Below are 72,089 nucleotides of genomic sequence, written 5' to 3'. Positions count from 1 at the left end.
TATAATTCTCAAGGAGTCAGAGTATGTCCTTGTCTGAAGGACACCTAAAATTCCAGCATGGCAGCTAAAGGGCATCTACATTAGCGAGAAGCTGGATGCTTAAACAGCTAGATGGTGAGAGTAGGTTTCAGATCAGATCAGTCGCTCAGTCGTGTCTGACTCTTTGCGACCCCATGAATCGCAGCACTCCAGGCCTCCCTGTCTATCACCAACTCCCGGAGTTCACTCAGACTCATATCCATCAAGTCAGTGATGCCATCCAGCCATCTCATCCCCTGTGATCCCCTTATCCTCCTGCCTCCAATCCCTCCCAGCATCAGAGTCTTTTCCAATGAGTCAACTCTTCACATGAGGTGGCCAAAGTATTGGAGTTTCAGCTTGAGCATCATTCCTTCCAAAGAAATCCCAGGGCTGATCTCCTTCAGAATGGACTGGATGGATCTCCTTGCAGTCCAAGGGACTCTCAAGGGTTTTCTCCAACATCACAGTTCAAAAGTATCAATTATTCACCACTCAGCCTTCTTCACAGTCCAACTCTCACATCCATACATGACCACAGGAAAAACCATAGCCTTGACTAAATGGACCTTTGTTGGCAAAGTAAAGTCTCTGCTTTTGAATATGCTATCTAGATTGGTCATAAATTTCCTTCCAAGGAGTAAGCGTCTTTTAATTTCATGGCTGCAGTCACCATCTGCAGTGATTTTGGAGCCCAGAAAAATAAAGTCTGACACTATTTCCACTGTTTCCCCATCTATTTCCCATGAAGTGATGGGACTGGATGCCTTGATCTTCGTTTTCTGAATGTTGAGCTTTAAGCCAACTTTTTCACTCTCCTCTTTCACTTTCATCAAGAGGCTTTTGAGTTCCTCTTCACTTTCTGCCATAAGGGTGGTGTCATCTGCATATCTGAGGGTATTGATATTTCTCCTGGCAATCTTGATTCCAGCTTGTGTTTCTTCCAGTCCAGCCTTTCTCATGATGTACTCTGCATATAAGTTAAATAAACAGGGTGACAATATACAGCCTTGACGAACTCCTTTTCCTATTTGGAACCAGTCTGTTGTTCCATGTCCAGTTCTAACTGTTGCTTCCTGACCTGCATACAAATTTCTCAAGAGGCAGATCAGGTGTTCTGGTATTCCCATCTCTTGAAGAATTTTCCACAGTTTATTGTGATCCACATAGTCAAAGGCTTTGGCATAGTCAATAAAGCAGAAATAGATGTTTTTCTGGAACTCTCTTGCTTTTTCCATGATCCAGCAAATGTTGGCAATTTGATCTCTGGTTCCTCTGCCTTTTCTAAAATCAGTTTGAACATCAGGAAGTTCATGGTTCACATATTGCTGAAGCCTGGCTTGGAGAATTTTGAGCATTACTTTACTAGCGTGTGAGATGAGTGCAATTGTGCGGTAGTTTGAGCATTCTTTGGCATTGCCTTTCTTTGGGATTGGAATGAAAACTGACCTTTTCCAGTCCTGTGGCCACTGCTGAGTTTTCCACATTTGCTGGCATATTGAGTGCAGTATTTTCACAGCATCATCTTTCAGGATTTGGAATAGCTCAACTGGAATTCCATCACCTCCACTAGCTTTGTTCATAATGATGCTTTCTAAGGCCCACTTGACTTCACATTCCAGGATGTCTGGCTCTAGGTCAGTGATTACACCATCATGATTATCTGGGTCGAGAAGATCTTTTTTGTACAGTTGTTCTGTGTATTCTTGCCACCTCTTCTTGATATCTTCTGCTTCAGTTAGGTCCATACCATTTCTGTCCTTTATCGAGCCCATCTTTGCATGAAATGTTCCTTTGGTATCTCTGATTTTCTTGAAGAGATCTCTAGTCTTTCCCATTCTGTTGTTTTCCTCTATTTCTTTGCATTGATTGCTGAGGAAGGCTTTCTTATCTCTTCTTGCTATTCTTTGGAACTCTGCATTCAGATGTTTATATCTTTCCTTTTCTCCTTGCTTTTCCCTTCTCTTCTTTTCACAGCTATTTGTAAGCCCTCCCCAGACAGCCATTTTGTTTTTTTGCATTTCTTTCCCATGGGAATGGTCTTGATTCCTGTCTCCTGTACAATGTCACGAACCTCATTCCATAGTTCATCAGGCACTCTATCTATCAGATCTAGGCTCTTAAATCTATTTCTCACTTCCACTGTATAATCATAAGGGGTTTGATTTAGGTCATACCTGAATGGTCTAGTGGTTTTCCCTACTTTCTTCAATTTCAGTCTGAATTTGGTAATAAGGAGTTCATGGTCTGAGCCACAGTCAGCTCCTTGTCTTGTTTTTGCTGACTGTATAGAGCTTCTCCATCTTCAGCTGCAAAGAATATAATCAATCTGATTTAGGTGTTGACCATCTGGTGATGTCCACGTATAGAGTCTTCTCTTGTGTTGTTGGAAGAGGGTGTTTGTTAACTTCCAGTAAATGAGCAGCAGTCTCTGGAGTAAAAGGTATTACTGACTTAAATGCTGATCACTTAAAAGGAGCTCCTTCTGCATAAGTAAATAAGGAAGCTTCAAATAAATAGAAAACAAGAGGTCAGTGCACACATTATTCCTAGAGGTTCATGGTGGCACAGCAGTGCGGAGTTGTGGGAAATGGTCTCTGTAAAGAGGGATTACTCTCTACACAGCGATGACTGTGCTGAGCATTGTTGAACATCATAATAATCAAAACAGTCTTATTTTCACCATGTTTTATTACTATTTTAAAAAATTATCTTTAGGTAATGCACACTCTTTTTGCCAGAAATGAGAACAGACTGCTCTAACTGTGCTACACCATTGGTACAGTAACAGCTTTGAAATGTTGGAAGAACTGTGACCACAGGTGGAAAGAGATTTCCAGTTTTCTTCACTAGTACAGAGAGCCCTAGGAGAGAGGATACTTTGAATGACAAGAAGAGAAGTAACTGCTAATAGATGATGGCAGAACAATTGGCCATCAAAGAGGAAATGTAACTACAAAAGATCATCACAGACCTGTGTGCAATGCCTCTCTATTAATTAATATAACAGTACAGGGGAAAAACACAGTCCTTAACACCAAAGAATGGTAATAGACAAGAGTGCTTCCTGAGATACAACGACTGTGGACACATTGTGGTACTTTTGCTACTCCAATCTACATATGTAAATCCCTAAAATCTGCTTTTCACATACTGTATTCTTAAATAAGGTAAACTACACATGAGTTTCCAGATGGAGTCCAGCTGCCTAGCACCAGAGCTTGTATTTCAATTACACTGTCATGTTTAAACTCTTATGTTGAAGCTTTTTTCATTGTCTCCAATATACTGGATTCCATAAAGCTCTTTTGCAGAATAACTCTGCAAGCTAAAAGTATGACATCAAAACTCTGAATGGCAAATTTTCAGGTACAAGACAACAGGGCCCAGATACACAGCTATTTGTTGCTTTGACATAACCTACAGGGCAAGCGGATATGTGTGTGGGTGTGCTCAGTCCTGTCTGACTCTTTGAGATCCAATGGACTGTAGCCCGCCACACTTCTCCACCTATGGAATTTTCCAGGCAAGTATACTAGAGTGGGTTTCCATTTCCTTCTCCAGGAAATCTTCCTGACCGAGGGACTGAACCCAAGTCTCTTGAGTCTCCTCCACTGGCAGGTGGATTCTTTACCACTACACTACCTTGGAAGCCCAATCCAAAGAGAAGAGATAGTAAATTTCTGAAAGTGGATTGTTTACATGTTCTTCAAACAATATTTCATAATCATTACTTCTCTTACATAGAATGAAACTGAAGAATGGTTTCATGTGTCAGCTGTTTATATTCATCTTGTTGTTCAGTCACTATGTTGTGTCCAACTCTTTTATAACCCCATGGATTGTACTCCACCAGCCTCCTCTGTCCAAAGAATTTCTCTGGCAAGGATACATGCCATTTCTTCTCAATCCAAGAATCAAACCCCCATCTCCTGTTTCTCCTGCATTAGAAGGTGGATTCTTTACCAATGATCCACCTGGGAAGCCCATATTTCATTTTCAGATCAGTCGCTGAGTCGTATCCGACTCTTTGCGACCCCATGAATCTCAGCACGCCAGGCCTCCCTGTCCATCACCAACTCCCAGAGTTCATTCAGACTCACGTCCATCGAGTCAGTGATGCCATCCAGCCATCTCATCCTCTGTCATCCCCTTCTCCTCCTGCCCCCAATCCCTCCCAGCATCAGAGTCTTTTCCAATGAGTCAACTCTTTGCATGAGGTGGCCATAGTACTGGAGTTTCAGCTTGAGCATCATTCCTTCCAAAGAAATCCCAGGGCTGATCTCCTTCAGAATGGACTGGTTGGATCTCCTTGCAGTCCAAGGGACTCTCAAGGGTTTTCTCCAACACCACAGTTCAAAAGCACCAATTCTTCGGCGCTCAGCCTTCTTCACAGTCCAACTCTCACATCCATACATGACCACAGGAAAAACCATAGTGAAACACTATTTGTGTAATATTTCCTTTTACGTTATACCATTTCTAATTCCTTTGTTTAATTTATTTAAATATTATGGAATTTAAAGATTACAAAGTACCTTCAATCTCTTGCCTTTTAAACTGATTATGATAGTTGAAATTTCCCTTTCATTTAGATCTAGCTGATCAAATTGCCAACATTTGTTGGATCATGGAAAAAGCAAGGGAATTCCAGAAAAATATCTAATTCTGCTTCATTGACTATGCTAAAGCCTTTGATTGTGTGGATCACAATAAACTGTGGAAAATTCTAAAAGAAGACTACCTCCCCTGTCTCCTGAGAAACCTGTATGTGGGTCAAGAAGCAACAGTTAGAACCTTACATGGAACAACTGAATGGTTCAAACTTGGGAAAGGAGTACAAGGCCATATACTGTCGCCCTGCTTATTTGACTTATATATAGAGTACATCATGTGAAATGCTGGGATGGATGAATCACATGTGGGAATCAAAATTGCCAAGAGAAATGTCAAAAACCTCAGATAACACAGATGATACCACTCTAATGGCAGAAAAGAAGAAAGTAAAGAACTAAAGCCCTTTTGATGAAGTTGAAAAATCTGGCTTGAAACTCAACATTCAAAAAACTAAGATCATGGCATCTCATCCCTTCAATTCAAGGCAAGGAAAAAGTAGAAGCAATGAGATTTTCTTTTCTTGGTCTCCAAAATCACTGCAGATGGAGACTGCAGTCATGAAATTAAAAGACACTTGTCCTTGGAAGGAAAGCTGAGACAAACCTAGACAGTATTTTAAAACACAGAGTCATCACTTTAGCAACAAATGTCCATATAGTCAAGCTGTGGTTTTCCCAGTAGTCATGTATGAATGTTGAGAGTTGGAGGTTAAAGTAGTCTGTGTGTGTGCTCAGTTGCTCAGTCATGTCTGACTCTGTGACCTCATGGAATAGAGCCTGCCAGGCTCCTCTGGCCATGGAATTTTTCAGGCAAGAATACTGGAGTGGGTTGCCATTTCCTCCTCCAGGGGATCTTCCAGATGCAGGGATCAAACGTATGTGTCCTGAGTCTCCCAAATTGGCAGATGGATTCTTTACCACTGAGCCACCTGGGAAGCTCCAACAGAAGACCAAGTGCCAAAGAACTGATGCTTTCACACTGTGGTGCTGGAAAAAACTCTTGAGCATTCCTTGGACTGCAAGGAGATAAAGCCAGTCAATCCTGAAAAAAATAAACCCTGAATATTCATTGGAAAGACTGATGCTGAAGCTTCAATATTTTGTCCACCTGATGCAAAGAAGAGCCAACTCACTGGAAAAAACTCTAATTCTGGGAAAGATTTAAAGCAAGAGGAGAGGGGGCAACAGAGGATGAGTTGATTAGACAGCATCATCGACTCAGTGGACATGCGCTAGTGCAAGCTCCAGGAGAAAGTGGAGGACACAGAAGCCTGGCTCGCCCCAGTCCATGAGGTCATAAAATTCTGACATGACTTAGTGACTGAAAAACAAATAACAGCAACTTTAAAAAAAAGTTTTCATAGAGGTCATAATTAGATATATCCATACAATCACACTCATTTCATTCACATCCTAGTAAGGTTATGGTCAAAATCCTTCAAGCTAGGCTTCAGCTATGTGACCCAAGAACTTCCAGATGTACAAGCTGGGTTTAAAAAAGGCATACAAACCAGAGATCAAGTTGCCAACATTCTTGAATCATAGAGAAAGTGAAGGAATTCCAAAAAAACATCTACTTCTGCTTCATTGACTATGCTAAAGCCTTCAACTATGTGGATCACAACAAACTGTGGAAAATTATTAAAGAGATGGGAATAAGAGACCACCTTACCTGTCTCCTGAGAAAGCTGTATTCAGGACAGAAAGCAAAAGCTAGAACCTTACATGGAAAAACAGATTGGTTCAAAATTAGGAAAGGATTACAATAAAGTTGTATATTGAAACCTTGTTTGTTTAACTTACATGCAGAGTACATCATGTGAAATCCTGGGCTGGATGAATACAAGCTGGAATCAAGATTTCCAGGAGAAATAACAATAACCTCAATGACAATAAGATGGCAGATGATATTATAATGGCAGAAAGCAAAGAGGAACTAAAGAACCTGTTGATGATGGTGAAAGAGGAGAGTGAAAAAGCTGACTTGAAACTCAACATCTAAAAAACTAAGATCATGGCATCCAGTATATCCTTCAGGGCAAATAGAAGGGGAAATATGAAGGCAATGACAGACTTTATATTCTTGTGCTCCACTGTGGATGGAGACTGCAGCCATGAAATTAAAAGATGATTGCTCCTTGCAAGGAAAGATATGACAAACCTAGACAGCATATTAAAAAACAGAGGCATCATTTTGCCGACAAAGGTCTATTTAGTCAAAGCTATGGTATTCCCAGAAGTCATGTATGAATGTGAGACCTGGATCTTCAAGAAGGCTGAGAGCCGAAGAATTTATGCTTTTGAACTGTGGTGCTAGTGAAGACTCTTGAGAGTCCCTTGGATTACAAGGATATCAAATCAGTCAATCCTAAAGGAAATGAACCTTGAATATTCATTGGGAGGATTGATACTGAAGATGATGCTCCAATACATTGGCTACCTGATGCAAAAAAAATGACTTTTTGGAAAAGACCCTGATGCTGGAAAAAAATGGAAGGCAAAAGAGAAGGGGATGGCAGAGAATGAGATGGTCAGATAGAATCACCAACTCAATGGACATGAATCTAAGCAACCTTTGGGAGATAGTAGAGAATGGGAAAGCCTGATATGCTGTGGTCCACAGAGTCACAAAGAATCAAACATGACTTAGCGACTGAGAAACAACAGTAACATATTTTGTTTCAATAGTTCTATATTTTTCCATTTACATTTATACACAGCTCATGGGGATCTAAGTTTGTCTATCTTTTCTATGTTGCCAAAACTCTTTAAGTGAATATTATTCTTTTCCAATCAGTTTAATTTCTGCAAAGTTTTAAACTTAACATCTGAGGATAATTTTGATGTTATATAATACTATTTAATTCCATTTAATTTTAGACTCTTTGAGAGTAGGAGATATGTTTATATTTCTCAAGGTTATCCATAGTTCATAAGAGTAGCAAGGATATATTGAATTTGAATAGAAAACATTTATAGGGACACTGGCACATGTTTCTTTTCCAAAATAAATCAGTCTAAACTTCAGTAGCTGCAATCTCAAAAAATGTAGGTTGGAATTAAAGTTTCATTAATTTTTATTAGAATTGTATTGTAATCATAGCTTATTAGGGAGAAATATGTATCTTCATAAGAAGATGGTATATATCTATTTGTATAGGCTGTTTTGTTATATTTTAGTACATATATGAAATTCAGAATGCATATAGCTTGCAAATAAATTCTATATCTTTAATATTAAAGTTAACACTAAATAATTCCTCTGTATTATTGTGAATGGGACTTTCTATTATACTATACAATGTCCTGGTTAATTATATAGCTTATTATTTCTTCAGTTATTTGAAAAGCAGAAAATTTCACAATAATTATACCATTTACACAAATAGTGACAACTGTCAAATTAAACTGACAAATAGTATTTAATAGTGATGACATTAAGAAGCTTTGTCTTCTAATAGAAACCACTTTTAGTCTTTACCCCCAAATATGATTTTAGATGTGGGTGAAATAGTTTAAATTTGGTTAGTAGAGTAAATTATGCTAATAAACAGTGCACTGTTAATATTCACATTTTCTGAGGTGCACATTATTAAAATTTTTATTTTACTCATTAATAAGGAGGCTTATGTTTGATATCCTATTGTTGAATTTTCCTCTTTTCTAGACTGAACCTTGTAGAGTTTGTTAAAAAGCTCTCTAATAGTTCTGTTACATCATTCTTATAATATGTTTCAGATTTTACTCTGATAACTTTCATTTTAATCTTTGCATGTTCATTATTCAGTAACATTAGAAGATAGTTTTTCATGTACTCTTATAGCTGGACTGTGGTATACAGTTTATATTAGCATGCTGAAATCGATTGAGGGATTTTCTTTACTTCCTTTTGCTCTAAATCAGCTACACTAATGCAGATGCTATTAATTTTTGAATACTCAAACAAACATCTGTGTAGAATATTGGAACTAGTGTGCGTTAGAGGGGGTTAAATTTGATAAACTTCGTATATTGCAAGATTATTCATTTACTGAGGTTTCCTATTACTTCTTGCAAATGTAAGTTCCCCTTCAATAAATTATGCAGATTTTCAAATTCATTACCATTTGTTTGTATAGAAAATAATTCTCTTTTAATTATTTCTATTTCCTTTCTATGGTGATATATTATTTTCATGTGTAATCTGTGATTTAACACCTGCTTTTCATTATTTTTTTTATCAATGTCATTTTCCAAAAGATTAGTTTTTAAAAATATTGTATGTTTTATTTGATGTGCAGAAGCTTTTAAGTTAATTAGGTCCCATTTGTTTATTTTTGCTTTTATTTCCAATATTCTGGGAGGTGGGTCATAGAGGATCCTGCTGTGATGTATGTCGGAGAGTGTTTGCCTATGTTCTCCTCTAGGAGTTTTATAGTTTCTGGTCTTACGTTTAGATCTTTAATCCATTTTGAGTTTATTTTTGTGTATGGTGTTAGAAAGTGGTCCAGTTTCATTCTTTTACAAGTGGTTGACCAGATTTCCCAGCACCACTTGTTAAAGAGATTGTCTTTAATCCATTGTATATTCTTGCCTCCTTTGTCGAAGATAAGGTGTCCATATGTGCGTGGGTTTATCTCTGGAAACTATTTTTCTCCAAAAAAGACATACAGATGGCTAACAAACACATGAAAAGATGCTCAACATCACTCATTATCAGAGAAATGCAAATCAAAACCACTATGAGGTACCATTTCACGCCAGTCAGAATGGCTGCGATCCAGAAGTCTACAAATAATAAATGCTGGAGAGGGTGTGGAGAAAAGGGAACCCTCTTACACTGTTGGTGGGAATGCAAACTAGTACAGCCACTATGGAGAACAGTGTGGAGATTCCTTAAAAAACTGGAAATAGAACTGCCTTATGATCCAGCAACCCCACTGCTGGGCATAGACACTGAGGAAACCAGAAGGGAAAGAGACACGTGTACCCCAATGTTCATCGCAGCACTGTTTATAATAGCCAAGACGTGGAAGCAACCTAGATGTCCATCAGCAGATGAATGGATAAAGAAAGCTGTGGTACATATACACAATGGAGTATTACTCAGCCATTAAAAAGAATACATTTGAATCAGTTCTAATGAGGTGGATGAAACTGGAGCCTATTATACAGAGTGAAGTAAGCCAGAAGGAAAAACATAAATACAGTATACTAATGCATATATGGAATTTAGAAAGACGGTAACAATTGGCAATGAAACATGTAAAATATCATGTAGGAAACGAGTTGCCAGTCCAGGTTCGATGCATGATGCTGGATGCTTTATTTGGCAAAACTAATACAATTATAAAGTTTATTGTATGTTTTAAAAAGTAATAGCTTGACATTATATCAGTGTAATTATTCCACATCTCATTTGAAAGCTGGTTTGAGTGAATTCTGTTTCTTGCAAATTATTCCTAAGACAAACTACTTTCAAATAGTTTAGTAGATATTTAAGTTGATAAGTTTAGTAGATATTTGACCATAAATTCATATAAAGTTTATATAAACATATAAAGTTATATAGTATATTTGAGTAATTTTTAATATGGCATTTTAAAAATAGGCATGTTTGTCTCATTTATATGTATTTAGTTTGTTCTCATATTTATGATCTTATACAATATTCTCTGTTTTAATGTTTTCCTTCTTTTTTTTTCACTTTTATCAGCTATAGAATATTTTTCAAATTTCTATCCATTACTTCAATTAAAACAGATGTTATTTTTAAACATTTATAAAACATATATAAGGTTTAATTAGTAATTAAGTACTATGTATACAAAATCATTTGGAGATTAGTAGCAACCCACTCCAGTATTCTCGCCTGGAAAATCCCATGGATGGAGGAGCCTGGTGGGCTGCAGTCCATGGGGTTGCTAAGAGTCAGACAGGACTGAGCGACTTCACTTTCACTTTTCACTTTCATGCATTGGAGAAGGAAATGGCAATCCACTGCAGTGTTCTTGCCTGGAGAATCCCAGGGACGGCAGAGCCTGGTAGGCTGCCATCTATGGGGTCACACAGAGTCGGACACGACTGAAGTGACTTACCAGCAGCAGGGGCAGCAGCTCACTATAAAAATCCCTTTCACCAGGTATGACCATATACACAAAGATGCTTCCAAAGCCATGTTAGAACTACATGACCTGTTGGTTCTAAGTCAGTCAAGATTCTCTAAAAGAAACTGAAATATCAGTCGTGACAAGCCATATTAGTAAGAGGTAGGGCTCTAAAAGCAATGTCTGTGAAATCTCTACATGTAACATATGCTTGATCTTTGCTTCTGTTAGAATACAACTGCTTTTGATCCTATCTGAGATCAGGCTCTTCACTTGTATAATATATCCATGAACTTCAAGTCACAGATGGATTTCATTGTTGCATTAATTCCTATTCTGTCCTGCATTTTCACCCTCATGACTAACTGATTTTCATAGGCATAAAATGCTTCAATATCACTCATGTTGAAAAATTTAGCAAATATACAAAACATCTTGTCACTCTAGTCTTCTCCAAATATTGCTCTTTTTCTGCACAGTTTATAGCAAAACTATATCTTTCATTCACTATTATATCCCCAGCATTTAGTGAATTTCCTGACACAGTAAAAATGTGACCATTTTCTGATTAGATAAATAAAGTGAAGATGCCTGATTTCCTGCTTCTTGTTAAATTCTGAGAACACTCAGATATCATTTCAAGAATCATCTTTTTCATTCCTAGTCAGAATCACTTTTGGTATGTCAGCTTTGTTAGTGAAGAAACCAGCCAACCAACAATTTTTTCCACCTCTCATATATCCAGTTTGTTGCCGAAAATAATTTTTAAAGATTATATGTTCGGTTGCATATTTTTAACATGTGTTATGGTTAATAAATAAGTTTCTTAATGTTATTTTATCTCAAAACAATGTTAATGCTACCTTATGAAATATTTATAAGTATATGCTTGTAATGACTACTTTTATTTAACTTTGTTTTTGTATTTTATACACACACCTGTGCATAAATTTTCTTTTTTTGTTATCATTTAAAATTGTTCTTGTTATATGTGTTTTATTTTCTTCACATATATTAATTATCTGGATAATACTGCTGTTCTTTAGACTCAGGAGATATTATCTCTCAGATTGTCTTTGTTTCCAATATATTTTTTTCATCATCCTACAAGATTTTCTTGAGATGATTCTGTACAACACTGAACTGATGTTTAACAGAATTGATTCTGTTTTTTGTTGAATATAATTTTTCTTATTATTGTTTCCCAAAACTGTTTGCTTTGACAATTTATTTTACATCTAACTTTGTAGTAGTCTATGCAAGAAATTCCCATTTGCCATTCCCTTCTCCAGTGGACCACATTCTGTCAGATCTCTCCACCATGACCTGCCCATCTTGGGTTGCCCCATGGCAATGGCTTAGTTTCATTGAGTTGGCAAACCACTTCAGTATTCTTGCCTTGAGAACCCCATGAAAAGTATGAAAAGGCAAAATGATAGGATACTGAAAAAGGAACTCCCCAGGTCAGTAGGTGCCCAATATGCTACTGGAGATCAGTGGAGAAATAACTCCAGAAAGAATGAAGGGATGGAGCTAAAGCAAAAAGAATAGCCAGCTATGGATGTGACTGGTGATAGAAGCAAGGTCCAATGCTATAAAGAGCAATATTGCATAGGAACCTGGAATGTCAGGTCCATGAATCAAGGCAAATTGGAAGTGGTCAAACAAGAGATGGCAAGAGTGAATGTCGACATTCTAGGAATCAGCGAACTCAAATGGACTGGAATGGGTGAATTTAATTCAGATGACCACTATATCTACTACTGCGGGCAGGAATCCCTCAGAAGAAATGGAGTGGCCATCATGATCAACAAAAGAGTCCGAAATGCAGTACTTGGATGCAATCTCAAAAACGACAGAATGATCTCTGTTCGTTTCCAAGGCAAACCACTTAATATCACAGTAATCCAAGTTTACGCCCCAACCAGTAATGCTGAAGAAGCTGAAGTTGAATGGTTCTATGGAGACCTACAAGACCTTTTAGAAGTAACACCCAAAAAAGAAGTCCTTTTCATTATAGGCGACTGGAATGCAAAAGTAGGAGGTCAAGAAACACCTGGAGTAACAGGGAAATTTGGCCTTGGAATACAGAATGAAGCAGAACAAAGACTAATAGAGTTTTGCCAAGAAAATACACTGGTCATAGCAAACACCCTCTTCCAACAACACAAGAGAAGACTCTACACATGGACATCACCAGATGGTCAACACTGAAATCAGACTGATTATGTTCTTTGCAACCAAAGATGGAGAAGCTCTATACAGTCAACAAAAACAAGACCAGGAAATGACTGTGGCTCAGATCATGAACTCCTTATTACCAAATTCAGACTTAAATTGAAGAAAGTAGGGAAAATCACTAGACCATTCAGGTATGCCCTAAATCAAATCCCTTATGATTATACAGTGGAAGTGAGAAATAGATTTAAGGGCCTAGATCTGATAGATAGAGTGCCTGATGAACTATGGAATGAGGTTCGTGACATTGTACAGGAGACAGGGATCAAGACCATCCCCATGGAAAAGAAATGCAGAAAAGCAAAATGGCTGTCTGGGAAGGCCTTAAAAATAGCTGTGAAAAGAAGAGAAGTGAAAAGCAAAGGAGAAAAGGAAAAATATAAGCATCTGAATGCAAAGTTCCAAAGAATAGCAAGAAGAGATAAGAAAGCCTTCCTTAGCGATCAGTGCAAAGAAATAGAGGAAAACAACAGAACGGGAAAGACTAGAGATCTCTTCAAGAAAATTAGAGATACCAAGGGAACATTTCATGCAAAAATTGGCTCAATAAAGGACAGAAATGGTATGGACCTAACAGAGCAGAAGAGATTAAGAAGAGGTGGCAAGAATACACAAAAGAATTGTACAAAAAATTTCTTCATGACCCAGATAATCACGATGGTGTGATCACTGACCTAGAGCCAGACATCCTGAATGTAAAGTCCAGTGGGCCTTAGAAAGCATCACTATGAACAAAGCTAGTGGAGGTGATGGAATTCCAGTTGAGCTATTTCAAATCCTGAAAAATGATGCTGTGAAAGTACTGCTCTCAATATGCTAGCAAATGTGGAAAACTCAGCAGTGGCCAAGGACTGGAAAAGGTCAGTTTTCATTCCAATCCCAAAGAAAGGCAATGCCAAAGAATGCTCAAACTACTACACAATGGCACTCATCTCACATGCTAGTAAAGTAATGCTCAAAATTCTCCAAGCCAGGCTTCAGAAATATGTAAACTGTGAACTTCTTGATGTTCAAGCTGGTTTTAGAAAAGGCAGAGGAACCAGAGATCAATTTGCCAACATCTGCTGGATCATGGAAAAAGCAAGAGAGGTCCAGAAAAACATCTATTTCTGCTTTATTGACTATGCCAAAGCCTTTGACTGTGTGGATCACAATAAACTGTGGAAAATTCTTCAAGAGATGGGAATACCAGACCACCTGATCTGCCTCTTGAGAAATTTGTATGCAGGTCAGGAAGCAACAGTTAGAACTGGACATAGAACAACAGACTGGTTCCAAATAGGAAAAGGAGTACCTCAAGGCTGTATATTGTCACCCTGCTTATTTAACTTATATGCAGAGTACATCATGAGAAACACTGGACTGGAAGAAACACAAGCTGGAATCAAGATTGCCGGGAGAAATATCAATAACCTCAGATATGCAGATGACACCACCCTTATGGCAGAAAGTGAAGAGGAACTCAAAAGCCTCTTGATGAAAGTGAAAGTGGAGAGCGAACAAGTTGGCTTAAAGCTCAACATTCAGAAAATGAAGATCATGGCATCCGGTCCCATCACTTCATGGGAAATAGACCGGGAAACAGTGGAAACAATGTCAGACTTTATTTTTCTGGGCTCCAAAATCACTGCAGCCATGAAATTAAAAGACGCTTACTCCTTGGAAAGAAAGTTATGACTAACCTAGATAGTATATTCAAAAGCAGAGACATTACTTTGCCAACAAAGGTCCGTCTAGTCAAGGCTATGGTTTTTCCTGTGGTCATGTATGGATGTGAGAGTTGGACTGTGAAGAAGGCTGAGTGCCAAAGAATTGATGCTTTTGAACTGTGATGTTGGAGAAGACTCTTGAGAGTCCCTTGGACTGCAAGGAGATCTAACCAGTCCATTCTGAAGATCAGCCCTGGGATTTCTTTGGAGGGAATGATGCTGAACCTGAAACTCCAGTACTTTGGCCACCTTATACGAATAGTTGACTCATTGGAAAAGACTGATGCTGGGAGAGATTGGGGGCAGAAGGAGAACAGGATGACAGAGGATGAGATGGCTGGGTGGCCTCACTGATTCGATGGACCTGAGTCTGAGTGAACTCCGGGAGTTGGTGATGGACAGGGAGGCCTGGCGTGCTGCGATTCATGGGCTCGCAAAGAGTCGGACATGACTGAGCGACTGAACTGAACCTAACTGATGCAAGAAATTGCTTGATCTTTTCATTTTCCACTCTCTTCCCCATAACTCAGGTAAGTCACTTAATATTTCCCCAAATAAACATATAATAGATTCTTTCATTTTCCAAACAAATTTTTTATCATTTACTTAAAAACCAAGGCTTGCTCGTATTACCTTTTTTTCTCCAATCCTTAATAGAGACATGTCCTTTACAAGAGATACCTTAGTTAAATAGCCATCATAAATCAACAATGGTAGTCATTTTCTATAGCAGCACGATGCAGTACTTATGTAAATCAGAAAATTAATATTTAAGAAAAAGGACCCAAGCCTGATATTTCTCAAGAGAATATATAAATTTACATGTGCATGCTAATTTCATAATGTTTAGCATTGATTCTATTCCTTTAATAAAATATCACAGCTTAACATTTGTACTGTGCCATAAAATTGTGAGATTTCCATTAAGACACAAGTAAGGAATATTTCTATATACTCAAGATTTTCTGTAAAGGAGAATCAGGCACTAAGATTATAACTTAATATCTTTACCCTTCTTGTGTATAAAAGTGAACACATACACATTAAAGACACATACAACTTTTTATTTTGGCATTGTTCAAGAGAAACATGAATCTTCTTTGTGAGACCAACTACTCAACTACGAAAGAAAGTGAAAGTCAGTCGTGTCCGACTCTGTGCGACCCCATGGACTGTAGCCTGCCAGGCTCTTCTGTCCATGGGATTCTCCAGGCAAGTATACTGGAGTGGGTTGCCATGCCCTTCTTCAGGGGATCTTCCCGACCCAGGGATAGAACCTGAGTCTCCCCCATTGCAGGCGGATTCTTTACCATCTGAACCGCCTGGGAATAGACTCAACTATGGTCAAAAGCTACATCCAAAATATTAGCATTTAAAATTCCATTAAATGACACTTTATTTTAACTTAGTAACCATACTTGTTCTATAGACAGAATATTGTAGTGCTTAATCACATGACAACACCTGAGGACAGAAGTTCTGTCTAAACAGTCTTTGTGCTTCTATTGCATGAAGCATGGTATTTTTCATTTAAAAATTTGAATGCAATTTTAGTGAGTATATTAATATTTGAAATACACAATGACTGTTTTATAACATTTTACAAAATGTAGGCAAAGCATTTCACTAATTCATAGCTCAATAATTTTGTCAGTACAAATGTTTGGGTAGGTCTTCTTATAGCTCAGATATCATGATGACTAACAGTTGTAACTTTAAAAGTTGGGAACTCCTTAGAAAACACATTCAATAAATATACAAACATAATTCTGATTAATGGGAAATCAGTTGTGACGGTAGTTCTTTAGAAAATATATCCTTTGTCTTCAAAGCACGTTACTCAGTGGGGTGCTTGTAAAATACAGGTCATGTGAAACTGGTAATTTTAGACCTCGTTATATATTTGCTTTTATATAAGATTTATTTGAGGTATGGAATTTGCTCGGGTATGGTGGCTATTTTTGTGCCCTAAATCCCTTAAAGCCTCCATATTTGTCTTTTACTGTTAAAATCATAAAATGTACATCAGACTAAGAATTCTTATCCTAAAAGAAATGACCATTCTAAATAGCTTTTAAAATGACCAAGGTAATAAACTAGCTACTAGATATTTGTCAGATAAGCTATCCAAAGGTTTCTCAACCTTTGGATCCAATTCAGATGTGTATGTACATAATATTTTTATTTCTATACACCAGGCAGAGATTCAGTTGAGCAACAGCCATGATTCTCTCTGATTAAAAAGTAAATCACATCTTCTGTATTGACAACATAGCTGGTAGTGAATACACATTAAAAACACATTAAAGGCCCTTTTCAAAGTGGCAGTTATTTGAAAATTAAGAACATAGTGTTCTTTGTATTTTTCTATAATTTTCTATAATTAAAGGTAGGAAGCAATTGACATATATTTATTCAAAAATCATCAAAATGACAACATTGCTGCTAATTAGCATAACATGTTTGCTCATTTTAAAAAAGTTATTCAGTAACCATGTATATGACAGGTACCAAGAACATAAGAAAACCATATGGTTGAATTTTGGGTAGATGTTATCTGGTTATGCTTCCTTGATGCAACTTGTAACTGACATAATTGAGGGATTAGAGATATTACTTATCTGAATTAGGGATAGAGGAAATAGGGAGAGACATACAGGTTCCAGGGAAAAGGAAGGAAAAGTCATTGCATGAAGAAGGAAGAACATCTGGAAAGTTGAGTGGTAATGGAAGTGAGAAAAATTGCATATATAATAGAATGCTCATGGTGCAGTTTAGCTAGTACACAAATATTCTTTTTGGGAAAGAATAGTTTAGCTAGTACACAATTATTCTTTTTACTTCTTTTGCCAGAGTCTTGATTTCAAATGTCTTTATTGATTCTGTGAATGTTTTATTTTATCTCTGGAGTTTCTGAATTTTATGTTTTGATCACAGATTTAATTCCTTTATTTATGCTTATTTGACTCAAGTCTGACTAAAGTCCCACAAGTGTTGATGGTGTTCTTAGTTCTAAGACTACAGCTCTAACAGCCTTTATAATTTCATGTTTGTTTGTTTGTTTGTTTTTCCCTAAAAGGAGGTATTCTAATTTTCTTTAAAAAAAAAAAGCTGAAGAGGGTCTTTCTCCTACAGTGGGATGCTATAGATGGCATTTTGAGTGTGTGTGTGTGTGTGTAGGAGAAATATCTATTTGGATCATTGCAGAAAACAACAGATTGAAAACAATATTGCCAGAATGCAATGCCAAAGCAATTAGTCATAGGAGTATACAACTCTTCTTTCCAAACAGAGGGTTAGGAGGGGCATACAGAATGAGATGAAAGAAATGGGTAATTAGTGGCTACTTATAAGAACATGGAATATTAATAGTTCCATAATGATACCCCAAAGCTGAGAACACTGACTATATCTAGCATTAAGCCAAAAATCTTGCATTTAATAGATGATTAATAATTAGACTCTAAAATAGATGTATCCAGATCAGCTTTATATTTATGATATTTGGAGGAGGGATTGGCTTTGCTCAGCAAAATTATCATTTACAGAATATTAGTGCTAAATTTAAATATGTAAAAAAATCATCTATTCCCTTTCTTCCCTTAATATGTTGTGATGGTTACTGTACCAATAATTCAATGTTATATCATTTTTGCTTATTTTATTTATTTTTAAAAGTGAAACCGTTAAGAACATCTATATGTGTCAATAAAGCTATTGTTGACTATGTGAGTTATTAAATTTTTCTAAATTTGAACAATGTAGAATCCTTTAAATTTGTCTATCATTTCATATACTCCTGCTAATATCTTTGAATAACTGTTATTTCTGAATATCAAGAAATATTTTGTGAATATGATAAATAATATTTAAACAATTTTTCTGTGTTTTAAAAAATATCAAAATAATAATGGGCACATGCTCACTAAATTTACATGAAATAATATTTTATTTATTTATTAGGGAGGAAATAACATCACAAAAATAAACATTTTCTAACCATAAAATATTGCCAGATAACCAACAGGGATTGAACATCATGTTGGAACAAAAATAGTCCAGAGCTACACTTTCAAAGTTGAGCACCTGTTGTAAAATAAACATCTGTGATTAACTGTAATTTAATTATGGATTCATTGCTTTTGTGTACACTGGAAGGATCTCACAGGTCTTCCCCAGTTGGTTGACAATAAACTTTTGGCATTTTGCTAAAGAAACTTGCATATTCTCTTAATAACACCTGCTAACTCTATCTCATGGCAAATTTTGCAAAGAGCTTCTGGGACTTTATCATGGCATTGACAGGCAAATAAATGATTAAACCTGGAATCAAAAGTTGCTTTCATTAATCATCTGCCTTAGAAAGCTGATGCCCTCAGCTTTTGGATAAGTTGATGTTTACCTGTAAAAAGTAATATTGCAACTTCAGGTATTTACTGGAATAACTCAAATATTTGTGGATTATTTGTGTAGTCAAACATTTGTGATTCACCTTTATATTTTATGAGGATTTTTATCATTTAACTCACAACTATTCATCTAATTCTTCTCTCCCTTTGTAATAATTAGATTGCAATGAATTAAAGGAGTGACACATTTTACCTTTGCACTGATGATTATCTAATACCTGTCTTTATTAGATTTTTTAAAAATATCACATTCTCATACTATAAAAATTCTTCAATAAAATATAACTGGCTCAATGTTTTCTATCTTAACAATAGCCATGAGGTACAACCAACTTTTCCCTGACCCAGATTACCTTCTGGAATGCCAGAGTGAGGAACACGGAGTTCACATGTACTATAAAATAACTAAAACCACCATTTCAGAAATCTTGTATTTAGTTAAAGCCACAGAACAAAATAGAAACTATTTATCCAAGAGAAACTATTGAACTCTGACAGCAGAGTCTGTAACAGTTTTTTCAAGCTAGTCAAATCTTCTCTCCACCCCTAGATAATCTGAATAGGTCTATACCACTCAAAGAGATTCGATTAGTTAAAAGAAGAGGATAACGAGAAATGCTCAGGCCCAGAGGACTTTACTGATAAATTCTTCCAAATGTTTGCAAAAGATTCACAAGCTCTTCCAAAAAAGCAAATATCACTTCCCAACACATTCTATGAGGCCACTGTTACTGTGAAACCAAAACTAAAGACAAAAGTTCAGAGCAATTTCCCTTACAATTAGAAATACACTATATCCTCAATGAAACACTGACAAACTGAATCCAGTAACATATGAAACGCTGGACTGGAAGAAACACAAGATAGAATCAAGATTGCCGGGAGAAATATCAATCACCTCAGATATGCAGATGACACCACCCTTATGGAAGAAAGTGAAGAGGAACTCAAAAGCCTCTTGATGAAAGTGAAAGTGCAAAGTGAAAAAGTTGGCTTAAAGCTCAACATTCAGAATACGAAGATCATGGCATCTGGTCCCATCACTTCATGGGAAATAGATGGGGAAACAGTGGAAATAGTGTCAGACTTTATTTTTCTGGGCTCCAAAATCACTGCAGATGGTGACTGCAGCCATGAAATTAAAAGATGCTTACTCCTTGGAAGGAAAGTTATGTCCAACCTAGATAGCATATTCAAAAGCAGAGACATTACTTTGCCAACAAGGTCCGTCTAGTCAAGGCTATGGTTTTCCCTGTGGTCATGTATGGATGTGAGAGTTGGACTGTAAAGAAGGCTGAGCGCCGAAGAACTGATGCTTTTGAACTGTGGTGTTGGAGAAGACTCTTGAGAGTCCCTTGGACTGCAAGGAGATCCAACCAGTCCATTTTGAAGGAGATCAGCCCTGGGATTTCTTTGGAGGGAATGATGCTAAAGCTGAAACTCCAGTACTTTGGCCACCTCATGTGAAGAGTTGGCTCATTGGAAAAGACCCTGATGCTGGGAGGGATTGGGGGCAGGAGGAGAAGGGGACGACAGAGGATGAGATGGCTGGATAGCATCACTGACTCAATGGACATGAGTCTGAGTGAACTCCAGGAGTTGGTGAGGGACAGGGAGGTCTGGCGTGCTGCGATTCATGAGGTCACAAAGAGTCTGACACAACTGAGTGACTGAACTGAACTGATGAAACATGGTGGAGTGTATCTCAGAAATGCAAGGTGGATTTAAGATTTAAAAAAAAATCAGTGTAATACTATATGTTAATATAATACATGATAAAAGTCACATAATCATCCCAACACGTGGGAAAAGCATTTAGAAAGTCCTACACCCTTTTTTGAGAAAACTACTTAACTAGAAATAGAAGGGAATGTCCTTATCTTGAGAAATCTATCCAAAAAACACTCACTGTTAACATATTTAGTAAAGACTGAATGCTTCATCCCAAAATCAGAAACAAAAGAATATACATTCTTGCCACTTTTACTTAACATTTAAGCAACTATCTGAACTAATAATGAAGTTCAGCTCTATGGCAGGATCTAAGAGCAACCTACAATATAAGCTGTGTTTGTTTATATTAGCAATCAATGATTTTAAAATAAAACAATTCCTTTCATAAAAGCAACCAAAAAATGAAATACCTAGGGATAAGTTTGATAGAAAAACATAAGACTTGTACATTAAAAAAATTCCAAACATATTGAGAGAAAGTAAAGATCTAAACAAATGAAAATACATCCCATGTTTAAAGAATTAACATTGTTAAAATGGTAACACCTCCCAAAGTTATGTATAGATTCGAAGCAATCACTGTATAATTCCTGCTGGAATTGTAGAAATTTAAAAACTGATCCTAAAATTTACATAAAAAGTCAAGGAACCTAGATTAGCCAAAACTATTTTAAAAAGCAAACAAAGCTGGAGGACTCAAACCTTTAATACTACAAAGTTAACTGTAAAAAGACAGTGTTGCATTGGCAAAAAGATAGACACAGATCATGAAATAGAATTAGGATTCAAGAAAAAGCTATATTTAGGATCTATTGCTTTTTGAGAGAGGTATCAAAATAATTCACTGGGGAAAAAGTTTTTTCAACAAACAGTGCTGAACAAATAGATCCGTTCAATTCAGTTGCTCAGTCATGTCAGACTCTTTGTGACCCCATGGGCTACAGCACGCCAGGCCTCCCTGGCCAATCACCAACTCCTGGAGTGTACTCAAACTTATGTTCATTGAATTGGTGATGCCATCCAACCATTTCATCCTCTGTCATCCCCTTCTCCTCCTGCCCTCAATCTTTCCCAGCAGTGGAGTCAGTTCTTCCTGTCAGGTGGCCAAAGTATTGGAGTTTCAGCTTCAGCATCATTCCCTCCAAAGAAATCCCAGGGCTGATCTCCTTCAGAATGGACTGGTTGGATCTCCTTGCAGTCCAAGGGACTCTCAAGAGTCTTCTCCAACACCACAGTTCAAAAGCATCAATCTTCGGTGCTCAGCTTTATAGTCCAGATGTCACATCCATACATGACTGCTGGAAAAACCATAGCCTTAACTAGACGGGCCTTTGTTGGCAACGTAATACCTCTGCTTTTAATATGCTGTCTAGGTTGGCCATAACTTTCCTTCCAAGGAGCAAGCATCTTTTAATTTCATGGCTGCAGTCACATCTGCAGTGATTTTGGAGCCACCCAAAAATAAATTCTTCCACTGGTTCCCCATCTATTTGCATTGAAGTGATGGGACTGGATGCTATGATCTTAGTTTTCTGAGTGTTGAGTTTTCAGCCAACTTTCTCACTCTCCTCATTCACTTTCATTGAGAGGCTTTTTAGTATCTCTTCACTTTCTGCCATAAGGGTGGTGTCATCTGCATATCTGAGGTTTTTGATATTTCTCCCTGCAATCTTGATTCCAGCTTGTGCTTCAACCAGCCCAGTGTTTCTCATGATGTACTCTGCCTATAAGTTAAATAAGCAGGGTGACAATATACAGCCTTGATATACTCCTATTTGAAACCAGACTGTTGTTCCATGTCCTGTTTAACTCTTGCTTCCTGACCTGCATACAGATTTCTCAAGAGGCAGATCAGGTGCTCTCGTATTCCCACCTCTTTCAGAATTTTCCAGTTTATTGTGATCTGCACAGTCAAAGGCTTTGGCATAGTCAATAAAGAAGAAATAGATGTTTTTCTGAAACTCTCTTGCTTTTTTGATGATCCAGCGAATGTTGGCAATTTGATCTCTGGTTCCTCTGCCTTTTCTAAAACCAGCTTGAATATCTGGAAGTTCACGGTTAATGTATTGCTGAAACCTGGCTTGGAGAATTTTGAGCATTACTTCACTAGTGTGTGAGATGAGTGTAATTGTGCGGTAGTTTGAGCATTCTTTGGCATTGCCTTTCTTTGGGATTGGAGTGAAAACTGACCTTTTCCAGTCCTGTGGCCACTGCTGAGTTTTCCAAATCTGCTGGCATATTGAGTGCAGCACTTTCACAGCTTCATCTTTTAGGATTTGAAATAGCTCAACTGGAATTCCATCACCTCCACTAGCTTTGTTCATGGAAAATAATGAACCTGAACTCATGCTTCACATCTTTCACAGAAGTGAACTCAAAATAGATCATCAACCTAAGTGTAACAGTTAAATATGAAAAATTCTTCAAGAAAACATAGGAGTAAATATCTGTGATCTCGAGTTAGGCAAATTTCTTATACAAGCCACCAATTACAAATGCCGCCACCCTCAAAATAAATAAAGTTCGTCGAAATTCAAATGTTAGTGCTTCAAAGACATCATCAATAAAATTTTAAAAACAACAAGAAATGGGAGAAAATATTTCCGCATAATGTATCTGACAAGGAAACTGTATCTAGAATACATAAAACAATACTTACCATTCAATAATAAAAAATGAATGGCCCAACTAAAAAATATACAAAGGATGTGAATAAACATTTTTCCAGGTAAAATATTTAAATAGCCAACAGTCACATGAAAATACATTCAGCAGCTCATGTATCATTAGGAAAAAACATATTAAAACCACAACCTCAGGAAACTACTTCCCACCCTACAAAGATGACACAGACAAGAACAAGAATTAGCAATGATTTGGAGAATTGGGACTCTCCATTCATTGAGAGAATAGCATTGAAACATGTATATTATCATATGTGAAACAGATCACCAGTCCAGGTTCAGTGCATGAGACAGGGTGCTCAGGGCTGATGCACTGGGATGACCCTGAGGGATGAGATGGAGAGGGAGGTGGGAGGGGGTATCAGGATGGGGAATACATGCACACCCATGGCTGATTCATGTCAATGTATGGCAAAACCCACTACAATAATGTGAAGAAATTAGCCTCCAATTAAAATAAAAAAATAAGATGAGAGAGAAAAAAAAAAAAGATGAGAGAGGGAAAAAAAAAAAAAGAAGGTCAACTGTATCATGGCTGATGGAAAATAAAACTTTTGGTGGTGAGTATACTGTAGTGCTTCAGAATTTGAAATATAATTTTCCATACCTGAAATTTATATAATGTTATAAACCAAAGTCGGAGAAGGCAATGGCACCCCACTTCAGTACTCTTGCCTGAAGAATCGCATGGATGGAGGAGCCTGATAGGCTGCAGTCCATGGGGTCACACAGAGTCAGACACGACTGAGCAACTTCCCTTTCCCTTTCCCTATTCATTGCTGCTGAACATGTAAAATGATGAAGACACTTAGGAAAACAGTTTGGCAAATCAACAAAATCCTAAATGTAGAGTTACTACATGACCTGGCAATTTCACTCCCAGATATATAGCCAAGGAAATTAAAACATGCTCACAAAATGTTGATAGCAGCATCATTTATAATAGCACAACAGTGGAAACAAATCAAATATAAATCATCTGATGAATATATGAATAAAGTATATTCACACAATGGATGTGGCTATAAAATAAATGAAACTCTGCTCATGTTACTACATGGGTGAAATTTAATCATACTACACTAAGGAAAGGAAGACAGTCACAAAAGACCACAGAGTGTTGAATTCCATATGTGAGATGCCCAAAAGAGGCAACTATATATAGATAGAAACTAGACTTGGATTAGTGGTTGCCTGCCTTCAGATAAGACTTTTTTCTCTGAACTTCTCAAACTTTTTTTTGCTCTCTTCATCATGAATGGTCTTTCTTCTGTTTCCCTGAAGCCCAATTATTTGGCACCCTAATACTGGAGTGGGTAGCCAATCCCTTCTTCAGGGGGTGTTGCTGACCCAGGAATCAAACTTGGTTCTCGTGCACTGCAAAGAAGCTACCAGGGAAGCCTATTTGATAATTACAGCTACAAATTTATTACTTTCACTTCGAGTTTCTCCATTACTTAATATGCACAGGTCCTTTACACCTTCTTCTTACCATTCTTTTTTTCTCATTATCTACTTATGGATATTTTTGTGGAAAAATATGCATAACATAGGGTTCACTGGTGGTTCAGTGGTTTAAAAAAAAAATCTGTCTGCCAATGCAGGAGACACAAGACATGGTTTTGATCCCTGAGTCAGGAAGATCCCTTGGAGGAGGAGAAGACAACCAATCCAGTATTCTTGCCTGAAAATTTTCATGGACAGAGGAGCCTTGTGGGCTATAGTTCATCACACTACAAAAAGTCAGACATGACTGACTGTACACATACACACACATAATGCTTATTATTTAACTATTTTTAAGCATACAGGTCACTGGCATTAAACATATTAACATAATTGAACTATTGCCACCATTCACGTCTAGAATTTCTCTATCTTCTCAATTTGAAACTCTGTACTCATTATACAAAATCCCCATTTTTCCTCCCTTCATCTTCAGACAACTACCATTCTATTTTCTGTTTCTATGGATATGGCTTATATGTACCTTCTATAAGTGAAATTACACACCTTTTGCAACTCTTATTTGAGCTGTCTATTTGATAAAAGTTTATTCAAGGTTCATCTATGTAGCACATATTAGAATGCTCTTTATTTTTAAGGCTGAGTAATATTCCACTGTACATATATATGTGTATATATATATATATATATACATATATATACCACATGTTGTTTATCCATTCATCTGCAGAATGGAGAAGTCACTTGGGTTGTTCCCATCTTTTGCCTATTGTGAATAATGATGATATTAATGGGTGTATCTGTAGAGTCCATGTTATTTTTTTGTGTATATACCCAGAAGTGGAATTGCTATATCATAAAATAATTGTATGTTTAATTATTTGAGGAACTACTATACTATTTCCCATAGAAGCTACATGTTCTACTCCATTCAGGAAGCTATGACAAAATATCTTAAGCCAGGCAGCTTAATTTAACAACATTTGTTTTCACACATCACATATTTAAGAGCAAAGGAAAGTGAATATGGTCAATTCACTGACTACCAATGAATCAGCTTTGATATCTGTAATCCTACAATAATTTAACCAAATCACATCCAATAGTATATTAAAGAAAAAGATAAAATATAATTTGGAGATTCATTTTAAATGGAAGTTGCTACTGGACCCTGCTAATATTGAATACTTGATCATGACACATTACATGTTTTTATGATCCAAACTTCCCATAATGAACTAGATATTATACGGCCAACCAAGATATTGAAGTAAGTGTATGCAAAGTACAGCATCATGTGGAAGATACAAAAGTTATGAACAGATGGCTTATAATGTACTTGCTCCAAGTGCATTACTAACTCTCCCTCACTCAAGCAAGAAAGTAAGCAGAAAAAAATATGTGAACCTAGGCCCATAGATTGCAGTATTATATACTAGAAGCGTACTGCATCATTATATCTCCAATCAAGGTAACAGGAATCCTCCTATTGGAGAACACTTTAAATGGTACATCTAGACACCCAGTCTATGGGAAGGAGAAATTATCTCAGGACATTGATGTCTGTGTTCACTGTAGCAAGATGGTTCAGGCATTTAGAAATAATCAAGTTGGAAGAGTTAGATCATAAAGAAGGCTGAGGGCCAAAGAACTGGTGCTTTTGAACTGTGGTGTTGGAGAAGACACTTGAGAGTCCCTTGGACTGCAAGGAGGTCCAACCAGTCAATCCTAAAGGAAGTCAATCCTGAATATTCATTGGAAGGACTGATGCTGAAGCTCCAAAACTTTGGGCACCTGGTGGTAAGAGCTGACTCATTAGAAAAGACCCTGATGCTGGGAAAGATTGAAGGCAGGAGGAGAAGGGGATGACAGAGGAAGAGATAGTTGGATGGCATCACCAACTCAAAGGACATGAGTTTGAGCAAGCTCTGGGAGATGGTGATGGGCAGGGAAGTGTGGCATGCTGCAGTCCCTGGGGTCGCAAAGAGTTGGGCACTATTGAGCAACTGAACAACAACAAAATTGGAAGAGTGTTAAAAAAGTAGATCTATCTAATGGGTCATAGAGATGACCCTCTCAAAAGTTGCTCTGAATTTAATGAATTTTAAATCTAAAACAAAAAGCAACAAATAAGACAAAAAAAAAATCTGCCTTGGCATAGCATGCTCTTACTACAGTGTTCAGGCAGACAAGATGACCGTTATGTCACTGCACATTTTACTGCAGCTGAATTGCCACCTGATGGCAAAGAGAATGTGGAAGGATAATAGAAATTTTGTAAACACCAGCAGTGATTCTTAGATATTTATCCACAGTTTTTTTTTTTTTTAAAGATCCAGCACTTGTTTTATTATTGTTGTTAATGCTTATTATATTTCTTTTTTTTTTAATTTTTAATTTAATAATTTTAAAACATGTGTTCCCCATCCTGAACCCTCCTCCCTCCTCCCTCCCCATACCATCCCTCTGGGTCGTCCCAGTGCACCAGCCCCAAGCATCCAGCATCATGCATTGAACCTGGACTGGCATCTCGTTTCATACATGACATTTCACATGTTTCAATGCCATTCTCCCAAATCTTCCCACACTCTCCCTCTCCCACAGAGTCCATAAGCCTGTTCTATACATCAGTGTCTCTTTTGCTGTCTCGTATACAGGGTTATCGTTACCATCTTTCTAAATTCCATATATATGCGTTAGTATACTGTATTGGTGTTTTTCCTTCTGGCTTACTTCACTCTGTATAATAGGCTCCAGTTTCATCCACCTCATTAGAACTGATTCAAATGTATTCTTTTTAATGGCTGAGTAATACTCCACTGTGTATATGTACCACTGCTTTCTTATCCATTCATCTGCTGATGGGCATCTAGGTTGCTTCCATGTCCTGGCTATTATAAACAGTGCTGCGATGAACATTGGGGTACACGTGTCTCTTTCCCTTCTGGTTTCCTCAGTGTGTATGCCCAGCAGTGGGATTGCTGGATCATAAGGCAGTTCTATTTCCAGTTTTTTAAGGAATCTCCACACTGTTCTCCATAGTGGCTGTACTAGTTTGCATTCCCACCAACAGTGTAAGAGGGTTCCCTTTTCTCCACACCCTCTCCAGCATTTATTATTTGTAGACTTTTGGGTCGCAGCCATTCTGACTGGTGTGAAATGATATCTCATAATGGTTTTGATTTGCATTTCTCTGATAATGAGTGATGTTGAGCATCTTTTCATGTGTTTGTTAGCCATCTGTATGTCTTCTTTGGAGAAATGTCTATTTAGATCTTTGGCCCATTTTTTGATTGGGTCATTTATTTTTCTGGAGTTGAGCTGAAGGAGTTGCTTGTATATTTTTGAGATTAGTTGTTTGTCAGTTGCTTCATTTGCTATTATTTTCTCCCATTCTGAAGGCTGTCTTTTCACTTTGCTAATAGTTTCCTTTGATGTGCAGAAGCTTTTAAGTTTAATTAGGTCCCATTTGTTTATTTTTGCTTTTATTTCCAATATTCTGGGAGGTGGGTCATAGAGGATCCTACTGTGATGTATGTCAGAGAGTGTTTTGCCTATGTTCTCCTCTAGGAGTTTTATAGTTTCTGGTCTTACGTTGAGATCTTTAATCCATTTTGAGTTTATTTTTGTATATGGTGTTAGAAAGTGTTCTAGTTTCATTCTTTTACAAGTGGTTGACCAGATTTCCCAGCACCACTTGTTAAAGAGATTGTCTTTAATCCACAGTTTTAATATATATGCACTTATGCCAATTTCATTCTCTCCCTCTGTGTCTCCTCTATCACTTTATATAAAAGTTACGTGAGTGATAATATAGGCTTGAGATTGTTGTTATCAAAGAGGAATTGTAACTAAATGGAAGAATGAATCTCACCCAGAAATGAAATTATGAGTTGATATCTTTTAAGATAACTTAATTTTATAAGAGGGTAATGATAATCTTTTCATATTTAAGAGATGCATTTGCTCACATTAGTTAAAGCATGCTACTGTCTGGAAATGTATGGACAGATATTGAGTAGTTGAACAGGTCAAATACATTGTGTATGATGAACTGACATTAAGCATCTTTTTAGTGCTCAAGTGGACCTTCAACAAAGAACAGACTGGAAAGTTGAAACTACTTTCCAAATTCCCTTTCATTTGGGTTCACTGATGAGAATTGTTTTTTGCCAACTAAACCATCAGGTAGTTCCAAATTGGACTTCAGTTGGCTTCCCCAAATTTCTGCTGAATGAAAGCCAAAGTCAGACTGTTGAATGGCATGAGAGAGAAAGAACCAGAGTATTTTTCCTCTCTCTGTGCTTCAGACTTTATCTTTGGCAGCAAGTTAACTTTTCCACAGCTACTAATCCAAAATGGAATGGCCACTATGGTTCCTTTTTCTTGGATAGCTCTGGACTCTGATGATGTTTTCTCTTTATCTTGTCTTTCGTTGAGAAAAGTAACAGTGCTTTCTTGCCCTTTAATCTTGAGAGTTGGGGAAGGAAATCACTATTCACCACTGGCATCTAAAAACTGCCTTTATTAAATTCCCTCTCTCTTAAGTTCTGAGACTGGTTTTTGTGTTCCTGGGTAACACTAAAATATTATGGACATTTCAAACAAGATCTTTGAGTTATAGATAGAAGCTGTTACACTAGACTCGGCATTCAATGTCCCATCAAAACTGCATTTGTATCAGGAGTCTGTTGAATTAAATCAGCATTTCAGGGATCTACTCACTGTTTTGTTGAAGTTGAGCTGCAGATGTGGCAGTGGCTTCCTGTTGCTAATTTTCAAATATACAGATGGCAGCTAAGGCAACATGTTCTCAAACTTACTGTTTTCAGTGATATGATCTGATTTTGTAAACACTTTCTCTTCTTTAAAAACAGAAAAAAAAGTAAAGCCTAAAACGGACCATTTCCTTGTGCTAAACCCTAATTAATACAACCTGGGTATTTAAAAATATACAATTAAGGTCAGGTTCACATACATTTTACATTACATTTTAAAATAGTTTATATTTTTTCTGATCCATATTGAACTATAATTTTTAAGGAAATTATTGTTTAAATTGTAGATTATTTTCTTATAATATTCAATATTCTTCTCTTAAAAAATAGTTTCTAGCTATTCACAGCCCTTCGAGAGTTTCATAAAGCTTGGATTGATTAAGCAAATAAAAACTAAATCCTTAGTTGAAAGGCAATTTACAGGAGTTATGTTGTCATGAATTTAAAATTATATTGTTAAAACAACTTTTCTCAAGGGTATCCAATAACTTGAAATATCTAATAACATGAGGGTTTAAAGTTTAAATAAAACTCAATTTCTCTTGGGAAGCTTTTTTCCCCTGTTCTTAGGGATTTCAGAATTAAAATATTAATACATATTACAATATCTTAATTTGTATTTTAATCCAGCAAACATTTCTTTTAATCAGAGTGGTGTTACCAGTAGGACTATGTGATCTGGAAAGCTGAGCTGTATATTTGATCTGAATTAATAAATTTTTAATGCTAATTATTATCCTATCAAGAAGACTGCAAACACCACATAGTATATATTACTAATAAAAAATAGTGAAGGACAGAGTTACAATGTGTAGAAAATAAAAATGAGATAAGACATGGTGACTTTGAAGGAGATGGAATTAAGTTCTAAGATTTCTTTATAGGAACATACAAAGAAATATATACATATGTATATGTAAGTCTATTTATATATAAATTTATGAAAGAGAGGCAGTATCTACCTACCTATTTATAGAGAGGTCTACATACAAATCGATAGATAGATATAGATACAAATAATAGCTATAAATATAGACAAAGAGTAATTCTTTAGTGTTCTAGGAGTGTATATTTTATGTAAACTTAATAATGCAAAGCATATAGTGACTCCATTGTAATAAGTCATTTGGCATCTTCACAAAAACTGGTAAATTTTAATTACTACAGCAATTAGGAGGATCTTAGAAAATACTTATAATTAGCTGAAGTCATATGTTTTTGTTGTCACCCTGGAGCTTTAAGGTTGCCATATGTTGTCTTTAATAATTTCTACAGTTGTCTACTCTATGCAACATAAATACTTATTAAGTTACAGTAGTTTACATAATACATTCAACTGTAACAAATATATGTTTAAAAAATGCCTGTTTTTCTTTTCTCATTTTATTTAAAAATACATTCCTCTTCCCTCCACAAAACAAGAATCAAAGGAATATTCAAAGAAAATCATATGGGAAATAATGTAAGCAAATAAAAACAGGCATACTGAAGTAAGGATCAGAAAATCTGGAAATTAAGAAGTTTTTCCCTCCGTGGTTTGTGATGTGGGAAATAACATTTAACCTGTTTCAGACTATTTGTCACTTTAGTTCAAGTAAATTAATAGAGATGAATTCTTCTTATGTACTTTGAATAGAAGACAACATACAAACTGAAATATAAGTTTAAAGTATTTTAAACTTGCTTTTCTTTGAAGACAGTTTTGAAATCAGACATTAATAAATTACATGATGCCTCTGATGATCAAGAGAAATACCAGGAACATCCCTTATAATAGAACTCCAGAAGCTATGGAGGAAAAGGATGACACACCCTATTCCTTTTGCTTCAAATTCTTCTGCCTAGGACATCTATATCTCAAGTCCTTGTTTTTGCACTTATCCTAGGGCCCGGGCATGGGTGTTAAGTCGTTTTAGTAGTGTCCAACTCTGTACAACCCTACCGACTGCAGCCTGCCAGGCTCCTCTGTCTGTGGGATTCTCCAGGCAAGAATACTGGAGTGGGTTGCCATTTTCTCCTCCAGGGGATCTTGCCGACCTAGGAATCAAACTTGCATCTCTTACATCTCCTGCATTGGCAGGCCAGTTCTTTCCCACTAGCGCCACCTGGGAAGCCCATCCCCGGGCCTGCCGCTGATGCTAAGTCACTTCAGTCGTGTCCGACTCTGTAAGTGGTAGATTCCTTTAGAACCACTCTTGATAAAGAGTTCAAGAGTAAGCTTTAGTTTTCTCTAGGTATTAGTGATCCTTTTATATGTGAACTGACTTGCTCAGGATCCTATTTTTCTAAAATTCTCTGAATTCTGTGGAAACAGAAGCTCCCTTCCAGTCAGAGTGAATGAAACTAAAGCCTTTAAGGAATAAATAATATATAATTACATTTACATTAATATGGGCCATTTCCACTATCTAACTCTCTCCCCTGAGCCACCACAACAAAGATGAGTAAGGCAGAATTTTCCTCTGAAATTTTATGCAATTTTGTAGTTTTTCTTTAAAAACTGTTAGGATGAACTCCATCTTGAATTATTTCCTTTTTCTTTTCCTAATGCTCTTATGCATTAAAAATATCCCTCTACCTTTCAGAGGAGATTTTAATTGACTAGTCACAATCTTTTGCCTTTCCAAGGCATACTGAGCTTCCCTTGTAGCTCAGTCGGTAAAGAATCTGCCTGCAATGCCAGAGACCTGGGTTCAGTTCCTGGGTCAATAGAGGACATGGCTCATATTAATTTAAATGTAATTCCATATTATTTGTTCTTTAATGGCTTTAGTTTCATTCAGTCTGATTAGAAGGGAGCTTCTGGTATGCAATATGTAAATGTAATATGAATTACATTTAAATTAATATGCTTCCATATGTGACAGTACACACACGAGATAAGGATGTGCTATGTCTGAGATCTTTTTCTAACTATACCACTGCCCTGCTTGTATTCAGTACTTAACATTTTATATATTTCTGGGCACTGAATTTCTCACGTTGCTGAGCTCTGATCAGCATCAATAAGATCATATTTTTGTGTGGAGTGGAGGAGAGTAACAGAGTCTATACCAGGAAAGTTGTACAATAGTCTGTAAAATCATAAAATGTTGGAGAGTCTCTTTCCTCAGAGATCACCTCCTGACTGTGAGGTAAAACTGTTTTATCTAGGCATTTCTGATGCCTTGTTTTATCTGAAAAAGACAATCACAAAACTATTTCCCCAAAATGCAAGCCTTGGGCTTGGTGGGCAGTCTTGTATTCCATTGGTGTGATCTAGATCGTAATTTTTTTAATAATCAGGCATCAATCATTTCATTTATATTGAAATAAATAACTTTTCTCTGACATGTTTTTTATTATTTATTCTTTTTGAACACCATCAGGGACTTATATTTTCAAAAACAACTAGCTTTAGCAGTAAAAAATATTTTTAAGATAACATAATTATCAAATTGTATTTTAAAACATTGTTAAATTTTGTGCATCTGAAATTAACAATGAATTCCCATATATTATAAACTTCCAAAAAGAAATTTCCTGGAAAATTATCTTTCAATAAAAAAAATTATTTATCTTTAATGAAAAATTAATCTATCCATTTTTTCTTACGCTCATTGTTATCCAAAAGGAATGTCTGTATATATCTAGTTAAATATTCTCATTAAATGCTATCATTTTCTAAGAGATTGTTTTATATACAAAACTGTTCTCGTACACTCAAAAAACATTAAATTATACTAAAATTCATGAGACTGTATCCTTAGAAATATAATTTGACAAAACAATATAATTTTAAAACAAAAGCAAACCAGTCTTTCTAGATAGTATAATATGAAAGGGCTTATCTTAAGAAGAGATGAACTTTGAAGAAAGAATTTGGCTGTGAATATTTCAAGATCAGTAACACATTTTTGAGAGAGGTATTGTTGATTTTCACTTTCAGCAGTCCTCAAATGTGGCAATAGATGGTTGCCAATTATACTCATAAGGTGTATTAAACCCAAAACTAATTTAGGAAACCACCAACTTGAAAAAAAACTAAAGCTAACAACAATTATTGGAAGAGAATAGACAGTTCGGATAGATTCATGCCTATACCAAAGTCTAAAGTATTAAAGACAAATTGTTTAACTTGTAAAACAAACTAGCTAGCATTTTATAAAAAAGAATTATAAATTTATATCCCAATGGGAAATCATACACTGGTATTCATTCTAACTGTATCAAAAATTTTAATATAAAAAAACCATATAAGAATTAGATGTAAAATTAGCATATATTAATCTCGAAAGGTAAGTTTGTAGCTATGATATTAAAGATAAAACTTGAAATCTAATAATTTTATTACGTGGAAATTAAATTCTAAAATCATATTTTGCAAGACTAAAAGCACTATAAACTAAAACTACAAAGCAAAAACTTTTTCCATGCCCTAGTGACAGTTTTCACATATATATTTAATATGTAAAGGTAATGGAAATATATATTAGAAAATGAAAATAGTCTTGATCCAATAAAATAATGCTTTATACAAGTTACAAAATAAGCTTTTAACATAACCTTTTATGTTACAAGGTTGTTACATATATTGGTAAAATACTCAAATTTGCCAGTAATAAAACAATTGCAAACTAAATGGCAAAAGCAAAACGGTTTTCACTTTGCAAAACTTTATAGTAAAAAGCAATACTAATAACCAATGCAAGTGACTGTATGTGGAAATAAACTGCTTGTAAAGTTTCATAAAATACAATCTTTGGAGGAATAAAGATATTCCTATCCTTAAAACTTTTCTTACTCTTAATCCTAAAAATATCTCTTGCAGAAAAACATATCAAAATGGAAAAGTGTAAAATCAGCAGTATTATTCTAATGGGAAGATTTTAGACATGACTTTAATTCCCCAATTGCTGAGATCTTTGATGAGTATCTAGTGACTCTTTGTGACCACATGGACTGCAGCCTGCCAGGCTCCTCTGTCCATGGGATTTCCCAGGCAAAAATACTGGAGTGGGTTGTCATTCCTTTCTCCAGGGAATCTTCCCAACCCAGGGATCAAACCCTTGTCTCCTGCATTGCAGGCAGATTCTTTACCATCTGAGCCACCAGGGAAGCCCTATTTTAAAGTCTATACACATCAAGGTAAATAAGACAATGCACGATTTAAGAAACCTTAAAATTTAATGTATATATTCAGGGAGTATATGTTATTATATCCAATGAAGCTTACTAAATATGTGTAATAGGTTTTTGTCTCCTAAAAGCATTAGAAGAATGTTAATATTATTAAAATAACCTCTGGTCCAGTCCATCAAGTTATAGTTGGGCTTGTTTGGCTTCTTTTTCTTTTTGTGTTTAACCATTTCCGAGGTTCTATGTTGCTATATGTGATATTCAGTTTCCAACATGGTCCCCAATAATTTCAACATTCCTACCCACACTTCCCTCCTTTGCTGAACTGCAATCAGTAAGAAACAGCGGTGTGTGGCTTCTCATGTTAGGTCATGAAAGATATATGACTTCCATCTTATTCTTTCTCTGTGGTCACTTTCTCTTGGAATAGCCCCTGCCATGTTATGAGGACATTCAAGCAGCCCTATGGAGGAGTCCAGGTAAGGAGGAACTGATCTTTCTGCCGATAACTAGTCCTGATTTGGGCTTCCCTGATGGCTCAGTGGGTAAAAAAACCTGTCTGCAATGCAGGAGATACAGGTTCGATTCCTGGGTTGGGAAGATCCCCTGGAGAAGGAAATGGCAACTCACTCCAGTATTCTTGCTTGAAAAATCCCAGGAACACTGGAGCCTGGCAGGCTATAGCCCTCGGGGTCACGAAGAGTTGGACATGACTGAGCATTGGAGTCAGAGAGAGCCCCAACTTGCCAGGTGTGCAAGGGAATGCACCAGTCTCATGCAAGTCTTTACATGATTGGAGCCCAAGATGATATTTTAACTGCCACTTCAGGAGAAGTCCTAAACCAGAACTCTAAGCCACTTCTAGATGCTTGACATCATGAAAAAGTATGATACAATAAGTATAAAGTACTCATTTTTCTGGTTCCAATATGCACAAACACCAGTTACCATTGTTTAGTTAAATAACACTAGCTCCCTGATGACACTATTCAAATTATATAATACATTGCTATTGCTATTGCTAAGTCACTTCAGTTGTGTCCGACTCTGTGTGACCCCAATAGACGGCAGCCCACCAGGCTCCCCGTCCCTGGGATTCTCCAGGCAAGAACACTGGAGTGAGTTGCCATTGCCTTCTCCAATGCATGAAAAGTGAAAAGTGAAAGTGAAGTCGCTCAGTTGTGTCCAACTCTTCTCGACCCCACGGACTGCAGCCTACCAGGCTCCTCCATCCATGGGATTTTCCAGGCAAGAGTACTGGAGTGGGGTGCCATTGCCTTCTCCGATATAATACATTAACTATGAGTAAATATGGAACACACAAACTTGAACACACAAGCTCTTCTTTCCATAAATCTCTATGTAAATATACATGGTGCTATCATTTTCAGTGAGTAATCATGTCATTTTTTCCAAATCTGTCACTGATTGGTCACTGTACATTTGTTGCTCAGTTCATTCACAAACTGCAAGGTGTGTAGTTGTGTTGCTACTATGCATCCTAGTGACAAACCCACACATCAGCTTATGAAAATGGATAATCAAAAGAGGGCACTGATGGGACTTCCTTGGTAGTCCAGTGGTTAAGACTCCATGCTTCCACTGCAGAGATCACAGGTTTGATTTCTGGTCTGGGAACTAAGATCTTGCATGGCATGTGTTGTGACCAAGAAAGGAAAGAGGGAGGTGGCCAACAAAGATGAAAGTGCAGCAAAGAAAAAATGTGAATATTTTGTTGCACTGCACAAATAACTGCAGGATTCAGATCAAGTGTAAATCTAGTTTTAGAAGAAATTTCAGAAGAGCCCCACATTTACTTTAATGACCTTGTCACCCTTTTGAAATCCTTAATTTTTTTCTTGAACATTTGTTTTGTCAATGAAGTCTCATAAAATAACTGAGTATACATGAGAGCAAAGGAGACACAATGTGTGCCTGCCATTTCTTGCTCAATCATTTGCAGATAGTTTTTGCATAGAACAGTATGCAAAACATACTGTATCCCATACATGCAAAACAACAGTATCCCATTTGCATAGAATTATGGTAGACCCTCTAGGTGTGGGAGGTCAAAGGAAGCATAGGCATATCTCATTTTATGGTGCATCACTTTATTGTGCTCTATAGATATTCTTTTTTTAAAAAAATTGCAACCCCACACTGTATAAATCTATTGGTACCATCTCCCATAGCATTTGCTAACTTTATATCTCAGTGCCACATTTTGGTAATTTTTGAAATATTTCACACTTTTTTTTTTTTATTATATTTGTATGGTGACCTTTCAGAGAAGGCAATGGCACCTCACTCCAGTACTCTTGTCTAGAAAATCCCATGGACGAAGGAGCCTGGTAGGCTGCAGTCCATGGGGTCGCTAAGAGTCGGACACGACTGAGCAACTTCACTTTCACTTTTCACTTTCATGCATTGGAGAGGGAAATGGCAACCCACTCCAGTGTTCTTGCCTGGAGAATCCCAGGAACGGGGGAGCCTGGTGGGCTGCTGTCTATGGGGTTGCACAGAGTCGGACACGACTGAAGCGACTTAGCAGCAGCAGCAGCATGGTGACCTTTGATCAGTGACATTAGAATTATAATTATTTTGGGGCATCACGAACCACACCTAAATAAAACAACAAACAATCTTATAAATGTTATGTGTTCTCCCCTCTCCCCTCTCCTCAGTCCTCCCTATTCCTTGAGACAAACAATACTAAAATTAGGCCAGCCAGTTAATAATCTTACAACTTCTGTGTGTTCAAGGGAAAGCAAGAGTCACACTTCTCTCACTTTAAGTCAAAAGCTAGAAATAATTAAGTTTCATGAGAAAGGCCAAATGTTAGGTGACTTGCACCAAACAGTTAACCAAGTTGTGATTTCAAAGGAAAAGTTATTGAAGGAAAGTAAAAGTGCTCCATCAGTAAATATACAAATGATAAGAGACTGAGAGTCTGATTGTTGATATAAAGAAAAGTTTTAGTTGTCAAGATAGAAGATCAAACCATCCAGAACATTCCCTTACACCAAAGCTTAATTAAAGCAAGGCCCTAAATCTTTTCAATTCTATGAAGGCTGAGATAGGTGAGGAAGCTGCAGAAAGAAAGATTAAAGCTAGCAGAGGGTGGTTCATGATGTTTAAGGGAAAACACCACCTCCATAACATAAAACTGCAAAGAGAAGCAGCAAGTACTGATGTAGAAGCTGCAGCAAGTTATTCAGAAGATCTGATTAAGATAATTACTTACTTACACTAAACAACAGTGTTTCAGTGTAGATGAAATAGTCTTCTATTGGGAGAAGATGCCCTCTCAGACTTCTATAGCAATAAGTCAATGCCTGGCTTCAAAAGACAGGCTGATTCTTATTAGGGGTTAATACAACTGGCGACTATAAGTTGAAACCAGTACTCATTTACCATTCTGACAATCCTAAGGCCCTTAAGAATTATATTAAATCTACTCTGCCAATGCTCTATAAATGAACAAGAAAGCCTGAATGACAGAACACCTATTTACAAAATGTTTACTTAATATTTTAAGCCCACTGTTGAGATCTACTGCTCAGGGAAAAAGATTTACTTCAAAATATTACTGCTCAGGGATCATGTACCTTGCCATCCAAGAGTTCTGATGAAGATGTACACAATTAAGGTTATTTTCATGCCTGCCAACACAATATCCATTCTGCAGTCCATGGATTGAGGAGTAATTTTCAACTTTCAAGTCTTATTATTTCAGAAATACAATTCATAGGCCTATAGCTGCCAGATATAGTGAACCTTCTGATGGTGTCAGGAAAAATAAGTTGAAAATATCCTGAAATCTATTCACATTGTAAATACAATTAAGAACACTTGTGAGTCACTGGAAGGGAGCAAACTATCAATGTTTACAGGAATTTAGAAGAAGTTTATTTCAATCCTCGGGAAATACTTTTAGGGATTCAAGACTTCAGGGGAAAAAGTAAGTACAACTGTGGCAGAAATAGCAAGAGAACTGGAATTACAAGTGGAGCCTGAAGATGTGACTGAATTGTTGCAATCTCATGATAAATGGATGAGGAGTTGCTTCTCATGAGCAAAGAAGGTGGTGTATTGAAATGGAGTCTAGGTGAAGATGCTGTGAAGACTGTTTAAAGGACAACAAAGTATTTAAAACATTACATACACTAAATAGATAAAGCAGTGACAGGTTTGAGAGGATTGATCCCAGTTTTGAAAGAGGTCCTATTGTGGGTAAAACACTATCAAACAGCATTGCATGCTACAGGCATATTACTGGTGAAGAGTCAACTGATGTAGCAAGTTGTATTGTTGTCTTACTGAAGAAACTGCCACAGTCACCTCAATATTTATTAAACATGAATAAGTTTTGTGAAGTGTTCTACTCGGGGCAGGAATAAAATACATATGCATAGATTAGCTATGAAATATGGACTGTACAATTTCTGTTATTCCTCATACACATGAAATGCCCTTACATTTGCTTTTAAAACTGGTATTGAACAAAATAAATATGAACAGAAAAATTCATGTTAATAATTAAAATTTTAATTTTTACTTAGAACTATGTTAATTAGCAACACAATAATGTGATAAGTTGAGACACAAAAAGAAAAGGAAACACAATAAATTAATAACTTCAATATAGATTTTTCCCTCTTTTTTAAACACGTCCTTTCCCCCAACCTCCCTGCACAGAAATGATGTAGCTGGCCCTGATTGAAGACAAAGTTACATAGTTAAAGAATGCAATGAAGTCTAGGATATATAGACTGTTTGGGTAGTCTCATGTCTCAGAAAAACTAGAGATCCAATTTTAATTAAGAAATAGCATTCACCTGCTGTCTACCACTTCCGCCAATCCCTGGTGGCACCTGGCTGGTGAAGAATTAGCTGGTGCACGTGTGCAGGCCGTGGGATTCAGTGTCCTCAGAACACTTTGTCCTCAGGGCCCTGTGTGTGTGTGTGTTGATGGGGGTGTAAGGGTGTGCCTGGCGGGGTGCACTAACTCCTGGCACCAGCATCTGCCCCTCCTGATGCTGTGAGGCAGCTTTCAAGGAGCCTGGTGCAGGTTGTACAGGGGGCAAGACAGCTTTGCTCAGGTAAAACAGGATGGCCGGGGTAGGCGCTCACCTCTAGCGGCTCAAACTGGACCCCAGTCTGGTAAAAAGTATGCTGAACCCAACGTCCTGCAGCTCAGGGTTGAACAGACTGTGACCCCTGCCCTGAGAGGTCCACAGCCCTGGGAACCAGCCCCTTCCATCTCCCTCCACAGTCCATCTAGTGTCATCTGCCAGTCACCGGACAGTGAATTCTAGAGGTAGGAACCTGTTCGTATAAAGTGGAAGACGAAGGGAAGGAAATCTGCCCAGTGACCCTGAAGTGACTCTGCTGAAGCCATTAAACACAGAAAGTCTGGAAGGAGCACCTGTCTATTGCAGAGATTACCCCTTCTAGCTGTGCAGTGCAGTGGTAAGGATAGCATCTGAATGAAACTGCAGGAAAAACATCCAGTTTACATGGCTGGCCCCACAAGGGGTGGGGCATGCACCTTGGATCAAGGCCTAGAAGTAGAAGGGCAGGCTAGGGCCCTCTTCCTAAGGCCAGAGGGCAGTTCTGAGGATTCCATCACTTCCCACAACTGGAGTAACATCACAAATGCAGCCAGATGTCTGCCACCCAATTGTGGCCTTGAGGGCCAGGGTACAAATACACTGGGCAGGCACCATCTGACCATCAGGTTCTCTCTTCCCTGCCATTCACGATAGCCCCAAGCTAGGTTCTGCACCCCCATCCAGTCACCAGACAAGTCCCCGGGGTCCATTCACATCAGTTATCATCAAATCCTCAAGGACTACCAGCAGTCCCTGCACACCAGCTGCCGTTTTCACTGACTTGTGACCTCATCTCGGCTCCCCACCCTGTCACAGCCCCTCCGTGTTCAGGGCCCCTTACTGCCCCTCCCGCACCCTCAAGTCCCATTTCATTTCTCTGAAGCTTCCTGTTTTCGATGGTCTCAAGCCAGGTGGCACTGCCCGCTCTGCCTTACTTTAGAGGCCCCTACAGCTGCCCCAACTTAGGGCTCATCACCTGTCTGCAGCCCAAAGCTCTCAGCCAGACAAGCGTTTCCTGTACCATGCACAGAAAGCCAAGTGGCCAACAACTGAAAACACTTTATTTTTACAAAAGCAGCATATAGAGTAGGGGGAAGTGTACAGGGACGTGCAAAAAGGAGAGATGGGAGCAGAGGCCTGGACTTACCTGGAACCACCTCCAGGTCACTGCTGCTGGGCCAGGGTGGAGAGAGTGTGCGCTGGGCAACACCTCACGCTGAGCAGTGGAGGAGGAGCAACCTGCGCCAGTGCTGGAGTCCACGCCCTAATTCATGCTGGGAGCCAGCAGGTGAACCTGCACCAACACCCCACCACCATCTGTAGGTGGCTCTCTGCAAAGACACCCAGGAAGGAAGGAGGGAGGGAGGGATATATTTTTAGAGTGGATCATTGATACAGAGCTAGACCTGTGGGGCTCCTGGGCATAAAAACCTTCCTGAGATCCCCATTTCGTTGATTATAGGAAACAGGCTTCTTTCAGCCTCCTTGACCTCCTATAAGTTCCAACCAGCAGGTTCAAGCAGTTGTTAATTAGGGAACAGAGGGGATGATAGAGGAGAGATTGAGAGTCTAGAGAAACAACAGTGTAGCCTGGGGCAAGGTCCTGGTTTCCCATCAAGGGAACTATATCTTTGAGCTGTTTTGCAGATACTAAAGCTCCCAGTCTCCTGGAGAAGGCAATGGCACCCCACTCCAGTACTCTTGCCTGGAAAATCCCATGGACGGAGGAGCTTGGTAGGCTGCAGTCCATGAGGTCGCTAAGAGTCGGACAAGACTGAGCGACTTCACTTTCACTTTTCGCTTTCATTCACTGGAGAAGGAAATGACAACCCACTCCGGTGTTCTTGCTTGGAGAATCCCAGGGACGGTGGAGCCTGGTAGGAGGCCGTCTATGGGGTCACAAAGAGTCGGACACAACTGAATCAACTTAGCAGCAAAGCTCCCACCAGGTGAGAGAAGTTAATGGTTTAGATGATATGCTGCCCACAAGGCATGGAGATAACAGACCAGCTAGAACCAGAAAGTTGATAATGCTGACTCCCACTTGCCTCACTACCACCAAGTCAGAAAAATGTCCAGGAGCTGATCACGCCCTCTTTGAACCATTAATATAAAACTTCTCACTACCTCTCTATGTTGGGACACACAATTTTGAGGGCATTAGTCCACTGTGGCCCCCTTTGCCTGGCAAAGCAACCAAGCTATTCTTTTCTGCTTCAGCCAAAAACTCTTGTTTCCAAGGTTTAATTCAGTGTCGGATACTGAAGCCAAATTCAGCTTCAATCATTAAAGAGCAGTCAGTTCAGTTCAGTTGTACAGTTGTGTCCAGCTCTTTGTGACCCCATGGACTGCAGTACCCCAGGCTTCCCTGTCCATCACCAACTCCCAGAGCTTACTCAAACTCATGCCCATTGAGTCGGTGATATCATCCAACCATCTCATCCTCTGTCAGATTCATTCTAAAAAGTCATGTGCTCTCCATGAGATTTCTCTCATAATTTTCCCTGAAAATAGAATATTAACGTTTAGTAATTGGACAGATGGAGTAGTGGTTCCCTCAGTTTTTAGAATGTTTATCACAATGCTACCATGCTAATATACAGCTTCCTCTTCCAGTGGAAGCAGGCTATTGTAAATCCACAGATAAGTGGGATGCATAAGGAATAGTTGGACTTCCACACACATTGTGCTATGAGTGCAGTTTTGTTTATAGACTGTATAAATAGAGAATCTCAGCTGCATCATTGGAACTAAATGCTAAAGACTCTTTCTAACCCACTTCCTCCATTCAGGCAAGTATTAGAGTCACCCTAAATCAAGTGTCACACTTCCTTTCAACTTTTTTTTCTTAAAAATCAGTTTTCACACATACAAAAATTCCCAGAAATTCACTGGGATTTATGCTCAGGTGCTGTTTTCCAGGTGTTTCTGTTTTTATTTATTTATTTTTTTCCAACTACAATTTTATTTTATTTTTAAACTTTACAAAATTGTATTCATTTTGCCAAATATCAAAATGAATCCGCCACAGGTATACATGTGTTCCCTCAACTGAAAAAAGAAAAGAAAGAAATGCATACAGGAAATGGCAAGCAAAATGTTCAAAGAAATGAGTGTCTTATACAAGTATTAACATATACGCACATGTATTAAGTGAGAAAATTTCATATTTATTGAATACAGAATTTTTATCTTCTTTATATTATAGTGTCATTTAAATTATTCTTTTAGCCTAATATCATAAGAGACATTCCAATTCCCAAAGCTTTGACATCTGTGCTCTTTGCAAACCTTTGCCCAATGTTTTTATTAACTCAATTTAATAGAACCTTTTCTATGGTGACCTTAAGAATTTAATAACTCCTCAATGCAAGGACAATACCACCTGCAGGCTCCACTGGGATTAAACCGTGGTAGTTCAATATGTCTGCTGGAACGCACTGAAGACAGAAAGGAGTGGGGGAAGCAGCCACACAAATCAGTCGCTTCCCTCTAACCAACAAGTACTGCTACTATTCATGATGGTCAGTCCCAGACACATGTAGAAAATGTCTCCGGTTGCTAAGGCAATACGCAGCTCACTTGCAGCTCTTAACTAATATTAATCTAACTTTGATCGTGTCAGATAGGCTAGGATCTTCAATTCCAAAGTGTCTCTCTTCCTGACAGACACTGTGCATATCTTATAGATACGATCAATATGTTATTAGTCAACAACCTGACACTAGCCCATGAATTAATCCCTTTCTGTCAACCTGGCAGTTTCTAGTCTTTTGTAACCTCATCTTCTCAGTATGGATGGGACCCAGCTTAATCCAATTAAGATAAAATTAAACTTTTTTTCTTGTGATAATCTCCATCTATGTTAATTCAAATCTCTGAGGACAGCTGCTCCAAGCAAATAATTTTATGCTTGACCTTTTATGTGCAACATTAAAGTAGCTTTCAGATGTATGCACAGGACATCAATAAGCTGTCTCTATTGTCACCCTCCCTTAACATCCTAGTAGTGCTGGAAAAAAATTCAACTGAACGCTGGGGATTGCTAAATGACAGTGATATATTTATTTGGGTTGAAAAAAGGACTCTGTCACTTTAGCTTTGTGTTTAGTATACACAGGACCTTTGTGTTTTTGAAAAGTAAATTAATAATAAGTGGTGATCATACTGTGGGCAGTATTGTGGTTTGAAGAGCAAAAATGTAATATGCAAAACCAATCATTTATTTTCCTGGTCCTTATGTGACACTATCTGCTAAGAAATAAAGCACTAATTGGAAAGATTAGCTTCTAAATTGAGGCATTAACATTAGGCATTCTGTCATTTGACTAATGTAAAGATTATATTAGGATAGTGTCTCAAGCTTTATTCTTAAGAACCTAGAAAGCTCAGCTTTGAACCTTAGTGACTGTCATGTTTTAAAGATTGCAGATCTAGTAATCCCCAGGCCAACATTTGAAAGGGGTTTATCTCCTGGGCAAAATTGTTTCCATTTAATATCCCTTCCTTCCTCTTCTAGTGCACCCTACTCTCACCCCTTAGCTGACTTTGGTCTCCATCTAACCTCTTTTAAGGCATTTAGGGAAATCTTGCTTTCCTCTCCAAAAGAACTTGTTCTGAGGGAAAGATAAATGACAAGTCATTTCCACTTCTATGTGAGTTTAAAAAAATACATTGCCTCCTCCAGCTCTGTGAGAATAAGTCTTTGACCCTGCTACTGAGAAGTGAAATATTGATAAGGAAGCAATGAAAATAGTTTTACTTCAACAAACTCTGGATATTAGTTTTTGTTCACAGGTGATTATTGCATAGGAAGCAAAGATTCTAAAAATTGAAAATGGTCAGTGAAGACTAATTCATTTTGCTGTTTCTATCACCTGAAAAATCCATGTGTGTGTATATGTGTGTGTATATATATATATGTATACACATCAGTTCGGTTCAGTTGCTCAGTTGTGTCCAACTCTTTGCAACCCATATATACATATACATATATATATTAATATATATAGCCTATATGTTTAGTAGAAAGTGTTTTGATAGAATAGCAAATATCTATATACTTTGGCTATCTACATTTTTATAAATGACATCTGCTTGAAATTCTTGAAATTCTTTGGTATGCTCAAATATTAAACATTTTCTCATCAGTTCTGGATTATTCTGTCATTTCCCCTGTAAACAGAGAATTCCCCCATCCTCTAGCTTTTTCCTTCAAAAATTCCATGTAAGTGTGTTGAGGATTTACAATTTTCCAAGTCCCTTAGTTTATTTTTCACTTTTTCCTATCTCCTTTTTGCCTCTAGACACTCTTCCTGTTCTTTTACTTTTTTTTTTTTTTTCCTCACTGGCTTAATTCAAATGTGGACCACTGTTGCGTTCTGGACTTCCTCTTTAAGTTCACTTTATTATATTATAAGGGGGGCTGATAATGAGTAAGATAATCCAGAAAACCTCCCTTGATTCTCGCCTTCCTACTGGGGTGTGGATATGGTGGCCTGTTTAAACAGATGATTACAATACCTCACCCAGGAGTATAGAAGCCAGGATCAGTGCTTCTAATGGGAAAGCATTTCTCAGAATGCTGAGGAAGAATTAAAATGTCAAAAATCAGTAAAGTCAAATAGATTGGAGAGAAAACGAAGAACTCCCCAGCAATTGCCCAGTGAGATTAAGCCAGTTAAAATGTGTTTGGTTTTTTTTTTTTTTTCATTTTGTATGCTTTTCTTTTTTATTAAACGATTAAACAATTTTGCTATGTGAAAGCATTCTGCCATGTTATCAATTCATCCAAAAAGCAATTTCTTCTGGCTACATAAAATGCCACATTTGGGCTGTCCCAGCTAAATTAACCTTTTCTTCTTTTTTGGACACTGAGTTGGTTTCTAGGGGTTTACCTTTATATATATATATATTTTTTTTTTTTTTTTTTTGAGCAGCTAACTCTACTCAGCAAAGTTTCGTATCTCCTGGGAATGAGACCTGGGCCCAGCCTTGTCCCCAGACAGGATCCCCTGGACCTGAGACCCCCAGAGCCGAGGCACTGAGCTGACCCTGCATTTATTACTGCCAGTCCCCTCGGGTTCCAGCCCTGCAGCTGTGGGCCCTGGGAGGGTAGCAGACCTGGTGAATGGAGCCCAGGAAATGTATCAGGAGAAGTTGCTTCATTAAGGGATCCCCACAATAAAAGGATGGTTGAATCGGGTGACTCCTAAGACCATTTCCAGTGTCCTAAGGAATTACAAGTTTGCAGAGTAGTTAAATTTCTAAAATATCGGAATACTACATAGCAAACAGCGTAGTGTTTGTTTGTTTTTTTTTTTAATTTTTCAGCACTTTATTATTTTTTTTTTTGATAAATTTAACACCTTTTATTGCCATACCTCATTTTACTGTGCTTTGCTTTAGTGAGCTTTATAGATACATGTTTTTTTTTTTTTTTTCCTTGTTAATTTTCTGTTTAGTTGATCTATCCTTAAGTGTAAGTGGGGTATTAAAGTCTCCCACTATTATTGTGTTATTGTTAATTTCTCCTTTCATACTTGTTAGGATTTGTCTTACATACTGCGGTGCTCCCATGTTGGGTGGATATATATTTATAATTGTTATATCTTCTTCTTGGATTGATCCTTTGATCATTATGTAGTGACCTTCTTTGTCTCTTTTCACAGCCTTTGTTTTAAAGTCTAATTTATCTGATACGAGTATTGTGACTCCTGCTTTCTTTTGGTCCCAATTTGCATGGAAAATCTTTTTCCAGCCCTTCACTTTCAGTCTGTATGTGTCCCCTGTTTTGAGGTGGGTCTCTTGTAGACAACATATGTAGGGGTCTTGTTTTTGTATCCATTCAGCCAGTCTTTGTCTTTTGGTTGGGGCATTCAACCCATTTACGTTTGGGATCTCTACAAGAAAATGCATCCTGTGCTGGAGCTCAGAGGCCCCAGGTTCAGCCTCTGTGGGGGCCAGAGGGTAGCGCTATACTCAGGGAAGCAGGTCCAGGCCACCCGCTGCCCTCCCAGCTACCCCACACGTGGAAACTTTTTCATGGCATTTTATTTCTTATATTTTATCTTTAAAACAGCTACTTTGTTTCTTAAAACAGGGTAAACACACTTATTTCATGTCTTATGTCCAATAAACTGCAATGTCTTAATTTTGAGTGTATTTGCTGCCTACTATTTCTGCTGGCTAACTCTCATGGTTTTTTGATTCCTTGTGTGCTTTGTGATTATTAGAGCTCATGGGACTGTGAGATTTACATCTTGATTGATGTAGGAAGGAATGAATATTTAATAAAGAATTATTTATGTTCCTCCAGAAATAAATTTGTGTTTCACCAGGTTTCAACCACAAATTCAAATGAGAGCCATAAAATTATGAATCACCAGCAAAAACTTTCCCCCTTCCTCCAAGGGCCAGTTAAGATACATTTTTTGTTCCTCTGTTATGTATGTCCAGTGTACTTCTACTTCATATTTAAGAAGAGAATGTAACATGTAGATTCTAGCTAAATGTAAATTGTTTCTTATTCGATTCCCCACAAATCTGCCTACCACAAGACTTAACCTCCTGTCCCTTAATTTCCATAGTCCTCAAAAATCACAACTCCTATAAGTATAGAATTGATCTCAGCTAATCTGTAGCAAACTCATTTATTTCCAGGAATGCCTGGAGCCTTGGTGTGTCTCTTGGTCAAAACTTGACTAATTTGTACTGAATAATGATTAGTGTAGTCTCGTGCTAGAATTTGAGACAAACCAGAAGGCAAGTTGCACCAGCTTATCAAGAGTGTTTATAGAAAAATGAACAGGTTGATGGTTTGCACTTCATTTCTGTTCTCTTGCATCCCACTATTAAACACAGTAATACAGGGGAGTTTTTGCTACACTAACAGAGAAATATAAAAAGTCCTCCTCCTTCAATGAGATAAAGATGCCCCTAAGACCTAGCGAACGGCAGAGGATGAGATGGTTGGATGGCATCACCGACTCAGTGGACATGAGTTTGAGTAAACTCTGGGAGTTGACAATGGACAAGGAGGCCTGGCATGCTGCAGTCCATGGGGTCGCAAAGAGTCAGACATGACTGAGTGACTGAACTGAACTGAACTGAAGACCTAGGTAGTCTTTCTCCCCATCATGTAATGATTAACAATCTGGTGACAAACTGTGAATTGTGTAACTAAGAAGGGACTCTGGGAGCTGTATATATAAGTCTTGGACCTGTCTGATGTTTGCCTGTGCTTTTCTTCCTCCTGCTGTACATATATTTTACCTTAGTGAGTATATACCCCATGGAGTATTATGAGTCCTTTCAATCACCTGACCCTGTGTAATTGCTGCTCAACCATTTGGCCATACCCTCAGGGCAAAGCTTTCAGAACATTCTTGCCTGCTGCTCAAGTCCCAGGATTCCTGCTCTCTTTGTTTTTATCCTCCTAGAATTTCATATTTTCTTGCCAGATCAGCTTTCCATTTTTTAATATTTTAAAAATATTTTATTGAGCAGTTTTAGTTGCTTTCAGTGAGAAGGTCATTTAGGATGTCTGATATGTCATACTGACAGAAATGTAAGTCAGTGAAAATTAATATAGAGAGAAACTGTAACTAAAGGAGATACCACCCAGTATTTCCTCATCAGAATATTAAGAATTGCCTTTACTGAAATAAATTGCCAAATGCTCATTTTGCATGCCACTATTACCATCACTATTATATATACGTGCACACACAACTACTTAGCAATATGTATGTGTGTATGCAATTTATGTATAGAACAAATTAATAATTTTAAATGTTGGGGAATTTACAATGTTTCCAAAATATTTTTCAACTTAGTTGATGTAGTGGAATAATCCATTATTAGTATACTTTACTTTAACCTAAATATTATCCCATAGAAAATGACAACTTACCATGAAAGAGACTAAGCCTTGAGCATAATTTTCATCCCAATGTGAATGAATGAATATATCATCTTTTTATTGATTACAATTTGTAATAAGAAAGGAAGGGGGAAATGATGGGTTCATTGGTAATCTGGAAGAAGTCTTATGGGAACAGAGATGTATGCTAGTTCAGAAGAGGAGAAATAAGAAGAATCTAGGGAACGAAAGGCAAAGTTGATCACATGTGCTTAGTTCTGGGCCAATATGTCCTGAGAACCCATGAAGAAGTGTTGTAGTTTCACCTAAAATGCTTCAGTTGGCTAGGTTGTATCTATTTGGCAAAGTAAAGGAAAGAGGTACCTCATTGCTTTATGTATCTACCCACTTGGCTTCCTTTTAATTGGCACCTGCCCCCTATCTGAGTGGTAGGTGGCACAGACTCAGTGAGTGTTCTGCAGCTGAGCAGCTATGTTGTGTCAGCCTCCTTCAAAAAGACTCTAAGCTTCATTTTTGAGCTTCGGAGATTTTAGTTGGTTTCATTTGTAGAATATCTACAAATAAACCTTTCACCTGAAAAAAGATGAAAGACGTTTCACATAGAGAAATCATCCAGGGACCCAAACAAGGAGACAGCTGGAGATAGACTATTTAAAAATCTGTTCCGCTGGTTCTGATAACTTAAAAGAAGGATAAAAATGTCTGTATAGAGCTGAGAGGGGGGAATAAGGCACACAGTTTAGTGGCTTCCTTCCATTGGCTTTTTGTCCTTCTAGTTAGCTGAAGAGGTTATTTTCTTCTGTAAGAAACACACCGCTGTGATTTTTTTTTTTTTAAGTAAATAATAATGTTTCAAGAGCAATAGTCAATCCTTAATTGAATGTCTGGTAAAATTCTAGATCTGTCAAAATATTTTTTTGGGTTCAGATGAAACTAGACAACATTTTAATTTTAAATAAAAAACAATTAACACCCTTGTTTCCAGTTAGTTTAATGCTGAAATGGGAATGAAGGTTATCTATCAGTGGATATTTACAAGTGGCAGTTACTTTACACTATTCTTATAATCTCAGTAAACAAATGTCAGTACTTATAACAACAATAGCAGCTTTCCTACCCTCATTTTTGGGAGGTGGGTAGTAGAAGGCTTAGGAACATAAGAAGATTATAATTTTATGTTCAGATTTGTTCCCATTCCCCCATAACAGTCTACAACTATAAAGTACACACTCTCTGGAGCCGAAGTATTCACATTATCTGCCTATTAGCTCTGCAATGACAACCAAAGTATTTAAACTTTATAAGCCTCATATTCTGTATCTGTGAAATGGAGACATCACAGAGTTCTTGTACTAATTCATAGTTGAATACATGAGTTTGTGTAAAATAACTACAGTGATTAACCAAAGTTAATCCTAAGTATTAGTACTAAGTATTAGCAATAATTATCACTAAAAATTGGAAAGCTCTTTATTAACTTTTGATCAATTGATAAAGAAGATCAGGAAGAACATAAGAAATTTGGTTTTATAAACATATACCTTTAGATGAAAGAAAATTTCATTTTCTCACCATGGGAAATTAAGGACAACCTCTGAAACTCCTGGGGAAAACAGGCAAATTTCCTATCTTGTTTCCACAGATAGTAAAAATATGTATTTTATTACTTACCCAGATTGAGATGCTGAGGAAAGATAATACTGTAACTGTAACTTGGGAAAGTGGTAGAACATGGTGACTATATTGTAAGGATTCAAATGCATAACAATAAAAATTCATAAGGTTATCACTACTTGTTTCTATTGTTAGACTTATTTTTTAAGCCACACAGATCTAGAAAACATTTTTTTTTCTTATTTTAAAACGTATCATAAATCATAGTTGTGCTGTTGCTGCTGCTGCTAAGTCGCTTCAGTCGTGTCCGACTCTGTGCAACCCCAAAGACGACAGCCCATCAGGCTCCCCCGTCCCTGGGATTCTCCAGGCAAGAACACTGGAGTGGGCCACCATTTCCTTCTCCAATGCATGAAAGTGAAAAGTGAAAGTGAAGTCGCTCAGTCTTCGACTTAGCGACCCCATGGACTGCAGCCTACCAGGCTCCTCTGTCCATGGGATTTTCCAGGCAAAAGCATAGTTGTGCAGTGTCTGTTATATACTAAATGCCCATTAAGTGACAAAGTTATCATTGTTTTTATTGTCATCCTTGTCATTATTACTATTATTAGTACAGATTGTATTTGAAAACCCAGACCTTGTTTATTTTTTTGAAATAACACTTAAATAAGATATCAAAATAATAAGTAATACACACAGTAATGGCCACCCACAGAATACTGACATTAAGCAACATTTTGTGCAGCCTTTTATTCCATAGATGAATAAGAATAGACATAAAGCTCTTTTTCATAAAATAAGTATTGGGTACTTTTATTTTACTTCATTATTAGTTTGTTTAAACAAACTTTGTGGAATGTTCCCAGAAATTCTGTTTTCAAATGTCATCCTCAAAGGTAAGAATAAATCTATTTGTCAGTAAAGAGTGTTCCCTCTCCTATATGTGTATATTACCATACTTACTGTGAATACTCAGAAAGCTGTGGGCATATTGCTAGAAAATGTTACAATACACAAGATAGTCCATTCTTTCTGCATTAAACATAAAATTGAATACTTAAATTTAAAGACAGGAGAAACTACAAATGATGTGTGAGCATATATACTTAAGTCTCTCCCTCCATCTTCCCACCTCCAAAAAATAATTTGAAACTACATCAAGGGACTTCTCCGGTGGTCCAGTGGTAAGACTTTGTGATCCAAATACAGGGGGCCTGGGTTCAATCCCTGGTCAGGGAACTAGATCCCACATGCCACAACTAAGACCCAAGCAGCCAAATAAATTTAAAAAATAAAAATTTTAAGAAATCCATCAAGCAGTGAGGAGCCAATTATTGCACAATATGTCTTAGCATTAATCACTGTCTTTATTATATAACACTTGTTCAGATGACTTTAAAACGTGAATTTTATAATTTTTAGAAACATAGTTGCTCAACATATATCAAGATGGATTTTAATGCCATTTCTGACTTACTAATGTTTAAGTACAATTTTTATCATATATATTCATAAATTGTTAAGTTATCCAACTTGAAAATCTTACTATTAATTTGTTCATGTTTTCAACAATTCCATTCCTTTCCAAGTATGCACACTTGTTTCTACTCGTGCTATAATAATAGGATTATATAAACTAAAGGTTAGTTAGCAGTTGGATACTTGACAAAGATGGCAGAGGAGCCCCTTACAAATGCCATGCTCCATTCCCCTTGTATCAAGAATCCACTGTGACCTCTAAGAGTAACACACTGTACAATCCTCCAGGTCATAAAATAATCTATATCTTCCATTTTATATGTAATATGTCAAACCCTCACTTTGCAGCATTTTTAGCTGTTGTGGTAAATTTAACAGGAGAATGAATGAAAATTTGTACACTGAAAACTCTAGGGCATTATGAGAGAAATGAAGAAGGCACAAACAACTGGAAAGATATCCATGTTATGGATTGGAAGAATTAATATTTTTAAAATGACCATACTACCCAAAGCAATCTATAGATCCAAGATCATATTTATCAAAATTCTAATGCTTTTTTTTCCCCACAGTAATAGGGAAAAAATCCTAAAATTTATATGGAACTAAAAAAGACCTCAAAAAAATAAAATAAAATAAAATAAAAAAGACCACAGTCATCTAAAGCATTTTGGGAAAAAAGAATTAAGCTAGCAGTATCACACTTCTTGATTTCAGAGTATAATACAAAGTTATAGTATTCAAAACAATATGATATTGGCATAAAAACAGACATATAGACAAACAGAACAGAATCAAGAGCCCAGAAATAAATCTATGCATATACAGTTAACTATTATTTGATAAAGAAGCCAAAAATACTCGGTGGAGTAAAGACAGTCTCTTCAATAAATGATGCTAGTAAAATTGGATATTCACACATAAAAAAATTAACCAGACTCCTATCTCATACCACTCATAAAAATTAACTATAAATGGATTAAAGGCTGAAATGTAAGACCTGAAATAATAAAACTCCTATTAAAAAGTGGGGGGAAGATTCATGACATTGGTCTTGGTGAAGAGTTCTTGGAAGTGAGGCCAAGTATATAAGAAAGAAAAACAAAAGCGAAAAAGTGGGACTACATCAAACTAAAAAACTTCTGCACAGAAAAAAAATCAATAAGATGAAAAGGTAACCGATGGAATGGGAAAAAATATTTCAAACCATCTATCAGATAATATCAAAAATATATGAGGAACTCATACACTTCAATAACAAAGAGTAAATAATCTGATTTAAAAATGGGCATAGAACCTGAATAAATATTGTTCCAAAAAAGACACACAAGTGGCCAAAATGCATAAATATATGCTAAACATCACAAGTCACAGAAGGGAAATACAAATCAAAATCATACTGAGAACTACTGCACACTTGTTAGGATGGCTATTATCAAAGAGAAGAGGCAATAAATGAGGGCAATGACATGGTGGAAAGGGAACTTTGTGCATTGTTGGTGGGAATGTAAATTGATTCAGCTTCCATGGAAAACAGCATAGATGTTCCTCAAAAATTAAAAAATAGAGCTACAGTGGGATCCAGCAATACTACTTCTGGGAATACATCTGAAGGAAATGAAATTACTCTCTTGAAAAGATATGTGCATACCCATGTTATTGCAGCGTTATTCACAATAGCCAAGACGTGGAAACAACCTAAGCATCTATTGATAGACAAATGGATAAAGAAATGTTTGTGCATAATTATAGATATATGTAATGTAATATTATGTGGCCATAAAAGAGGAAAATCCTGCCATTTGTGATGTGGATGAAACTTAAAGGAATTGCACTAAAAATGAAATAAGTCAGAGGAAAACAAGTACTGCATACTCTCACTTACATCTGAAATCTTTTTAAAAAGATACAGAAACATAATAGATTGGTGGTTGCCTGGGGCAGGGCATAGGTAAGGGAAATGGGAACTTGTTGGTTAAATGGTATAAACTTTCAGATATAAGATGAATAAATTCCAGGGATCTAATGCAAAACAATGCAAAGAAATAGAGGAAAACAACAGAATGGGAAAGACTAGAGATCTCTTCAAGAAAATTAGAGATACCAAGGGAACATTTCATGCAAAGATGGGCTCAATAAAGGACAGAAATGGTAGGGACCTAACAGAAGCAGAAGATATTAAGAAGAGGTGGCAAGAATACACAGAAGAACTGTACAAAAAAGATTTTCACGACCCAGATAATCACGATGGTGTGATAACTCATCTAGAGCCAGACATCGTGGAATGTGAAGTCAAGTGGGCCTTAGAAAGCATCACTATGAACAAAGTTAGTGGAGGTGATGGAATTCCAGTGGAGCTATTTCAAATCCTGAAAGATGATGCTGTGAAAGTGCTGCATTCAATATGCCAGCAAATATGGAAAACTCAGCAGTGGCCACAGGACTGGAAAAGGTCAGTTTTCATTCCAATCCCAAAGAAAGGCAATGCCAAAGAATGCTCAAACTACCGCACAATTGCACTCATCTCACATGCTAGTAAAGTAATGCTCAAAATTCTCCAAGCCAGGCTTCAGCAATACGTGAACCGTGAACTTCCTGATGTTTAAGCTGGTTTTTGAAAAGGCAGAGGAACCACAGATCAAACTGCCAACATCCTCTGGATCATGGAAAAAGCAAGAGAGTTCCAGAAAAACATCTATTTCTGCTTTATTGACTATGCCAACGCCTTTGACTATGTGGATCACAATAGAGTTGGACACAACTGAGCGACTGAACTGAATGCACAACATAATGGCTACAGTTTACAATGTTGTGATGTATACATAAAATGTGTTAAGAGAATGAATCTCAGATATTCTCACTATACACAAAAGGTAACTATATGAGGTTACCTTAGATGTGACTGATGTGTTAACTAACCTTATTATGATAATCACTTCAAAATATATATCAAATCATCCACACTGTACACTGTAAACTCATACAATGTTATTTTTTAAGTTTATCTCAATAAAGATGAAAAAAAGGAAGTCAGTCCTCATAAAGAGAAATATATTAACTATAATCGAGGTCCTATATAACTAAAGCCCTAGTATTAAAAACTGATGATTAAAAATGCAATCACTGTCCAAATCTTCATCTGGAAGTATGTAACAAGGGTAACTAACATTAGATCATTCAGGTTTTAAATTGCTAAATATAGATTGAAGGTATAATCACATCTTTATGAATTAGACAAATGAGAAGTTAGTTTTAGAGTAGTTGAAATTCAGTGGGCATTCAGATATCTAAAGTGCTCTCCAAGTACAAAGATATCATGCCTATATAAAATTAATTTTGGATCCCCTGGAAATCTAATATCCTAATTGCTATGTTCGTGTCACTCAAAGCTTCACTGATGTTAACCTGGTGGGAGATACTATGAGAAATTTAAAATAAGCAGAATTTGAAATAGAAGGAATTAGCACAACCATTTATTCTGTTTCAAGTTCTGCTCATTTTTAATCCAAAACAGAAGGAATTCGCACAACCATGGGCTCCCTGGTGGCTCAGATGGTAAAGAATTTGCCTGCAATGTGGGAGACCTGGGTTCAATCCCTGGGTTGGAAAGTCCCCTGGAGGAGGGCATGGCAATCCACTCCAAAATTCTTGCCTGGAGAATCATCATGGACAGAGGAGCTTGGCGGGCTACAGTCCAAGGGGTCGCAAAGAGTGGGACACGACTGAGCTACTAAGCACAGCACAACCATAGGTGACTGAGATTCAAGAACAGTATTACATGAGTTATAAAGATAGAATATCAATATCAGGCTGGTAATGGTAAAAATCAGTATAGTCAGGTTCTGACTTTTTAATGAGCCAAGTTCACAATAGTAAATTGCGGGAGTTGTACCAGATGCATATCAGAAGGGGTCAGCAAAGAGCTATCTGGGCTGGAGAAAGCATTCCATTTGAAAAGTAGAGAAGGAGGGAACTAATTTAATGTGGATTAAGTTACATGGAAAATGCTATTCCAAACCAGTATCAAATCACACCCAAGGTGACCTCTAACCTTCTGCATGTTATTTTCTCCTGGTTTCCTCCCTGTCTCTCTGAACATTTCTCTTCAGTTTTCTTCCCTGGGTCTTTTTTTTTTTTTTTTCCTGTTCTTATTGTTTAAATGCTAAGTCATGTCCAACTTTTTTGTGACCCCATGGACTATAGCCTGCCAGGCTCCTCTGTCCTTGGGATTTCCTAGGCAAAAATATTGGAGTGGGTTTCTTTTCCTCCCCCAGGGGATTTTCCCAATCCAGGGATCAAACTCATATCTCCTGCATTGGCATGTGACTTCTTTACCACTGAGACCCCTGGGAAGAACAATGTAGGGATTCAGTTCAGTTCAGTCGCTCAGGCATGTCTGACTCTTTGCGACCCCATGAATCACAGCATGTCAGGCCTCCCTGTCCATCACCAACTCCCAGAGTTCATCCAGACTCATGTGCATTGAGTCAGTGATGCCATCCAGCCATCTCATCCTGTCGTCCCCTTCTCCTCCTGCCCCCAATCCCTCCCAGCATCAGGGTTTTTTCCAATGAGTCAATTCTTTGCATGAGGTGGCCAAAGTATTGGAGTTTCAGCCTCAGTATCAGTCCTTCCAATGAACACCCAGGACTAGTCTCCTTTAGGATGGACTGGTTGGATCTCCTTGCAGTCCAAGGGACTCCCAAAAGTCCTCTCCAGCAGGATTACATTTGGTTAAATCTCACTGACAGGATTTCCAAGAGTCTGATTACAGAGATGGATCACTGGGATCAGTCAGTTCCCTCATTAGCTGTATCATCAGATTCCCACCATGGTTCTCTCACATTGAGGATGCTCAGGAAAAGACACATCATCCATGTGCTTATATAAAGCATATCCTCCCCGTCCTTCCCACCCCTCCAGACAAAAAAAAAAAAAACAAACTGCAAATTAGTTGTGATTTTCTGGCCTTTTCACTGGAAACCATAAGTCTGAGTTGGCTTATTCAAATGTTTTCTCATTTCCACAATGAGAGAACGTGGATCTTTTTTTTTTTTTTTCCTGTATGCAACCCCTTAAATATCGGTTTTCCAGAGTTCTGTCCTTGGTCTGCCTTATTCCTACTTTTCATCTTCTCCATCTCTTTATTTCAATCTATATCCTTTCATCAACTCCCACAGTGATAATTATGAACAGTATGCCAGCAGACCCTCTGTGAGCATATAAGGCAGCCTTAGTGCCAATGTGCCTTTTCTTGACAGATGGATTTCAAATAACTATCCCTATGTCTTCAACACAAAAAGGCTTCTTTTCCTTCAGACTTCTGCAATCCCATTCTCTAGGGTTAAGAATGTCTTGATCAAACTAAAGCCTGTTTTTATTATTTTTTTCACATACTCCCAGCCAAGCCACATGTTGCAAACCATAAAAACCAGTTTTATAAATCAAGAATTCACAAACCTCCATCACTAACCATTCTTTCAACACCTAGACTATCTTTCAATCAGACATTTCCAAGGAAAACAGTTTCTTCTCTTTGCTATTTCCAGTGCACACTTTCTAGTCTTTATCTTGTATTTTCAGTATTTGAAAATGCTCACCTTTTATTCCTCAAAATGTTCTATGTCAGCTTTAAGGAAGTATTCTGTCTACCTTGTTTCCTTTACTATTTTTCAGCTATGGGGTCTGTGTGTGTTGTGTGGTTTCAATATTGATTTGATGATAAATAAACATTGGTTTTCAGGAGGAAGTCAACTCTCAGTCTTGCTACTTTTCTCTCTGAATTCTTTACACAAAGGCTGTCAAATCCATGGCTTTAAGAGCTTTCTATATTTGAAGACTCCCCAGATTTGTACTTATATCCGCAAATGTGATATCTTCCCTTAGAGATTTCTTGGGCACCTAAAAATAAGCGTAAGCAAAACAAAAAAAGTACATCTTTTCCCCTAACCATGATATTTCTTGGGCTGCACCCATAACTAATAGTAACAGAAGCAAGCATCCACTTATACAAGCCTGAATATTGAAACTCATTCATAATTCTTCCCTCTACTTTACCATCTGTCATCTATCACAAAAAGTCAATAGTTTTCACTAATTTATCTTCAAAAATACAGATACCTTCTCCCCATCTTCCCTATTCCTGTTAGAATTATTGTCTCTTTCTTAGATTGCTACTATCAAACTTCTAATAATCAGTTCTAGTCTATTTTTGTCTAGTCCACTACAATCTTCTACAATGTAAGTGTGGTCAGTTCACTAATCTATGCATTTCCTTTTAGCTGTTCTACAAAATCCGTGTAGAAATGTGCAATATCTTTAAAGTCTGTATTTACTCTTCAACTATTGCTCTAGCTAGAACTCTAAGTTCTCCGTCTCCCATGTGCTCTCTCTAGCAGTAGTAATAAAATGCTTCTAATATAAATAAAACCATAATAGCAGCAAATATTTACCAGGCATTTTCTATGTGCCAAATATTGCAGTTTCCTAAATACAGGAAACTCTTGTCTCCTGTCTTTGTGTTGGATACACTTTCTTTCTAGAATGACTTTGCATTCTGTTTATTCACCAGTGCTTGTCCTTCAAACCAGGCACCAACTCTCCCTAAATTAGTGCCTCTTGCCTGTGCTCTCAAAGTATATGATTTACAATGTTTTAAAATCACAAAGATATACTACCAAAACCTTGATATGGAATTCAAAACAGTTCCAAAAATTTTAAACAATGCTTTTGTTTTTGAACACACCGAATACACACTGTAGCTCATGTATGAGGGCTGGAGGGAAAGTGTGGGTCTGCAAGGAAGGGCAGGGAGAGATTGGGCTAGGGTGTACTGAGGAAGGGGAGGCTCAGAGGAAGTCACAATCAGGGTCAAAGCACGGATACCCTGACCACTTTTCCTGGAAATAAGTGGATCGAGAAAGAACTCGGTAGTTCTATAGGCCAGCAAAAAGTCTTGGAATTAGGAACACCTGGGTGCCAGGGCCCTTTGTCCCAAACTGGGAGTCTGGCTCATATTACCTATCAAACCAACCCCAATTCAATGCCTCAGTTAGAGTCACAGTGCAGCAGTGTCTCCCCCAGGAGATCCAGCCAGTTGTGGGGGTTCAGGCTCTGTCACAAGTGGTATGCTCAGGAGCAGGACCACCCAAAGGTCAGAAACAGGGAACTTTGAATGTCTGGGCAGTAAGTTGAATGCTTTCCAGAAGTCCAAAAGCCCAGGGCACCAACACAGGCTTCTGGAGTGGCCCCTAGGTTAAAGATTTAATGAGAAACCATCTGTTTACCAAATAACACAGCTAAAGCATTTTATACACAACATTATATCATTTCGGGAGTAGGAAATGGCAACCCACTCCAGGATTCTTGCCTGGAAACAGGCAAGAGGAACAGAGGAACCTGGTGGGCTACAGTCCGTCGGGTCCCAAGAGTTGGGTATGACGAGCTTTCATTTTATATCATTTACATTTGGCACATAAACTTAAAGGCTTCTAAATGAACTGAGACTTAAATATCTAGATAATTAATGAGAAATTGAGGTTTTTTTACTTTAGAGACTTGGTCTTAATTATATTCATGGTTGTTTTAGCAATGCATCAATAAATTCTACACTTAACATTTTCAGTTCAGTTCAGTCGCTCAGTCATGTCTGACTCTTTGCAACCCCATAGACTGCAGCATGCCAGGCCTCCCTCTATCACCAACACCCAGAGTCCACTCAAACTCATGTCCATCGAATCGGTGATGCCATCCAACCATCTCATCTTCTATCATCCCCTCCTCTTCCTGCCTTCAATCTTTCCCAGCATCAGGGTCTTTTCTAATGACTCATTTCTTAGCATCAGGTGGCCAAAGTATTGGAGTTTCAGCTTCAGCATCAGTCCTTCTAATGAATATTGGGGACCTATTTCCTTTAGGATTGACTGATTGGATCGCCTTGCAGTCCAAGGGACTCTTAAGAGTCTTCTCCAACACCACAGTTCAAAAACATCAATTCTTTGGTGCTCAGCTTTCATTATAGTCCAACTCTCACATCCATACATGACTACTGGAGAAACCATAGCTTTGACTAGATGGACTTATTTTGGCAAAGTAATGCCTCTGCTTTTTAATATGCTTTCTAGGTTGGCCATAGCTTTTCTTCCAAGAAGCCAGTGTCTTTTAATTTCATGGCTGCAGTCACCATCTGCAGTGATTTTGGAGCCACCCAAAATAAACTTTCTCACTGTTTCCATTGTTTCCCCAACTATTTGCCATGAAGTGATGGGACCAGATGCCATGATCATAGTTTTCTGAATGTTGAGTTTTAAGCCAACTATTCACTATTCTCTTTCACTTGCATCAAGAGGCTCTTTAGTTCTTCTTCACTTTCTGCTATAAGGGTGGTGTCATCTGCATATCTAAGGTTATTGATATTTCTCCCGGCAATCTTGATTCCAGCTTGTGCTTCCTCCAGTCCAGCATTTCACATGATGTACTCTGCATATAAGTTAAATAAGCAGGGTGACAATATACAACCTTGAAGTACTCCTTTTCGTGTTTTGAACCAGTCTGTTGTTCCATGTCCAGTTCTAACTGTTGCTTCTTGACCTGCATTGACCTGTATACAGATTTCTCAAGAGGCTGGTCAGGTGGTCTGGTATTCCCATCTCTTGAAGAATTTTCCACAGTCAAAGGAATAAATAAATAAATAAATAAAATAAAGTCAAAGGACTTTATTGCATAGTCAATAAAGCAGAAATAGATGTTTTTCTGGAACTCTCTTGCTTTTTCGATGATCCAGCAATGTTGGCAATTTGATCTCTGGTTCCTCTGCCTTTTCTAAATCCAGCTTGAACATCTGGAAGTTCACTGTTCACATTCTGTTGAAGCCTGGCTTGGAGAATTTTGAGCAGTACTTTGCTAGCATGTAAGATGAGTGCAATTGTGCTATAGTTTGAAGTACTCTCTGGTACTTAACATTTTGTTAAAATTAAATATGTATTCACTCTATTATCTTTGGAGATGTTATTGACATCTTGGAACCAGGTATTACTGGAGTCAAGATATCAGTTTTGAGCCTATAGTTGTCCTGACAACATTTGTTCACTAATGATTTTTAAAATGAAATATAAATCCTAGCTTTTTCTGTAGTCAGCTCCATTTTAAATGTCATATTATATTTAGAACAATATGCCTAACTCTCAAGCATGTGATTCAGATATTATTCTAAAATCAATACCATAAGCAGATTTTCTCAACTTCATATGGAGAAATGATATGACACCTCAAGATCTTGTCTTGAAATTTCTCTAACATTGACGTTGAGCGTTAGTTGCTCAGTCGAGTCTAACTCTGCAATCCCATGAACTGTAGCTTGCCAGGCTCCTCTGTCCATGGGGTTTCCCAGGCTGGAAGTACTGGAGTGGGTAGCCATTCCCTTCTCAAGGAGATCTTCCCGACCCAGGGATGAACACAGGCCTCCTGCATTAGAGGCAGAAGCTTTGCCGTCTGAGCCACCAGGGAAGCCCTCTAACATTGAAACATTCCACAATCAAAGCAAAAGATAGAAGTTATTAATCACTTTCATTTTGAGCTTGAAAGTCTGAATACAGAAGTCTCTCTAACTTTTCTCCAAATGCTTTAAACCTTTAATATTGTGTAACCCAATTTCAAGCAGGTTCAAGCTATTCTGGAATACGGTTTCAACAGATGATTTTCTTTTGTGGAAAAGTAATCTAAGTATCTGACTATGGTAGGAAAAAATATATCAACATTCATGCAAAGGAACTAAACAGAAACCCACTCTCTATTCCATCAATAGTACTAAATTTACAGTTTATATGCCTTTTCCTTTGTTTATTTCTGACATATATTTATTTGTCTGATTTTTCTACCATGTTTCAGTTCAACTTCCAGGTATTATCCTTAACCTCCAGTCATACTGTGTTGTGTCACATTTATAAGAGATCTTTTACTTATAATCCAGAAATTAAAGGAATTCACTTTCAAATCACACAAAGACATCGAGTTTGTTAACAAAATTCATTAGGAATGTATGTGCTTTCATTTTTAAAAGATAATATTGAAAAATTTAAAAATCACATTAAAAATGAATAGATCATACCCTTTTATTCCATTAGCCAGAACTAATGAATAACTTGTCCTCAGGGAAGCTGAGGCTAAAGTTTACTGAGGATTGTTTGTTTTGTTTTTGTTCTAATACTCCATTGGTCACAGAGCAAAACCAAATTGTGTGACCTGTTGAATCAGTTACACACTATCAATCTACACATTTCTATAAAAGAAAGCTGTAATGCCTCCAGAGGAATTTTAGCAGTTTAAAGAACACAAAATAAATCACTAATATAACATGTCATTCCTATCTTGGTCAAGAGCTGGTAAACTCTTTGGTAGCACAAAGCTACCGCAGATTAGCTGCAAGTTGACAGTATTGTACACACTCCTCTTTCCCTGAACATTGGAGGCTGAACTGCACTTCAGGTTTTTCTATGTGTAAGTGCCAGAGAACTGAGTAGGGTAAAGGAAAAGGCTCCTCTTTGATAGGAACATTTTATCTTACTGACAGATGAAGAGCATTGTAAAGGTTTAATCAAATAATTTGTGAGCATGCATACACAATGGTACAGGGGAAATATTCTCTACAGTGATATGAGTGTCCCGGTCACTTATTTTCGAATATATTAGAGACTATATAGGAGGATCTAATGTGGCATAGACAGAAAATTTCACAGAATCAACCAGTTCTTCTTTTTCAATATCATTCTCCCTGAATCCGGTGACTTACTAATTGGATTCTTAAACCACTAAATGTTGAAGCAGATGTCATCCAATTTGAAACTATGGACAGAAGCATATCTAATAAAATTAATCTTAATACTCAAATTCCCTTCTGGATTACAGATCAACCTGATTACTCCTAGGTGAGCTATTAAACTTGAGTCCAAGATCTACCTCCTGCTGTCTCACCAGGAATCTGTCTGAGCAGCTGACAACCTGTTTCTACAGCTCAGAATTCTAACAACACTGCATATGAGCAGAAATAATACTATCTTAACTCACAATTCATTTCAGTATGTAAGCTGATAGTATAACTCATACTTTAATTCCTTCTTGTGAAAAAGTAAAAACATGAAATTAACTTGGAATTATATGTATTTGCAAATTTCAAATGTATGTATTTTTTTTTGAAAAACACAGAAAACAATTTTAGAAGACTAATGCACAAGTCCCGTAAACAAAGTAAACTAGAAAGGATATTGAATGGTAGGTGCATTAAGTCACTCATGTGTTTTAGAGCATAGTTTTATATACATGAAAAAAGCATTTATTTTCCTTCTAGTGTTCTTTAGTCTAAAATGTATTGGGACCACTTATTGTTTTATAGCTGGAATGATTTCTCTATGCAGTAATATATATTTCTGCATTTGAATTCAAATAAAGTATTTTATGACAGCTACAAGCTACAATAATATAATCAAAATTAATCATGGTAATGGTATAAAAAATATATTGGTGGCAGATGTTCATATGAAATAATTTTTGGTGCTAGTATCTTGAAGAATATTAAGCAAAATGCAATGTTACAATAATTTTCCAGTATGTACTGAATTTCACAAAATAAAGAATTTTATATAGCTTCTTTTCTGTATTTTGTATATTTTTCATTTGGAATTTTTATAAGATCATACATCTGCTTAACCAAGTAAAATTTTTGCCACATAGCCCTTAATTTTGTAGTCATAGCCCTCCTCACTATGTCTTTTCCTATCCATCAGGGAATGGTTTCCTATGAGCCACTAAAATGGGACCTTTGTTAGCAGGACACAATTGCTTCAGAAATAAAATCACTTTATGAGGTAAGAAGCATGTAAAAATCTGTTCGTATCTCAGTGTGGAGAGAGATTATAATGAACAAAAACATCAGTAAAGGAGGGAATTCTTCATACATTACCAAAGATCCTACTTTTCCTGTTTTCCTATAAGTCAAATTACTGAAACTTGTGAGTTAGAATATTAATTGCTTTAAGAAAACTGAAAACTATTCCTACTCTTTCAAAGCTATATTTATTCAGGTCATATAATTGACATCATGATAAAGTTATATCCTGGTAATGTAGATGCTGGAAAGTATGTGATCTTGATTGATATTTGTGTTCTAAATTCTTTCAGAAAATGTGTCCCCTAAACTTTTCTGCCCTTAGATTACCTACGAGAGTTTTAGTCCCTGTTGATATTCACAGCAGTTTCATGATGAGAGATTTATTTTTTAAAGTCCTTTTGACATACGAAGGTGCAAAGTGAAAGAGGAAGGATGTTAACTTGTTCCACATGGGACACAAGGCTGAAAGGTTCAAACTGTGTTGATATTCATGAAGCACAACAACCAACTCCTATTTTTTAAACACTGAACATAAGAATGTTCCACTTTACATTTCAGAGAGATTATTAGCTAAGTGATTAATTTACTAAAATGCATTCAGACTGTAGAACAATGGCCAGAAGAAGGTTGATTTAAGAAAATACCTACTGATGCTTTAACAAAGGCCAACATTGCTAAAAAAAAAAATCCAGCTCCTTAGATGGATATGATTTCCAGATGTCTTCTCTTGAAGGGATTTGTAAAACTAGGGAGCTACAAAATAGGCTTTTCTTTCTTTTCGGGGATTAATTTGATAAGAATTTTTAAAACTGTAGATGTTCATAGTTTAATGCTCAGATGTATATATTTTTTTAAATTTTTGTTTACTTTAGTCCCACTACCACTCCAATGTCTAACCTCTTCTTCCTCATATTTCAGATCTCGCAGAAACTACATCTATCAAGCCAAATTCTTTCTGAAATGCATCTCCTGCCTTAATTCCAGTTATTTTGGATTCCTGGGCTTCATTTGTTCATCATATGATTGTCTTCTCTTTGTGAGTGTAAACTCATCTATCCTTCTTGCTTCTTTATTCCCTGACCAGCCATCTGTATAGTGACACACTTTATCTGTGCTCCTATAGTAACTGATTATACATTTAAATTCTTATTTTATTTATTCATTCTATCCCCAGATTATAAATTCCTTGATAACAAAATGATCATGCATCATTGTACTGGGATTTCCTCAGGAATTAACATAATGCCTGGCATGTAGGATGTGCTCACAAAATAATTAGCTGGTTAATAAAGTGCATCTACCTATCTGCTTACACAAATCTCACCTGTCCTACAAGAAATGTATAACCACCATTGCCAAGAAAAATCTTCATACATCATAGTCTCCTTTAACTCATTCAACTCCTGAATAGATTAGCATATCAAAACAGAAAGTGATACTATTATAAATACTAACATTAACAAAACTATCCTAAAAGAGACAATAGTAATATAACTTTGGGCATTTATTGATTGCTTAACAAGTATTATGCAGTGTGTTAAGTGTGAGAAAATATGTGACCTGTCCAAAGCAATACAGCTTGGGCTGAGGTACATCAGAGAGTGAAAACAAAGCCTGTTTGAATTGAAAGTCCATTATAGTTTTTGAATACTTTAATGTATAGGCTTTATAAAGCATTTCATATTTGAACAATATAAATATTTCAATAAATATCAGTTATTATTTTGTTGTCAACTTTATCTTTCATTGCTGTCCAGTTGGTTTATTTATGAAAAACTTTGGTCTTCCCTGGAGGCTTAGACGGTAAAGCATCTGCTTACAATGCGGGAGACCCGGATTCAATCCCTGGGTCAGGAAGATCTCCTGGAGAAGGAAATAACAACCCACTCCAGTATTCTTGGAGTGGAAAATCCCACAGATGGAGAAGCCTGGTAGGCTATAGTCCATGGGGTTGCAGAGAATCGGACACGACTGACCGACTTCACTTTCACTTTCTTTCCACAATGCCAAGCACATACTTTCTCGCATAACTGTATCTAAGTTAGAAGTGATACCTTGCTGCTGTTGCTGCTGCTAAGTTGCTTCAGTTGTGTTCGACTCTGTGCGACCCCATAGACGGCAGCTCACCAGGCTCCCCCGTCCCTGGGATTCTCCAGGCAAGATCAGTGGAGTGGGTTGCCATTTCCTTCTCCAATGCATGAAAGTGAAAAGTGAAAGTGAAATCGCTCAGTCGTGTCTGACTCTTAGGGACCCCATGGACTGCAGCCTACCAGGGTCCTCTGTCCATGGGATTTTCCAGGCAAGAGTACTAGAGTGGGGTGCCATTGCCTTTTCCAGAAGTGATCCCTTAATACTTACAAAATACCAATGGAATTGAACTGGCCCCAAAACAAAGCCATAGACATCAGTACAGGTGAAAAAGATATGGATGCTGTATAGTGTTAAATGCTGAATACTTGTTATATTAAGATCACTATGAGCCTCAGTTATCTAAATGCAAATTAGACTGAATTTCTAAGTAGATATAAAATAATGTATATTCTGTAATGCAAGTCTCTGCAACAGTTTTAAAAGTTGAACTTTGTGTCTAAAAAATACATCTTTCAAATATTTGAGGTTTAAATTCCATTATATTTCTTGCCTGAAACATCAAAGCTACATGTTCTGAAAGTTATTTATAGAACCATCCCATTTATAAAATAAGGAAAATAATGTTCCTTCATTGACAGTAAGACTATGGCAAGTGTAAATGTATTCATTTCACTTTAAATCTGTGTCTCCATCTTTTTCCCAATGCCTAGAAGTCTAAGCATTCTCCTAATCACACTGTAGAAATTGTAGTCTTTTTTTTTCCCCTGACATGGCTTTTCAATTATATTAACTCTTTAATCTCTGATTTAATTTTAAAAGTTCAGTTCAGTTCAGTTCAGTCGCTCAGTCATGTCCGACTCTTTGCAACTCCATGAATCGCAGCACGCCAGGCCTCCCTGTCCATCACCAACTCCCAGACTTTACTCAAACTCATGTCCATAGAGTCAGTGATATTATCCAGCCACCTCATCCTCTGTCATCCCCTTCTCCTCCTGCCCCCAATCCCTCCCAGCATCAGGGTCTTTTCCAATGAGTCAACTCTTCACATCAGGTGTTTCAGCTTCAGCTCTAGCATCAGTCCTTCCAGTGAACACCCAGGACTGATCTCCTTTAGGATGGACTGGTTGGATCTTCTTGCAGTCCAAGAGATTCTCAAGAGTCTTCTCCAACACCACAGTTCAAAAGTATCAATTCTTCGATGCTCAGCTTTCTTCACGGTCCAACTCTCACATCCATACATGACCACTGGAAAAACCATACCCTTGACAAAATGGACCTTTGTTAGCAAAGTAATGTCTCTGCTTTTTAATATGCTATCTAGGTTGATCATAACTTTCCTTCCAAGTAGTAAGTGTCTTTTAATTTCATGGCCAAAATCACCATCTGCAGTGATTTTGGAGCCTCCAAAAATAAAATCTGACAACTGTTTCCAGTTAGGGAAAAAATAAATATTTCTAGTGCATGTAAGTTAAAGTTAATGGGTCAAAAATTAAAACTATAAACATAAACACAAAAGTTCACCAAAATTTCTGGATCTATAAGCTCCCTTCCCTTTGGGATCAAATCAAAGATATCAACAATACCAATATATCAGACCATACACTTAGTATTCAGTTCAATTCAGTTTAGTCACTCAGTCATGTTACTGTTTGCAACCCCTTGGACTGCAGCATGCCAGACCTCCCTGTCCATCACCAACTCCTGGAGTTCACTCAAACTCATGTCCATTGAGTCGGTGATGCCATCCAGCCATCTCATCCTCTGTCCTACCCTTCTCCTCCTGCCTTTAATCTTTCCCAGCATCAAGGTCTTTTCAAATGAGTCAGTTCTTCACATCAGGTGGCCAAAGTACTGGATTTTCAATTTGTCAGTATACCTCTCACCTCGCCATAACTGCAAACAGTACTGCAGCATTATCACAAGAATAACACAGTCTTCCCTGTGTCACTCACATGGAGAATCTAGTGTCTATCCTTTAATGGCACAGAATAGAGAATGATTATAAAAAGTAGTGTCTGTATTTTGGAAACTTCTTTAAAATGAATGTTCCATATCTTTAAGTGTTGATTCCTGCTTTCCTGTATGCTCAGTTGCTTCAGTTGTGTCCAACTCTTCTGCAACTATGGACTGTAGCCAGACAGGCTACAGGCATGAGTGAGTTCCCATGCGCTCCTCCGGGGTATCTTCCTGACCCAGGGATACAATCAGCATCCCTTACGGGCAGATGGGTTCTTTACCACTAGTGCCACCGACGTAGCCCAAGTGTTTGACCTTCTTTTAAAAACTTCAATGTTTGTGGGAAGACATGATTAACACAACAAGAAGGTCAGAACTGTCAATAAATATGGGACCCATTATAGTGCCTCCCTCAGGAAAATGCTGAAGAAAATTGAAATCAGCCAGCATGCTGCATACACTTGCTCCTTCTGTGGAAAGTCCATGATGAAGAGACAAGCTGAGGGCATCTGGCATTGTGATTCTTTCATGAAAATGGCAGCTGGTGGTGCCTGGACCTACAACACTGTTTCTGCTGTCACAGTATAGTCTGCCATCAAAAGACTGAAGAAATTGAAGGACCAGTAGAAGTGCCACCATTTGAAACATTTCTAGCATATAATAATGAGTTAATTTATAATGACAAAAATTAATATGTGTAACACTTAAAAATCACAATAAAAAAGCACTAAAAACTGGGCAATTATAGGAAAAGATACACTTACCAAAAAACTCAAGCAACTCTCAAATTTACTTCTACTTAACTAATTCTGTGTAATTTTAAGATTTAAAGTTAAAGTAATATATTCATTTTATAATCTACTCTATTTTTCAGAAATAACAAGACTTTTATAAATCACACACAAGAAAAGAGACACAATTTAATAAGAAAAAGTAATTCAAGTATAAATTAGCTACTTGTTATGTATGAAAAAAGTAACAAATTTTAGGATTTTATTTTGTAAGTTCAAAATTTAAAGAAGTTTACAACAAATGCAATGTGAAAATATCATATCTCAACTAAATTTATTATGAACATTTCAGAAACTGTAATGATTAAAGATAAACATTATGATGCTAAAACAGTAATAAATATCATCAGTTTAAAGAATTATGTGTCATTAAACCACAGTTTGAGATTCATTATTATTTAACCTATAAGGAAATTGTGCTATTTCATAGACCATGCAGTTTTCCTCATCATGACTTACTAGGGATGTCCAAGAAAATATCATCAATTACCAACCATTCTTCATGTTAGACATTGAGGTATCACAGAGGGTGAGCTGTGAAAGGTTTAATAATGGCCCATCAAAGATGTTCACATCCTTATTCCCCAAACCTATAAATACCTTCCATGGCAAAAGGAACCTTGTTGATGTGATAAAGTTAAGGATCTTGAGATGGGAACCTTGTTCTGGATTATCTGGGTGAGGCCAATTTAATCACAAGGGTCTTTATAAGAAGACAATAAGAGGGTCAGACACAGATAGTATTGTGATAACAGTAGAGTAGAGATTTGAAGATGCTGTATTTCTGGCACTGAAGATGGAGAAAGAGGCCATGAACAAAGGAATACAGGTGGCCTTTAAGAGCTATGAAAGGCAGGAAAACCAATTCTCCCCTAGACCCTTCAGAAAGAATGTAGCCCTTCTGATCCATTTTAGAACTTCTCCTCTTAGGAACTGTACAAGAAATATATATATATATATATATATATATATATATATATATATATATATAAGAAAAATAGCACAAGGGGATTTCAAGCAAATAGATTGTGAAACAAGGGGATTTCAAGCAAATAGATTGTGAAACAATGGAAATAGTGACAGACTTTATTTTTGAGGGCTCGAAAATCACTGCAGATGGTGACTGCAGCCATGAAATTAAAAGACGTTTGCTCCTTGGATGAAAAGCTATGACCAAACTAGACAGCATATTAAAAAACAGAGACATTACCACTTGCTGACAAAGGTCCGTCTAGTCAAGGCTATGCTTTTTCCAGTAGTTTAAAGCTGAGCACTGAAGAATTGATGCTTTTGAACTGTGGTGTTGGAGAAGAATCTTGAGTCCCTTGGACTGCAAGGAGAACCAGTCCATTCTAAAGGAAATCAGTCCTGACTATTCATTGGTAGGACTGATGCTGAAGCTGAAACCAATACTTTGGCCACCTAATGCAAAAACTGACTCATTAGAAAAGATCCTGATGCTGGGAAAGATTGAGGCCAGGAAGAGAAGGGGATGACAGAGGAAGAGGTAGTTGAGTGGCATCACAGACTCAATGGACATGAGCCTGAGCAAACCTCAGGAGTTGGTGATGGACAAGGAAGCCTGGCGTGCTGCAAACCATGGGGTTGCAGAGTCAGACATGACGGAGTGACTGAACTGAACAGAACTGAACTGATATAAGAATAAACTTTTGTTGTTTTAAGCCAATAAGTTTATGGTAATTTGTTATGGCAGCCATAGGAAACCAGTACATCTTCCTTCTGCTAAAGACTACTTCCAACAATCTTGATGTTTAAGGCATTCCAACTATATTCCTGATTCAAAATTAGTTTCCTAGGAAATCTGAAAATTAGCAATGCTTTGAGGCAGTCAAATCTAATGTGGAGCTTTCCCAGGAGGAACACATAACAAGTGTGCATAGTGATGCTTTCCCATTACTTCTGCAATGATAACTACGACGTTATGTTTAGTTAACCATGCACTTGAAAAAAGAGCATTTTTAATTATTTCAATGATGTAGTATCCAACTTGACATTGATATACATAGACTCAAAGTGCTTTGAAGTCCTTTAATATAGATGGAGGATGCATGGAAACCAGGTAATTAAAGGAGACGATTCAGTTACAACTTTACAATGGGGTCATTTGGGACACAAACTCTAAATGTATAATTGGAAGAGACATATTTGATAATTATCTTAACCCCTACATTGAGTCCTTTATCAGGGGAAAAAGAGCTAGTACAAGTAGAAATTGGCTGGAAAATGCTTTTACAACTCAATTGTTGGCCAAGAGAATGTAATACAACCTATTTTTGTATCTTTGCCCATGTATTAGCACTCAGTTTTCAGATTCATTTATATTCCAGAAGATAGAGACTGTCTCTTCCCTCCTCAGGGATTTGCTTACATTACAGGGTAGTAAGGATGAAGTCTCACTCTAGAAGGAAAGATGGTCAGGTTTGCCAGTTCTCCTTTATAAGAGTGATGATTTTGAAGCTTGCTATTCGTCAGCCGTGATACAGTTCAGCTGTGTGCACAGCATCCACCTGGACCTCTCTCCACATTGCCCCAGTGGAATTTGTGTGTCAAAGGGAACATTTGTCATCTGCTACATCATGAGTAGTAAAGTATCTAAATTTACTTGACTTGTCTCCTTACCAGGGCTTCCCAGGTGGCACTAGTGGTAAAGAATCTGTCGACCAATGCAGGGGATGCAGGTTCAATCTCTGGGTCAAGAAGATCCCCTGCTGAAGGAAGTGACAACCATTCTGGTATTCTTGCCTGGGAAATCCCATGGACAGAGGAGCCTGTTGGGGTAGAGATTTTGGGGCCACAGAGTCAGACACGACTGAGAGACTCAGCACAGCCTTACCAGTTGAATCTAAGAAAGTGTGACTAACCGTCCTAGAAGCTTCCACCACACTTAAATTTAGGGACTATATGATCATTTTCCAGTAGTCTAACACATATTCCAATGATAGTTTGCCTTTTCTGCTTATAAGAACTTAATTAGCACCATTAACCAAAGACCCATAGAAAGCTCTATCCACTGACACAGACTCCTTCATAACATTCCCTGTTACACAAAGTCTCTCATAATGTCCAACTCTGTGAGACCCCATAGACGGCAGCCCACTAGGCTCCCCCATCCCTGGGAATCTTCAGGCAAGACCACCGGAGTGGGTTGCCATTTTCTTCTCCAATGAATGAAAGTGAAAGTGAAGTCGCTCAATCATGTCCTACTCCCAGTGACTCCATGGACTGCAGCCTATCAGGCTCCTCAGTCCACGAGATTTTCCAGGCAAGAGTACTGGAGTAGGGTGCTCTTCTCTGCTCTCATAATGTAAAAGACCTATTTTCCAGGGGAAAAAAAAAAAAAAGGTACAGTAGTAGACACATGAATCTGGGATTTGTTCGTTCCATTATTCAGAACCTCCCAG

At 37.4% G+C, this 72,089-nt stretch overlaps 1 pseudogene; it reads left to right on the top strand.

Moving 5' to 3' along the window:
• The first annotated feature begins 41,094 nt into the window (after positions 1-41,094).
• Positions 41,095-68,503, top strand: LOC133245177 (large ribosomal subunit protein eL43-like; annotated as a pseudogene).
• Positions 68,504-72,089: the final 3,586 nt, after the last annotated feature.

The sequence above is a fragment of the Bos javanicus genome, chromosome 3 (assembly GCF_032452875.1).
Source record: "Bos javanicus breed banteng chromosome 3, ARS-OSU_banteng_1.0, whole genome shotgun sequence".
NCBI lineage: Eukaryota > Metazoa > Chordata > Mammalia > Artiodactyla > Bovidae > Bos > Bos javanicus.
Note: the sequence above shows the minus strand (reverse complement) of the source record. Positions and strands in the feature narration are given on the sequence as shown.